The sequence below is a fragment of the Nuphar pumila genome, chromosome 17 (genome assembly GCF_984573655.1).
Source record: "Nuphar pumila chromosome 17, dmNupPumi1.hap1.1, whole genome shotgun sequence".
NCBI classification, from domain to species: domain Eukaryota; kingdom Viridiplantae; phylum Streptophyta; class Magnoliopsida; order Nymphaeales; family Nymphaeaceae; genus Nuphar; species Nuphar pumila.
The window spans coordinates 61,848,359-61,920,447 of record NC_143265.1 but is presented as its reverse complement, the minus strand read 5'-3'; the positions used below and the strand labels follow the sequence as shown (position 1 = coordinate 61,920,447).

General features: G+C 36.0%; 1 non-coding gene and 1 pseudogene across 1 annotated transcript; both read left to right on the top strand.

The window, feature by feature from the left end:
* The first annotated feature begins 24,186 nt into the window (after nucleotides 1–24,186).
* LOC149812031 (21 kDa protein pseudogene) lies at nucleotides 24,187–24,765 on the top strand (annotated as a pseudogene).
* A 30,064-nt stretch (nucleotides 24,766–54,829) lies between these two features.
* On the top strand, nucleotides 54,830–54,948 carry LOC149812030 (5S ribosomal RNA). Its single transcript, XR_016428668.1, has one exon. It is a non-coding gene; the product is annotated as a 5S ribosomal RNA (ribosomal RNA).
* The last annotated feature ends 17,141 nt before the right edge of the window (nucleotides 54,949–72,089 follow it).

The following is a 72,089-nucleotide window of genomic DNA, read 5'->3' as shown; positions in this document are numbered from 1 at the left end:
ACAGGTATTACGACTGTTCTACAAATCACAGGCTCTAAGATTCAAACATAGGACACCTCGTACATAACTTTCACTTTTTACAGTTTTGGATTTGGAGCAATACCCAAAGAGAACCCATCGACCTAAGTCGATCCAAAGTCTCAGAGGCCCAAATCAGGCTCTGACACGTGTCCCAAACTCTCGGATTTTTGTCAGACATAAAACAAAATCAGCAAAATCTGAGAAAATCATATTAAACACTAGACATTCTCCCAAGTTCAGAACATTTTTCGGATCGAAAATCGGATCTCCCATGAGGGAGATCTCGATTTTACAAATCGGCAAATGATTTTCAAAATGCATCCCGGGTAACAAACCCCGTCTTGCCATTTTGAATATTTACCATAGTAAACAAATTCAAAAGCTTCCGAATGTTTGGCAAGATTCTAGGGACACCTAAGGGCGCATTACGTGATTTTTTTGGGATTTTTAATAAAAAATAAATGCATGAAATGACGTGTGGACTGAATGACAAAAACAGAGAACTACTGAAAATGAGCAGAATTGAAATAAATGCTAAATTAATTCTAATTAATTCATGAAACATGCTAAATTAATGAAATAAAATGCAAATTAAACCTATCTAAATGCATGAATGCTAAAAATCATCAAGGAAGCATAATTAAATATTTTTATATATGTTGTTTTATGAGAATAGCTCAATCCATCTCTCGGATGAGCTCTTTCTTCAAACGACTCCCGAATCGATATATGGAATCAAATCAAGGGGAAAAGAAGTGCACCTTGCTTCGTTACGCAGCGTAGAATCTCTTGAAAGGGGCAGCTATCACGAGCTTCCTTCGTCCTTCGCTCTACACCTTCTTCACTGAGCCAAAGGGACGTGAATTCCAAAGTGCAAAAATCGGATTTTCAGGAAGGCTAGGTCGAATTTTCAAGTTCACAAAAATGGTCTCTCTATGCTGGGCGTGGAGCCTTGTTTTTATAGATTTTCTAAAAAAATTTGAATTTCAAACAGGCTCAATCTGAGCCCTCCATGTGGCGCCATCTCAGGGGTGCTATTTTGATTTTTGAGAAAATAAAAAATGGGAATTTTGTGGGTGAGACACCTCAGCAGGGGAATTTGGAATTTTTCAAAAGCTTGCTTGATTCTCTCTGCAGGAAACTCCCAAATGGCGCCACCTCAGAGGGTGCTCTCTTGGAGTTTGAATTTCAAAATCACCTTTTGTAGGTTGTCCTCAGGTGGCGCCACCTCATGGTGGGCTACTTTTATTAAAAATAAAATAAAAATAAAAATGAAGCCAAGTGGGAGCTCTGGAATGGCGCCACCTCAAAAGGTGTTTGACACATGTCATAAGAACAGAGCAGTGGGCTCAGAAGGTGCCACCTCAGAGGAGTTTGAATTCTACTTTTTCTGATGAAAGGAGATCTGGACATGTGGCAGTCCAGGATGGTTCCATACCTGACAAGTGTCAGCTTGCTGGAGAAGGTTCTTCAGATGGCGCCACCTCAAAGGAGAATTTGAATTTCAAATGGAGGTTGGCCCTGGAGGAATGGAGGATGGACATGTGGTGCCACCTCAGGGTGGCTCCTACAATGCCATGTGGCAAGAGGGAGGAAAAGGAGGGAAAGGGACACGTGGCACCATCTCACACAAAATAGAAAAGGTGAAGTTCAGGATTTGCGCCACCTCAGCCTGGAGTTTGAATATTTGAATTCTAGCTTTCTCTGAAGGAGGCAGAAAATGACATGTGTCCTATACTTTTTCTAAGAAGAGCAGAGAATGACATGTGTCATTTGCTTTTTCTGAAGAAAGCAGAGAGAGACACGTGTCCCTTGCTTTTTCTTAGAAGAGCAGAGGGTGACATGTGTCTTCTACTTTTTCTAAAGGAAGCTGGAGATGACATGTGTCATCTACTTTTCTGAGAAAAGTAGGAGGGAGACATGTGTCTTCTGCTTTTTCTGAAAGGAGCAGAGATTGACACGTGTCGCTTGCTTTTCCTGAGGAAAGGAGAGAGTGACATGTGTCACTTGCAGGAGACATAATTCAAATGGTGCCACCTCAGGGGAGACAAGTTCTACTTTTTCTGAACAGGACAACACATGACACGTGGCATCTCATGGTGACCTTAGAATGACACATGGCACAGGGTGAAGATGGTAGACATTGACACGTGGCATAAAATGAAGAGGATGACTAATGACATGTGGCGGCATCTTAAGGTGGCCCCACACTGACATGTGTCAAAGGATGGCAGAAGAGAGAAGGTGATATGTGGCGCCAACTCTAGGTGAACCCTATGCTGACACATGGCAGGTAAATGGGAGGAGAGAGAAAAGACAAGTGGCGCCAATCCAAGGGACAAGGCTCCTATTTTTTTGGGTTTTTCAAAATTCAAATTTTTCAAAAGAGAAGCCTGTGTGACACCATCTCAATGTGGGTCCCACATTGCTTCTTTATTTCAATAAGGATAAAACAACAACCTCTTTTTGGAATTTTTATAAAAATTTGGACTAATTGGCAAAATAGAAATTTTGAAAAGAGTTGGCCCCTGTAGGGCGATTTTGTAAAAGGAAGATAGTTGAAATAGCTGACAAAAGGCAAAATCTGAGTTGAAATTTATTGAAAATTATCCAGATTGTTTTCCTGAGGAAATATTTTGAAATTCAGAGCCCTGGGGGTAAAATGGGAAGAGTTGATAATTTTGAAGACCCAGGGTTTTGAAATCAATTTTGAAAAGAGTTAAAATTCTAATCTGGATTGAAAATTTTGAAATCGAGAGTTCTGGATCTCGAAATGACATGCTGTGCAGTGCAGTGATATGAAATGCTCATGCAATGATATGCAATGTCATGTCTTATGCAATAGAATCTTGAACCAAGACTTGGAGATGTCTGTCTCCTGTCAGGAGTAAAATTTTGAACATCTGAGCTAAAAATAGGGAGATTTTGAGAGTTCCAGATGAAATTTTGACTTTTGTAAGGTCCAGGCTCAGAAAATGACCATTTTGCCCTTCGACGATTTCAAAGGCTGGATGATGGTGTTTGGTGGAAATGTTGGGGAGGTGAGTGAAAATTTGGGGTGTTTACACTTCCCCATCTTCTCATAAGCTGGATTATTCTGATGTCCATGTAGTTTTGTCCATCTGGAAAGAGGGATAATCCTACAGTACACGGAACCATTGCATTCTGAATCCTTTCTTTAGCTGTTCTTGATAACGAGCTGACTTCAACGAAGGTTCCGTACTGGCGGTACAACTCAAGCAGGTCGACATATTCATTTCCCTCCAACTGGATCAGGGGCCAGGATCGACGGCCTGTCATACGAGCTAATGAATCTCGGGGGTCCAAACCCTTGACATTGATAAGGAATTGATGTTCTAATGAATCTCCTGGTTGACCGGCTGGTTCTAGTAACCCCATGATTTCTGAAAATTCATCTATCAAACGGTCATTTCTCCCCAGAGGAACCAGAAGGTACACGTCCGAGGATTTCATCGCTCCGCCATTGCGTGGATCAGGTTGCCGTTGATGGTCTGCTTTCCGACTGCTGACGCCAGCTCTAATCCGCACTCGCTCAAATGGTCCGGGAACATTCGGGAAAAGCTTTTTAGCCAGGAATAGTACCATCGGGGAATGAAAGTTCCGGTGCTAAGGGCTCGATGTTCAGGACGACCTTGTCGCACCTCGTAGGAGATGTGACCTTCAGGAAAGATAGGATCGACTTGATTGGATGCCATCAAACTGGAAACAGAGAAAGACTCAGAATGAGACTTAGGAAAATGTGAGAAATTTTGAAAAAAATTTGCAGGCAGGATAAAAATGCAGCTGGAAATTCAAGATCCAGTAGAAAGGTAGAATGTAAAATCGCCTGGAGTTTTGAAAGAAATTGGATTTTTTAGAAAGTCATCCAGGGTTTGAGAAAATAAAGGGAAAAGATGAGAAATATGGGTATTTGAAAATATTTTTGGGAAAATGTAAGGAAATAGAGGTAACATACAAACAATCACACCCTGCACAAACATTTATGCACATTCAGCATTCCCTAAAAGGCTGACTCTAGATGCATCACTTTGAAAACAGCTGTAGGATCCTAACCCTAACTCTAGGTTCAGATCATCTTTGTCCAATCCAGTTATGCCGATATACCCGAATCGAAATCCGAGGTATGTGGCATACAATCTCAACTCCGGTTCTAAGGTAAGGTTTTCCAACATCCTTGAGCGACTACCGATATACTTCGGACTGTGGCCCACGGTACGTGGTAGGGGGGTGTTAACCCAAATAGTTGGCCCAGTTGTGAGGCTCTGTCCCGAACTAGGGTTTTGGAAGAGAGCCCAGTAACGTGAAGACTGGGTAATGATAGGTAAGGGAGATTTGAAAAAATGATCACATGCAAGAAATAGAGGGCTCTAAGTCCTAGAGAGATAGATTTTGAAAAACTTTGAAGAAGCATACATTGTTTGCATTCAAAGCCTAAATTGAGGAGAGTTGTATTTAGACCTAAGTCTATGTGAGCATGAAAATTTCTCCTCAATCTGGTCCTACCAAACCATGCCTAGGCTACATGCAGTCAACGTCAGCTAGGTAAGAATCTAGGCTCCTAGGTTTGCATGATATCAGAAAGAAAAGAGCTGACATTTTGAGAACACAGTTTTGATAATTAAACTAAGTGAAGCACAAATTTGACCAGACAAGGACAGGTCCCATCTCGGTCGCCAAACCTGTTATCGTCGCGAAATTTTTCCTGTCTTCCCTTCCTTGCGGAAGAGAGAGGGAAAGGCTTTCGCGCTTCAAACTTGACCGGATTTTGGAAATTTGTTTTTGAAATACTCACCTCCGTTTTGAAAATTGCGGGAAAATCCATGGGATGGGGCTCGACTTGTCGGTACGAGGTTCGACCGTTCCTGCCGCCTTTAACAGGGGTAATCGAACCAAGGACCAAAATTGTGCTAGACTTAGTTAAATCATCAAAACTTTTTGGAGAAAGATTGGAAAACTCTTTTGAAGCTCTTAAGAAAACAACATTTTCCAGGGAAAACTGTGGAGGAACTTGACTTGGGAAAACCGATTTTGAAAATTCTCAGAGTTTCTTGAGAAATCGATTTCTTGATAATGAAATTTTCTTGAGAAAATCCTGAGAAAACCAATGATTTCATGATGCAAATGATATGAGTGAATGAATGCACTTTGAAAGATTTTCTAAGAAATTTGTTGGAAAAATGTGTATTAAGTTAAAATAAATCCTTCACATATTCTGATTGTGGCCATGAATATGTTCAGAGTTTAATTGATTTAATGCACAATACTTTGAAAACATTGGAAATATGATGTGCATTTTAAGATAGCCTAAGAGTGTAGGCTTAATGTGACTAGTAGAAAGATGATGGATCTGGGTCTCGTCCATATTCCGACTAGGGCAGTAAATATGGATTCCACCGATTTCATCAACTCCCTAAGAGTTGGTGCATGTGCCATTCATGTACATCCATAGTGCTTTTGAAACAAAATGCATGAATCATATAAACAGGATATTGCATGAATTCAAACTATATGATATGCATCCTAGTCTAAGCAGGAAATTAAATTTCTTATTCCAAAATTTACATTATTACATCACTAAATAAATGAAATAAGTAGAAATTGCAGACTTCCGCTCCTTCTTTTGAATGTCCCTGCCAAACTTGAAATAAGGTTAGCTCAAATATGTGGGTTTTTTCCAAGATTTTCCAATAATATTATGAAATTATTGGATTTAATTGGATATAAACTCTATTCTCATGCTTCCTTGATATTTGAAATGATTAAAATGCAAGAAATTTAGTAGAAAATAGTTTGAAATTCGGAATTGGGGTCAAAATGACCAAAATACCCCTAATATTAAAGTTATACCTTTAAAATCAGGGTTTTTTTTAAGGAAAACTTGGTAAAATTGAGATTTCGAAATTCAAATTGAATCAAATGATGATGAAATGCAGTATGAGTCATAATGACATGCTGATAAACACATTAGGACTGTAAAATCAGAATTTTACATTTCGCAGTTTATCCAAAATAACGAATTTCGCTTGTTTTCGCTTGGATCCGGGTCCCGCGGGGCCCTGTTTTGATGATATGGCTAAACCGAGTCTCAAATGAATTCCAAATTACATCAAATTTGGTATGAAGCATCTACCTACTCTGATAAACATCCTAGAATGCTGAAATTCATGAAATGATATGATTTGCATGCTAAAATTTAAAGAAAATCCTAAAAAGGATGGATTTTGCCTATGGACCCGAACCAAATGCAATGCTTAATATGATAATGCACGATTTACACTATGAAAACTTCTGATATTTTGCAGACTGTTAAAGGACCCGAAATGGAACATTTTTGGTTTTTACAGCTTTGAGATTTGAGCCATGGTGAGTTCGGTAACAGGGATTTGGTTCTGATGAAGGTAAAATCGACCTAATCTGATATAAAATACCAAAAAAATAAAAACAGACATGAAAATTTCTGATATCTAACAGAAATACTCATGACACCTACATGGACAACTTTTATGTTCATGACTTTGGCGTTTGATCAACAGAAACACAGATAAAAATATAACTTTTCATTCCCAAATTGACAGAACAGACAAATGTGACCAAACAGAGGACTGACAATAAAAATCCGAAACAGGTATCACAACTATTCTAAAAATCACAGGCTTAACGATGCAAACAGAGGACACTTCGTACATAACTTTCACTTTTTACAGTTTTGGGTTTGGAGCAACACACAAAGAGAACCCATAGCCCTAAGTTGATCCAAAATCTCAGAGGCCCAAATCAGGCTCTGACATGTGTCCCGAACTCTTGGATTTTTGTCAGATAATAAAAAAAATCAGAAAAATCTGAGAAAATCCTGTTAAAAACTAGACATTTTCCCAAGTTTAGGACATCTTTTGTATCGAAAATCGGATCTCTCATGAGGGAGATCTCGATTTTACAAGTTGGAAAAGACATTTTAAAATGCATCCCGAGTAGTAAAACCCACCTTACCTTTTTGAACGTTTACCACAGTAAACGAATTCCAATGCTTTCGAATTTTTGGCATAATTCGAGGGACACCTAAGGGCGCATTCCATGATTTTTTGGAATTTTTAATAAAAAATAAATGCATGAAATGACGTGTGGACTGACTGACAAAAACAGAGAACTACTGAAAATGAGCAGAATTGAAATAAATGCTAAATTAATCTTAATTAATTCATGAAACATGCTAAATAAATGAAATAAAATGCAAATTAAATCTAGCTAAATGCATGAATGCTAAAAATCATCAAGAAATCATAATCATGTATTTTTATATGTGTCATTTTATGAGAATAACTCAATCCATCTCTCGGATGAGCTCTTTCTTCAAACGACTCCCGAATCGAATTATGAAATCGAATCAAGAGGAAAAGAGGTGCACCTTGCTTCGTTACGCAGCGTGGAAGCTCTTGAAAGGGACGGCTATCACGAGCTTTGTTCTTCCTTCGCTCCGGGCTTCAAATAATTCACCAAGATCGATCCACTGCACCTTCTTCACTGAGCCCAAGGGCGCATTCCAAAGTTCAAAATCGGGTTCTCAAGAAGGCTAGGTCGAATTTTCAAGTCCAAAAAGAAGCTCCTCAAAAAAAATGGTCTCTCTATGCTGGGCGTGGAGCCTTGTTTTTATAGATTTTTTGGAAAAATTTGAATTTCAAACAGGCTCAATCTGAGCCCTCCATATGGCGCCATCTCAGGGGGGGGGGGCTATTTTGATTTTTTTGAGAAAATAAAATAGGAAATTTGTGGGTGAGACACCTCAGCAGGATTTGAAATTTTTTAAAATTTGGTTTGCTTGATTTTCTCTACAGGAAGCTCCCAGATGGCGCCACCTCAGAGGGTGCTACCTGGGGTTTGAAATTCAAATTTGCCTTTTGTAGGGAGCCCTCAGGTGGCGCCACCTCATGGGGCTATTTTTATTAAAAAAAATAAAATAAATAAAAGAAAGGAAGCCAAGTGGGGTTCTGGATTGGCGCCACCTCAAAAGGTGATTTGAGGTGTAAAGCTGGAAACAATAGGAGCATGCCATGTGGCGCCATCTCTGGAGGTGTTTGACATGTGTCAGAAGGACAGGAGTGGAGGAAGCTGACTGTGCCACCTCAGAGGAATTCAAATTCTACTTTTCTGCAGGAAAGGAGAGGCTGACATGTGGCAGTTCCTTAGAGTGGCTCCTACAATGCCATGTGGCAGGAGAACAGGAATGGGAGAAGCAGAATGCGCCACCTCAGAGGGTGTTTTTTCTACTTTTTCTGATGCAGGGAGGTTTGGACATGTGGCAGACAAGTGTCAGTTGTCTGGAGAAGCCTTCTCAAATGGCGCCACCTCAGAGGAGAATTTGAATTTCAAATGGAGGTTGGCCCTGGAGGAATGAAGGATGGACATGTGGCATTTCCTCAAAGTGGCTCCTACGATGCCATGTGGCTGAAGGGAAAGCAAGGAACATGTGACGCCCTCATATTCAAAGTAGAAAAAGGTAGAACTCCAAGATTTTCGCCACCTAGCTCTTGTCTGATAATTTTTGAATGGTTGCTTTTCTGAAGGAAGCCAAGAGTGACACGTGTCCTCTACTTTTTCTGAAGGAAGCTAGACATGACATGTGTCATCTACTTTTCTGAGAAAAGTAGGTGAAAGACATGAGTCATCCTGCTTTTTCTGAAAGAAGCAGAGAATGACACATGGCATTTGCTTTTTCTGAGGAAATGAGAGATTGACATGTGTCCTCTGCAGGAGACACACTTCAAGTGGCGCCACCTCAGAGGAGACAAGCTCCACTTTTTCTGGACAGGACAACCTATGACACTTGGCGTCTCAGAGTGGTCTTTGGAATGACACATGGCGCAGGGTAAAGATGGTGGACCCTGACATGTGGCGGCTTCTCAAGGTAGCCCCACACTGACACTTGGCAAATAAATGGGAGGAGAGAGAAAAGACAAGTGGAACCAATCCAGGGGACAAGGCTCCTATATTTTTGGGTTTTTTCAAAATTCAAATTTTTCAAAAGAAAAGCCTGTGTGACACCACCTCAATGTGGGTCCCACATTGCTTCTTTATTGAAATAAGGATAAAACAACAAAACATCTTTTTGGATTTTTTCTAAAATCTGGACTAATTGGTAAAACAGAAATTTTTGGAAATAGTTGGCCCCTGTAGGGCGATTTTATAAAAGAATGATAGTTGAAATAGCTGACAAAAGGCAAAATCTGAGTTGAAATTTATTGAAAATTATCCAGATTGTTTTCTTGAGAAAACTTTTTCATAATTCGGGGTCCTGGGGGTAAAATGGGAAGAATTGATAATTTTGAAAACCCAGGGTTTTAAAATTATCTTTGAAATATTTAAAACTCGAATCTGGATTGACATTTTTGAAAATCAGGAGTTCTGGATCTCAAAATGACATGCTGTGCAGTGACATGATATGAAATGCTTGTGCAATGCTATGCAAAAGACATGTCCTACAAAGTTGCCATTCTGAACTTGAATTTGAAAATTCTGACTTTTGGTTAAGCAAGATTTTGAAAATTTGCAGCTTGAATATGTCTCTGAGTTTAAATAGAGAAGTTTTGAGACTCGAGAATGGAATTTAGGACTTTCTGCAAGGTTCAATCTTGGAAAATGACCATTTTGCCCTTCATTGGTTCCAGAGAACCGAAATGTGATGATTGGTGGAAATGTCAAGAAGGTGAGTAAAAATTTGAGGTGTTTACAGACTCCTCCTCATCTATTCACTGTTTCTGTTGCATTGGTTCTCCTTCACAACGCCGGACAACATCTTCCTTCCGCCGGACGTCATTTGGAAGCCGACATCATTCTCTGCAACTAATTTTTTTTGGTGAATCTGTTTTAACCATGCCTAGTTCGAAGACTGCATCTGTAAAAGGTTTAGGTTCTCCTCCTCTTACACCTTCTTCAAGACATGGATTTTCTCTCAGATTACTCCGAAATCCTCTTTTATATGATACTTTTGGATCGATTTCTGCACTACCTATTTTACCAGGCCGAAATGTACTGTTTCACCTGTTTTCTCGTTACAAAATAAGAGAATTATTTCCAGAAATTTCACATCTTTTTGATGCCTGTGCAGACACCCTTCATTATCCTTTTCTAATTCACTTGTTTTACACGAATTTACAAATTGATCATGAAACTGGAGTTCTTTCCACTCTTGTTCGTGATGTTGAAATTGAGTTTGATTCTAAACTACTTGGAGAAATCCTAGAAATTTCACCTTCAGACACTCTTTTCAATAATGTTGAACTAAATGATGAAAGAATTTTTGAACAAATTCTTCTTCCTGGTGCAACTCATTGTCCTCCTTTCAAAAATACTAATCTTCAAACTCGTGCACGCATTGCTGGACGAATCCTTGCCCACAATGTTCTACCTAAAACTGGTTCTTTTGATTATTATTCCACAGATCTTTCTACGGCTCTTTATGTTTTATTTGGAAATATTTTTGTAAATTGGGCCAATGTGTATTTTACTAATTTGTGGAAACAAAAACCTTTTCTTCCTTATGGATGTCTTCTAACTCGTATTTTCAGACATTTCAAAGTTCCCTTAACTAATAAAAAATATATTGAGCAAAAGGAGTTCTTTGATCAAACTATTTTTAAATGAATGAAAATCAAATATCTGCCTCCTTTAAACATTGATCAAACTAAACCATCAATTTCTGAACCATCACCATATTCTGCGACACCTTCATCTCAAGCAAAACGAAAGAAATTTTCTATAAGTCAAGACAATGATGAAGTTTTGCAGCGACTGGAAGCTTTGGAGCTGCATCAACGCACTTTTCGTGAAGATGTGACTCAACAACTTTCTTCGATTAAGAAAGATGTTACTGCAATCAAGGACTTGCTCAACTCACTTTTCTGATCTTTATTTTCTGTCTTTATTGAACTTTAATACTTTATGGGTTGTAATATTTTAAACTTGTATTTACATTTTGCTTATGCTATTTCTGCCCTTACTCTTTTTTATTATGACAAAGGGGGAGAAAAAGATAGAAAAGATAGACCTTGCATGAGAAATGAGAAATGAGAAATTAAGAGAAAAAGATAGAAATTGCATATTGCATTATGACATAAAAATTACATCATGTGAAAGCATTGAAAATTGCGTTTATGACAAAGTTTTAAAAAATGCATGAAGTAATGATGGAAATGCAATCCAATCAATATGTGATATATATGTTTTGAATGTACTAACTTTTAATGTTTTGCAGCATATTGATAAGGAGAGTAAAATCTTTATCTATGCATCTAAATGCTTCATCTTTGATTAAGTTTGTCATCATCAAAAAGGGGGAGATTGTTACGACACTGAAGCCGTACATGATACTTCAAGTACAAGGTTTTGATGATGAGCAAGTGAAATCAACTACATTTCAGCTAAGGCAATGAAAAAATTGAAGAATTCGATGAAGAATCTTTGAAGACTAGTGTGCAAATGTTATATTCATTAAAAATCTTAGATTCTTGTAAGAGCCTTACTTAGAATGCATATTTAGGTTGCATTTTACCTAAAAAGTCTTTAGAAAATCTTTTCTAAAAGAACCCTTCATGAAAATCTTTTTAGAAAACTCTTTTCTTAAATTTTCATGTTTATTAGTCGACTAACAGACTCACCAGTCGACTAATCCTTTCGCGCCATATTTTTTAAAAAGTCATTTTTGTCAAATTAGTCGACCGAATGTTTTATCAGTCGACTGGACAGAATGTCTGTTTTCTGGAACATTTAGCAGCAGTCGACTAATGACTTTATCAGTCGACTGGACAGAACATGTGTTTTCTGGAAATTTAGCAGCAGTCGACTAATGCTTTTATCAGTCGACCGGACAGAATGTATGTTTTTCAGAAGATTTTAGCAGCAGTCGACTGAAAGGTTTTTCAGTTTACTGATGATATTATCAGTCGACTAATTTTATCTCTAGTCAACTAAGTTTCAAAAGTTTAGATTTTCAAACGGCTCGATAAACAGATCAGTCGACCGACGATAACTGTCAGTCTACTAATAACTAATTATTAGTCGACTAACTACTGTTTCAGTCGACTAATTTTGTCATTTTTCCTGAAACTTCAAAAAGGCGTGTCTTTTCATTTTTCAAACGTTTTGATCGTTCAAAATGGACTGTTTTGACACCCTTTCATACCCTCAACGTATGAAAACTTTCAACTATAAATATGAGTATATTTTACACTCAAAAGCACTTCAATTCAATCAATTTGAATCAATTACTCTTTGTTTTTCACTCATATTCATTTTCTCACTCACTTGATATTTTCACTTCAGTTTTTCACTCAAATTCTTTTGAGAAATAGTGAATTCGTGAGTAGAGCATTTCAACAACCTCAAAAGCCAATTGCATCTCATTTGCATTCAAAAGAAGGACTCATAGGTTGTATTATAAGTTGTTACTTATTTTCTGTAAAAGAAAGAACTCCTTGGTTTAAAGGAGTTGTTTGCTTTCAGTAGGTGTGTTACTGAAAGTGGAACCGAATTTGGTCTGTATGATCTTGTAGTTACACAAGGTTGATAGTGGAAATCTCAAGCGGGTTTTGCTTGGGGACTGGATGTAGGTCGGGAAAGAGCGAACCAGGATAAATTATGTGTTCTTTGTGTGTTTGCTTTTCAAATTACAAAATCCATCAATATTCCGCAGACAATTTTTAAAAGCACTATTCACCCCCCTCTAGTGCTCGTTGCCTCGATCCTACTGCACTTTCATTTCATTCATGCCTTAGGCATTGCATCTTCATTAACATACACATTTCCATTATAGTTTAGGCATAACCATATGCATATTAGCTTTAACATGGTATTTTCAATTTCTTTTCTATATTTTGCATTTCTTTTTGCCTTGTGTTATCTTGTGTTTGCAGGAAAACATGGGAGATCCTGATTTCTTTTCTTAGATTAGGAATTTCAATATTTAATTTCAATTATAATAATTTCATACTAATGAGAATTTCTACTTTTCTGTTTAAAATAGAATGTATGAGCATATAGTTGTATTTTAAATTCTCATAATTGCTTGTGGCATTTCCTTTTATTTTATTCTTCAAAAAGCACAATGGTGAAACATGAATGGAACGCGCATCGTTCTAATAAGAGGTAAATAACCCTAAGTAAATTATTCACATTTATGACCATAGTCAAAATGTGAACAATACTTAGGATTTTTATCTTTTATGAAATAAAATTTGACCTACACTTTAGGTCTTTTCTGAAAAACATCATATTTTCAAAAATGCATTTTCTTCTTTTATCAGGATTAAAGTAAAGATTAAATCAAGATATATTAGTGGTTATAGTCATGAATATATTGAAATTTAATCTTGCCTTAAATTCTATAAAAGCAAAAAATTTAATTTTGTTCTTTCTTGGAATTTAAATGAAGATTAAATTAAAATATATTTGTGACCATAGTCATGAATATATTAAAATTTTATCTCATTTCAATTCTATTAAAGAATAAAATTTGTTTTTAAAATTCCAATTTTAATCAAATTCTTTCAATACATTCATCATTTTGCATCATTATTTGCCATCTTTTCAAATTATTCTAAGCCATTTTCAAAATTCCAAGGGATTTTGAAATAAATTTTCAAAAATACTATTTTTTATTTTATTCAAAAAATCATTTTTCAACTCCCTTTTACAAATGCAGATTCACCTTTTATTTCTCAATTCCACTCAGCTTTAAATCTTATTTCAAATTTCAATTTTCAATCCTTATTTCTGAACTTCACATTTCTAAATTTCATATTTTAATTTTGAATTCCATTTCAAATTCAAATGCTAAATTCAAAATTCTTTATTTCTCTTCAAAATTTCAAAATTTCAAATTTTTATTTTCAAATTCAACTTTAAATTATGAAGTTTATTTCAATTCTCAATTCAATTCCAAATCAAATGTTTAAAATTTATTTTAAATATCAAGTTCAATTTCAAATTTCAAATTCCAAATTCAAAGTTCAAATTCAATATCAATTCTAAATTCAAGTTTAAATTTTGAGTTCAATTATAATTTCAAAACTAAGAATTGATTTTTAATCTTGATTTTCTATTCAAATTTGATTTTCAGTAAATTTCAGATTTCAAAATTCTCAAACTCTGAATCCAATTTCCAAATCCTCAATTGCAAGTTTTCAAAGCAGAGTCCATTTCAAAATTCAACCTTTCAAAAATCATTTTCTGAACTTCAAAGACATTTCTACAAAAATATATTTTCAAGTCCATTTTCAAAATTACTTGGAAAAATCCAAATTTCTGAAATATTTCCAAGAAAAGCATACACATTCCTCAAAGTTCAAAAATCATAGCACAAGCCTGATTCTATGTGCATTTAGGATTTCAGAATAATCACTTAGATGAATTTAGGCAAAGCAAAAGGCATTAATTCGATCCTTGGTTCAATTACCTCTGGTAAAGGCGCCAGGAATGGTTGAACCTCATAGCGATGAGCGAATCCCGTCTCCCTATTTTCCCATAAATTTCAAAATGGAGGTGAGTAAATTTTAAAATATCTTTTTCAAAAGGTCAAGTGAGACCTTGCAAAGGGTTTCTCTTCTCTCTTTCTTTTTTTCCCCTCAAAAGGAAAAGGAAGAAAAGAGAAAGAGAAAAAATTTGCAACGATCACAAGATCATGAAATTGACGGCCTGGCTGGGTAGACGATTTGATATGTAGCATGCAGTTGATATGGCATCGAACCAGAAGTGTTTAGGTATATTCATGTGAAACATGAGGGCTCTGGCAATGTTTAGGATGGTTCTATTTTTGTGTTCCGCAACTCTATTTTGTTGGGGTGTGTCGACACAGTTGGTCTGGTGGGTGATGCCATGATTAGTGAGATGTTTAGTAAACTTAACATTGGTGCACTCTATCTCGTTATCGGAGCAAAGGGTCTTAATCTTGGCATTGAATTGGGTTTGAACCATATTTTGAAATTCTTGATAAGTATTGAAGACCTCATCCTTGTGTTTGAGCAGGTATACCCAAGTGGCATGAGATTAGTCGTCACTAAAATGGATATTTCCTGACATCCCTCCACCTCAACACTCATATAATGCATGTCAATACTCTAAGCAAACCAGAATCCTGTTCTCCTTATCTGAAACAAAAAGCGATGAATGTTTTTCTCTTATACACTCTGATGTATGGGGACCAACAACCATTGAATCTTATTCTGGCTATAGATACTTCATTACTTTTACTGACGACTAATCTCATGCCACTTGGGTATACCTGCTCAAACACAAGGATGAGGTCTTCAATACTTATCAAGAATTTCAAAATATGGTTCAAACCCAATTCAATGCCAAGATTAAGACCCTTTGCTCCGATAACGGGATAGAGTGCACCAATGTTAAGTTTAGTAGGGAAAATAGCAATGCAGTTATGGCTTTCCGTAATCTTGCTGACTAACATGAGGCTAGTAGGGAAAGAGGGAATATATAGGGCCTCTAAAGGATTTTTCCCGTTAAGGAGGGAGACCTCACCAACCCTTTGAACAGGGATCTGAGTTCCATTAGCGATGCTAACGGGGCCCTTGTTGGCAGGTTGGAGATCATGTGGTCGGTGTCATCGGTATCGATGACCCACCTAGAACTGATAAGTTTGGAGCTAAGGATGGATATGTTACTTGCAGATTCCTTTGGTTGACCTTCAAGTAGCGTTGCGAGATTGAATTTATTTATTTGTTGAAGGAGTTGCATGAGGTCATCCATGGTAGTTCCCACCTTCGACCCTTTGTTTTGCACCTTTAGCTGCTCTGGGCGACCGTGAAGGTCTCAACATTTCTCTTTTAAGTGGCCAAGCTTCCTGCAATAACTGCAGCGAGGCCGCACATGAGAATGCACATTCTCATCGATCGTGAACTCGGTTGGGGTTTTGGAAGGTGTGTTCTTAGAGTTGTTGGAGAAGGCAACTTTCTCATGGTTCTCGAGACGTGGTTTAGTTTTGGATTCCATAACCTTACGGCAAGTCTCTTCATGTTGGATGGTGGAGCAGACTTCATTAAAGCATGGTAGATCTCTGGACATGAGGATTTGACTTCTTAAGTTGCCATAGTCTTGTCCAAGGCCCGCGAGGATCATGAACACTTTGTCTTCTTTAATGTGCCATTTGATGATGTCCACGTCATTGGTAATAGGGCGGTAGAGGCTTATTTCATCCCACATGGCATGCAAAGAGCTAAGGTACAAGTGAAATGGTTTATCTTCCTTAGTCAAGCATGCAATATCCTACTGAAGCTGGTAGAGCCTGGCCAGGTCGTTTTGCTCACCATAGACATCCCTTAGGGAGTCCCATATTTCCTTGGCGGTGTCTAGAAATAAGAATCCCTCCATGATATTTGGGTCCATGAAATTCAGTAACCAAGACATCACAAGGTGGTTCCTGGATTCCCACTCCTCATAGGTAGGATCTTTGGGTTTTGAGGGAACGATTTTATCGTTAACGAATCCAAGCTTGGACTTTTAACTGAAAAAGAGTGTTGTGGCTTTTGACTAGGACATGTAGTTGGACCCATTGAGGGTAATGGTGGTAATTTTGAGGGTCAGATTCTGCTCCTGTACGACCACCCTCGATGTGCCGTGTGTGGAGGAACTCAAATCACTCTCTTCTTTCGCCATGGACGGAGGTGATAGGCGCACGCAGGGGCAGTCACGGGCTGGTTCGAACCTACTTTGATACCATGTTAAAAGACAAAAAAGTGGAACACAACATTTAATGTGGTTTGGCACTTGGCCTACGTCCACAAGAGGAGAAGAGGACTACTTGTATTATTGATCAGGTAATGCAATCGTAGGATACAAAGAGGGGTTTAAAGGTCAGGGCATGAAGGACACTGCAAAGTTTATCAATGGCAACAAGATAAGGATGAGGATCAGTGGTTACAAGGTAGAGTCCTAGTCCAAGAGGAACCTAATGGAGATAGGTTCTTAAAGGGGCTGAGATAGGATAAGGAATCCCATCACAGTCGGTATATGCTAATTTTGACACATTCCCACAAGCACAGGAGAGTTCCTGCAATCCTAACATGACAACCTCTTGTCGGTAATAAGCAAAACAAAGAGAGAGAGAGAGAGAGATGCTGAAAATCTCTCTGAGGGAATTACAAGACATGCTTTCATGAGAGCAGATCCAGTACACGGGGCCAAGTAATTAGCAAAGTACTCAGAGACGGTGGAATAGCGTCACATGCCTTGGGGCTGGGCCCACTATCCGAGGGCAGTGATCAGCCAGTGGGAGATCCCCAATGCATCTTCCTCTCGCTAACCACCGTCATTGTTGATGGTGGGGACACATGGCACCATCCAGTGGACCGAGTACTTTCGCTTTTAGATGATGATATTGATGAGGTTTTAAAGATGGTAGCAGGCTTTAGATAAGAGCGGATCGGGTAACATGGTGTTTCACAAGGATATTGTAAAACACCAACACAAAGCCCTGACACCTTCCCTTTCAAAGTAAAATTTTTACTATCTGTTCTCAGCCGAATCACTACCGGAAGCCGTGGAAGGCATAGTTGGCCCACTCTCTGACTCGGGCAAACACCATTTGGGGTCTAAAATCAACTTGGACAGCTTAGAACTTTTTATTTTTATTAAAAATAAATTATTTAAAAATAACATAAATTAATTTTTAAAATAAAAGATTATAAAAAATAATATATATATATATATATATATATATATATATATATATATATATATATATATAACATGATGAAAAGTTACAATTAAATAAAAATTAAGTACATCATCCCTCTCAAAGATGCCAATGGTTATGGGTTGACACCGGACCTGACCCAAGCCAAACTCTATAGACTCTAGGTATGGTGATAAATAATTAGACCTGATTAAGAATCGGGTTTGGACTTGAAGGTTTGATTAATACATGGATCCTGGTATAGTTTATGAAATTTAATACCAAACTCAAGGGCTTGACCCGAGTTTCGATTAAGACTTGAAAATTTTCAATGCATAAATGATAAAAAATATTATTTTATTGGGTATGGTCCAGGTCTATTTGATGTAGTTCTTATCAGGTCAGGTATGATTTCTCTTATAGTTGACCCAATTATACCCGAGTCCAAACCCAATACCATAACCGAAAATCAGGTCCAAGTCGGGTTCTACCTGAGTATGAACCAAACCCAACCCGTTGACACCCATAGTTGTGACTATGTGTATTCACTCAGTAGTTTGAATTCTCAAATTTATTCATCATAGCACAGCAGCACGATAAGTCACCTTCAGCCATAGCAAGTCAATTTGCAGTAGAATGGATTTCAGCAGCATTTATCCAGTGTATCTCACACAATATCAACCAATTGGTTTCAGCCTCACCCACACCATCCACATTTCCATCATGAAGGGCACAATACACAAGTATGAAGGTAAAAGTTGCACGAGATACACGGATATTCTACCCATTCAATTCATAAGGATGCATTAAACATAGCATAGGTGCTATTATTACTGCTACCACTGTTACCCGACAGCAAACACTAGAACCATGTATAACGACCAATACCTTCACAACATGGTGTTACAGATAGATCTTGTACACCTCATCAGTCAAAAGAACTTAAAACAATTACAGTGCTAATACGTATTTAATATATATCTAACACACACAGGCTAAGCAGCATCTTCTGCAAGGTTGTTAACCCTCTGCCAAGGTTTACAAGAATATCCCACTGGCTTAGTTGACATGCACACACAAAAAATCCATTGTTCCTCCCCAAAGGCACATTTCAACTTTGGGGATTGTGTTGTTATTGGTGCCTTTTGTCGCTTTGCTCATGGTTTGATACAACAGACTCTGGGCACGTTGCCAGTAACCATGCTGAACTAATGAAAGTCCAACTCTGGTTTCCATAGTGATTGATCTTTTCTTCCATAGACCGCACCTCACATCCTCTTCATTCAACTATCGGTACAACTCAGCAAGTGCCTCAGTACACTGAGTTTCATTCATGAATAGCATAACATGGCTTTCCAAAAATGTCAAAGAAATGTGCCACACATTATATGTCTTGCCCAAAAATTTAATGAGCTCACTTAGCATTCTTGGTTGAGGGTGGTGTATTGTAAGAGATGAATACGTGACACAGGGAATGGATGCAAATGGCTCAATTGAAGATGGGATGATGCAAAATAGTACGCTAATATCCAAGATGCGATGCAAAGATTAGAGGTTGCAGAAATGCAAGTGGATGTGAAACGCTCTAATGAACTTGATGGTACTGAATCAAATATTGATATGCAGGGGATACAGCTAATCCATAGTGAAAAGTATGATGCAGAGGCTGTGGTGATGCAATAACATTGGATGATGCTGGTGTGAATGATCAGATGCAATAACAAATGAATGAAGAAGCAGCCAGGATGCAAGGTATTGTAGAATCACACAGTGAAAAGAGAAAAGAAAAGAAAAATGGCAGAAATAAATGCTAAGGGAATAATCTATTCTATGTGGTGAATTACATAGTAAGACAAACACATAATGAGATAAATACACGTAGTGTATAATCGGTTCTGTGAATGTGATTGAAGCAATAGGAATCATGAGGCTGTTGATGACAGAGATGCACATAGATGGGTAATGACACGAGTAATGAATGGAGCTCGATGATGAGGAATGTACGGTCTCCTATGAGGATGGGTGCCAAACTAGACACTATGAATCATATACAAGTGATGTGAACAAAAACTGGGGCTAATATCTGCAATATAGTAGAGGGGAAATGCACATGATCTATAGGCGATGAATGCTATTTAAATGAGCCAAGAGCATAAAGGATATAAGTGGAATGAATATGCCTTGATGCTAGATGATGCTGGTGATTGGCTATGTCTTAGATGCCATTAAAACAAGGAACAATTAATGCCTAATATCTAGCAAAGGAACATCAATGGCCACTTGCAAACTTGGAATCGCAGGTGATCCGATGTGAACTGTTGATAGGTGAATGATGAAATGTAGGAGGATTATCATGCTATGAAAATGATGTGAAGATGATGACGATGCATCATAAACAAACTAAACAGGAGGCACGATGAACAAAAGCATTCACACGATGTAACCAAAATTAAGTAGAGCAGAGAAACCAATAATTGGTTCAATGAAGCAACTATAAGAAATGTAAGTAAATGTAGTAATAAACAACAAAAATAAAACAATGAATTACAAAAGGAAAAGAAGGAAGATAATAACCAGAGCAAAGGAGATCAACATTTTGTTGCAGGATGCAGATTGATGCTGCTATAGGCAGATCAATATTGCATATTATTCCTCAATGGAGCAAGAACGTGAAGCTGATGCTATGAGAAATCTAAAGAAGAGAAGAGGAAAGAAGTAAATTCCAAGGAAAACAAAGAGGGATAGAGGACGGCTCTTACCTTGGGTTGGCTTGGGTTAAGAGGTGAGATATCTTTCTCTGTATGCTACTGCAGGGCAGAACTCCTTCACTCAATCAAAAAGAAAAAATCAGAGGGAAGAGGCGAGAGAGAGGGGGGAAAAGGAAGAAGGAGAGGAGAAGGCTCGGTGGTGCTCAATGGAGGATGGATGGGAGATCGTGAGATGAGATGGGGGCTGCAAGATGATCGATGGTCTCCCCTCCATTGGTTTATAACGGGGAGACCATTACAAAAATTTCAAAGGTGGTTCATCATTTTTTTGAAAATTTTCAAAAAGGTGGTTTCATTTATAAGGATTTCTCAAAAATAGGGTGAAGTTATTTTCTAAAAATTTTCTTTTATGATTTTGAAAGAAAAACCCTAAAATACGAGGGAAATGTGAGGGATTTAAGAGATGGGGTCCAGATGAGGTTTTTGAAAAATTTACAAAGGTATTGAATTTTGAGGATTTTACGAAAGAAGGGTTTTTGAAATAACAGAGTTGATTTTTAAAAATTGGGTTTTCAAAATAGACCTGGATCCGAGATTTTTGAGTAAATATCGAGCTTGGATCTTGAACTGAGAAAACATGAAGATTGGATCTGGGTAAAATATCTGAGCCAATACAGAGAATTGATTTTAGATTTTTTTGAAAATAAAAAATTTGGGCTCAAAATTGGATTTGTATATCTGATCTGGATCCGAGATTGGGTCAAATATAGAAAATGAAACTGGGCTTCGGACCTTCAATAAGGAAGTGAACCCAAGAAATAATCAGGTGTTGATTAGAAATTGACCCAATTACTCAGAAGGTGGGGGCTAGGGGCAAAAAGAGAATTTTGAAAATTTTAAAATTTTGGGGTGTTCACAGATCCCCATGGAGATGATCAGGGAAAAAAGCTTATCCTTGTCCCACCTACGTGTGTTTGGGTTCAAGTGCTTTGTTCATTTACAAGAGCAATATAGAGACAAATTTAAAAAAAAAAAGTGACTAAGTGCATATTCTTAGGGTACTCCTCCATCAAAAAGGAATACAAATTCTATGACCCTATAAAGAGGAAGCTTTTTCTCTCTCGGGATGTCAAGTTTTTTTAGGATGAACCCTATTACCAAAACAAAGACTCCTCTTCCTGCTACATTGGACCTCAGGGGGGAAAATATCTCAAAATATTGCACTTGTTCTGCCCACCATCGACATCAGCGACTCTCCTATTACCAGGCATGCCGACAACACACCTTTTGAGCCTCCCAATGTCGATACCTCCATCACTACAGGCACTTTGACACCCATTGAGGCCTCAAAAGATAGCGGCATCATACCTCAGATATCAAGTAGAACTACGAGATGCCCCATTAGGTTACAAGACTTCTACACATATATTGCTTCCAAGTCCACTAATCATACGATTGAGAGACACGTTTATTTTGATGATTTCTCCAATGCATCTCTCATATTTATGTAGTGTTTATTCTAACTCGAAGCCCTCCACCTTCAATGAGTCCAACACGCAGGAAGTGTGGCGAACTGCCATAGATGAAGAACTTGAAGCTCTACAAAAGAATGGGACCTGGACTATCGTCACCCTTCCTCCTGGAAAGAAACCTTTAGGTTGCCGATGGACTTACAAAATCAAGTACCACAGCGATGGATCATTGAGCATTACAAGGCTAGACTCGTTGCAAAGGGATACACCCACTTATACAATTCGGATTTCGCAAAAGCTCATCCGAGTATTCCATGTTCAGCAGAAAGCGCACTACTAGAAGCATTATCATCCTTGTTTATGTTGATGACATCATCATAACGGGAAACGATCTAGAGCTAATCGTGACCGTCAAGCTCACCTCCATAATAAGTTCGAGATCAAAGATCTTGGAAAACTCTGTTATTTTCTTGACATAGAAGTTGCACAATCAGATAAAGGGATATTCCTTTGCCAAAGAAAGTACGCCATGGACTTACTTCAAGAAACTAACATGCTCGGAGCCAAGCCCATCAACACACCCATCAACTAGAACCATAAGGTTAGCAGAGACGATGGGGAAGTTGTTCGTGATGTCGGGAGCTTTCAAAGACTAGTGGGATGACCAATCTACCTTACCGTCATGAGACCCGACATCACCTATGCGGTCAACCTTATTAGCTAGTTCATGCATGCCCCCAAGATCCCGCATCTAGCCATCATTCAGGATTTTGCGGTATATAAAGTCATCTCCCAGCAAAGGAATTCTCATGCACCGGAACAACCACACCAAGGTCATGGGATACTCTGACGCTGATTGGGCAGGTGACTCCAACGATAGAAGGCCGACATTCGGGTATTGCATCTTTGTGGGAGGGAACCTCATTATATGGAGAAGCAAAAAGCAGAACGTCATCGCCAGGTCAAGCGCTGAAGTCGAGTACATGGCCATGACCTCTGTATCATGCGAACTCATCTGGATAAAGGCTCTCCTCGAAGATATGGGTTTCTCCAATGACGAACCCATCCAACTAAAGTGTGATAATCAAACCGCCATCCACATTGGAGCTAACCCAGTTTTTCATGAATGGACTAAGAACATCGAAGTCGATTGTCACTTTGTGAGAGAAAAGATTCAAGTAGGGATCATATCCACCACATATGTCAGGAGCACCGATCAACTCGCCGACGTCTTCATGAAGGCCGTCAGCAACGACAAACTTCAAGATATCATTGTCAAGTTGGGACTGAACAACATCGAGTCCCAACTTGAGGGGGAGTGTTAAAATTAGCACATACTGACTGCGATGGGATTCCTTATCCCATCGCAACCCCTTTAGGAACCTATCTCCATTAGGTTCCTCTTGGACTAGGACTTCACCTTGTAACCACCGATCCTCATCCTTATCTTGTTGACGTTGATAGACTTTGCAGTGTCCTTCATGCCCTGACCTATTGTCCCTCATACCTGTATACAAACCCCCTCTTTGTATCCCACGATTGCATTACCTGATCAATAATACAAGCAATCCTCTTCTCCCCCCATGGACATAGACCAAGTGCCGAACCACGTTAAACACTCTATTCCTCTTTTTTGTCTTTTAACAGAATGAAAACGGTTCTGATCCAGAACAGCTAACTATATGAGAATTTGGATCGAACCAGATCCAACAAAAAGACAAAAATTGCAAAACCCCCATCCTGGATTCAACCCATTTGCATCCCTATGTAATTGCATGTTTCCCTGAACGCTAAATCATAAACTGGCAACACCCACAATATTAGAACTCATGTAAGTTTGGTTTATGAGTCAATATGCCCCCACTGCAAATAACACATTACCTAACTAACAAAGTTGAACTAAAACTCTTGTTCCCCAGGACTCTACAGGTCTGCTTGAAACATGATTCTTTGGGGAAGCTTAAGACACACATCTTGTTCACACCTATCCTTTCCTTCTGGGAAAAACTAGGACCATGCTTTCCAATTGAAACAATTTAACTGCCAACTTCGTTGTCTGTTCTGCAAAAAACAACTAAGATTATTTTATTCCCCTTGTGACTTGTTATTATGCCCTATGGACAAAGATGTAACTTTTTCAAAGAGCAGGAATATATTTGCACTTCCAACTTATGTCCAAAGCCTATAAATAGCACCCCCAATCACAAATCCTATCCTCACAAAGAGAAAAAGAAAACTTGTTCAACCAATATCCATGGCTCAGGTCTCTCTTTCTATCCAAGCACTAACCATGGCAACCATACTCTCAGTTCTTCCTCAGGCCACAGCTGCTGGAGTGACTGGTGGTGGTACTTCTACTGAGTTCATCCGCAAGAGTTGTAGCGCAACCCGGTACCCGGCCGTCTGCTTCAGCTCACTCTCAGCCTATGCTGGCTCAGTCCAACAGAGTCCTAGCCAGCTTGCTACGGTGGCTATCACAGTAAGCCTCTCTAAAGTTCAAGCAGCCTCCAGCTATGTCGGTAACCTCTCCATCAGTACTGCTTCCACTTCTTCCGATTCGCGTGCAAAGATGGCACTCCATGACTGCGACACGACCTTCAAGCAGGCCATCACCCAGATGCAGCAGTCACTGGATGAGATCCGCTACCTCTATACCGGCAATTTCCGGTGGCGGATGAGCAACATTCAGACTTGGATGAGCGCGGCGCTCACCAACGAGCAGACATGTATCGACAGCTTCGAGAGCGTGACCAGCGCTGCCAGTCTGTCGCTCAAAGCTGCTGTTGCAAACAAAGTTTCTGATGTTAGTAAGGTCACTAGCAATGCCTTGGCTCTCGTCAATAGCTTGGCTTCTCGCCACGGCCGCTGAATGGAAAGTCGGAACTCCGGCAATTAGGTGGCCTGAAAAAGTCATAGAGAGAGAACAAGGATATGAATAGCATTAGAGTTTGTTACATATGATAACTATGTAATTTTATTGATATAATTTGCAGGTGTACTGATTACGGACTTGTTTTCCACGTATGTGAAATTGGCTTTATTGTTTTTCTTTTCGTTTCTTTGCTCCTCTTCGTAACAAAATATGGATCTTCTAGTGAAATTACAGGAGCTTTGTATCTAAAGAAATCAAATGCACACATGAAAAAAAACCAAAAAAGAATACTCTTAAAATAATGGCAATAACTTGACAACTACATAAGACTCATCCATGGAATTTTATGCTGCTGGGACGACAACCGTAGGTAAGGCAGACTAAGACCAGCGCAGCCAGGTCTCCGTTCGCAGGCCTGGTTTCTCCATGTAATAAACTCAAAAAAGAAAAGAAAAGAAAGAACTTCACAAGTACATAAGATGTATATACTCTGCAAAGTGAGATGATGCGTGGGATATAAGCTACAAGGGATACCTCTCACTATGGTTTTAAACTTTCTTTGATAATTTGCTTAAGATGAATACAGTTAGTCATGGGGCTTGAATTGCCACCACAGATAAGTTAGCCAGAGAACATGATCACATATTTCACCATTGAATGTCCATTTTTCTCTTTGTATCCCTGGAACGTTTATTCCTTAGATATGCCTACAGAAAAGACAATATTTACATATAGTGATGTGATTATGCAATTCTTGGTTTGCCATTTGGAGAAAGGACAGTGGTCTATGGAGTTTCGTGGATCCCCAGAAACATGAGACAATCAACTTCAACGGTCCAATCAAGACATTATATTTCAAGGCTTTTCACCTGGGGAGATTTCTTTATAAAATAATAATTCACTAGCCATGGTGTATATGGAGCCCCCCCAAAAAAAAAGTTTGATCTTTCACTCTATATTTGTCTAGTAGTTGGACATTTTTGCCAAGATAACACCATGAATATTGCATAAGATTTTATTTTGTAAATAAAAAAACACAAAACATGAACTTTGAAAGCAGCTCACATTAATTTTCTATGGGCATATACAGAGACTGACCTTTCTCATTTCTAAAAACAAAACTTCATGCCATTTCATATTTGCATTTGTCAATTGTGGAGTCTATCCGCAATATGGTGTTTATTGATTTAAACAAATCACATTGGGCCTCTGTAGGCCCTCTTCATGAACTTACCTATCCAAACCAAACTTGCTTGCTGTGTAGGCACAAAGATGGATGAACAAACACTAGTCTCTGAAAATGACTCTACCAACCTAAGAATTCAAAATCAGATCCACTTTAATGACAAGTAATTGCATGTGACGTTTTTTTCTTGACCGAATGATAAGTGAAGTTTGAACAAGATTGCTGTAAAAAATGCAGATTATCCTTGACTTGATTTTACCGTTGCTTGAGCTGCAAGATCATCTGGGTTGAAAATTAAACAGATTTTTGGGAACTCTTTCCACAAGGAATCTAAAAGTTCAAGATCTTTTTTAACTCAATTTTCTCCTGGGCCCTTCTTGATAATCAAACCAAAGTAGCCTTTTTTGTTTCAAGTTTTAAGTCCATTTTCAGCCTAAAAGAGCAAGTTGGTCCACTGCATTTTGGCGCCTCTAGTGGACCTGCATGCAGACATGCTAGCTCACCATTGAAAAGGACTCTTCTATCATTACCAAAAGGTTCATATATATCCAATAATCAAAGTGATTGCGATGACAATGCTGATAATGATGATAATTTTAATTCCTTTTTTCTGTAATGATGGCTTTCTTATGTGGTTGCGTAACGCATTTAACCCATATTGAGATGAGTGGTGGCCCAACTTGTGGCATTTGGTTGGGCCTAGCTAGGCTGCACTAAGCATATTTAGTCACAAATATCTGAGATAATTTAAAAATAACATGATTTTATCTAGAAATTTTCAAAAGCCAATAAATATGATGCTGAGTATATCATGATATTAATGTGATATTAACACTTTTTTCAATTTTATATTTGTATATTAATTTTTCTTCAAATATATTCTTTAGATTGTATACATGTTATATGTTTATATATCTAAGTATATTTAATGTTTTCATTTGATATTCCAACAAACATTTTTTTATTTATTGTAAGAATTTCCCTCCGAGAAAATCCTGGATCCAGATCCGCAGCGTTGGAACTAAATGGACCAGTCGTGCCTAACCCCAGCTTGCCTTTCAAAAAACAAATGGACATGTCCTGCATCCTGTGGCGCATGATGATCCTACAACCACCTCTATTTTGCAGCGTAGGGTTACCACAATACCATATTTATCAAGATATCCTTCATGTTTCACATGGGTCCATAGAGTGTGGTATGTTTTTATATAAAGTTGCTGGCCCTTTGTTTACTGGATGCCCTCTCCCCGGCAATAAACAGGGCAGGATTTCCGGGTTCCCTACTTACACTGGATTCCAGGTCACATGGTTAGCATGTGATCTGAGTATGATTACAGCCATAGTTTATTCATAGGCCTTTCTGTAGACTGTTTTATTTACAAACAATCATACACCTTAATCAATTTAGGACCCTTAAATGTGTTGGTTTGGGCCAGACCGTTGCTTGGTTGTAAGGATGTCAACCATTTGGATTCAGATCAGATATCTGACAGAATCTGATTCAGTTTGGGCAGATTCAGTAACAGAAGCTGTGACTGAAAACTGTCTAAGGCACCTTGGATGCCGTCCATGAAGAAAAAAGAATGGCGACCAAGTAGTACTAAAAGCTTCTTGTTTTGGACGAATTTCAGCTACACATTTCTCACTGGTTGATGCCGTTCATAATGTGAATGTATGATATCAAAAGTTCTTGTGGACCCCATCAAGATAGGGACTATCGGTCTCTATATAACCACCCGGAAGCTTGACATCACCAGGAGACCATCAGATCCAGATCAGTGGATATAATGCTAATGTTATGACGGCTTTGGGGACTATAATCATGAATGTGGGAATTGACTCAATTTTTCACAAGACTTTGTTCCATGTGGTCGATATCCTAGCCTCTTATAACATGCTCTTGGGTCAGTTGTAGATCCATGAATTAAAGGCAGTCCCATCTACTTACCACCAATGTGTTAAAATTCCATGGAGGGGACCAGATCACTGTAAATTTCATAAATGATTCAACTATTAAGGTTGCCCAGCCTATGCTCCCTAGGTTAGACTGACTAACTGGTATCCCCTTCATTTGGGAAAAAGGGAGAGACCTCATCTTCAGCTATAGTGTTAGCACTAGGAAATATGTCAAAAGTGGCTACAGTTAACTGCTAAAAAAGAACCAAATTCATTCAGTTCTCTAGCAGAATCGATGGCTCAACCTTCAGAGGTTGTGAAAGGTATTCTAACTTTGCCAAGTTCATTAAAGGTTGGCCGATGCTCTTGAGAATGGGATATAAACTCTTCAAATGCTTGGGAAAGGGTGACCAAGTCTGGCAAACCCCGATCTTGGTATGCAAGACTAACTAAAGAGAAGGTCAAAGAAAGGGCAAGGAAAAGGTGATAGTCAAGGGTGCTCTAGGGCCACCCCCTAAATTTGTTCAGGGTGAAACCATCCACCCCAAAGTTTGTCCTAGATCCTATCCCAAAAGAAAATGGTGTGTCAAAAAATAATAGTCACTCAAGAATTGTTCGGGTCCCAGAGAGTCCATACTTGAAAGGCTTGACAACCATATTTCAAGAAGTCAGTCTGAGAGACACTGTGATAATCACCATGAGTCAAGAAAGCAAGGCTGATCTAGAAGATCTCAAAAACCTGAACCTAAATCCACAGAAGGAACACCTGGAGCCAGGTGAAGAACCTCAGGGCTTGTTATCAATGCATCAGGAATCCACACCCTTCTTAGAGATGACAGGATATGACACCTGGGGACAAGATCTCAACCTCAATGTAGAGATTGAGTTAGCTTTTCATGAGTGGATTACTTCTGTTTCAAAATATTTTGAAAGCAATGCACCTCAAGAGCAATGGGTACATTACTATTAAAGAAGGTTGCATTTGTTCATCCTGACAGTGTTCTAATGCACAACCGGACCACTAGAAATAGATGGACAATACCCCAAAGTGGCAATCGAAATATACACTAATTAGTGATGGTATTCCAAATGAATGAAAGATCTAAAGAAAAGGCACTTGATAGAATTTAAGTATTGGTACTAAAAGTGAAATTGAAGGAGTGATACCCATTCGAACCCATCAACAACGGCTGGAAATATCATTTGTGGGATGTATCCAAAATGAAGCTCAAAGTTGAGGATCTTTTTTGGCTCCCAACCTCAAATAGCCCAATCACCATCCCTCAACCATAAAGGAGGCTATGCCCTATTTGTGCCAATTGGTGTTGATGGATTCTACGACATTAGGCACTCGATGGCTCAGTTTTGGATAGAGACTGTTGGGAACTATATGATGGTCCTGACTGCTTTGCTTCACTAACATCCTACTAAATCAGCTTCGAGAGCAGAGTTGGGTGCCAAAATTGGATAGGGCAGTATGATTTGGAATGTGAGATAAAATCAAAGATCTATAAATAAATAAATATAATTGTAAACACCCCAAATTTTCACTCTCATTCACAAACACCTACCTCTTACCACTGGGACCCACTCTCTGCCGTCTTTAGGGAATCAACTGATTGATATTTGAGCCAGGGCTATTCATAGCTCAAATTTTACAAAAAAAAATAATACTTTATCCTACAATAAAGATTCAATCCTCATTTTGGCTTAACTTCAATTATCAGTTCTCATCCTCAGATGAGAATCTCCAGATTCTTTATCTCTGCCAAGGGTCCGGGATTCCAAGTCCCTCATCCAGGGTCTACATTTCATGTGTCATTGCTTGTCACTGCATGTATTCGGCATGACATTTCATTACATTGCATGGAATTGCATCTCATTGTCGAGATCCAGCATTCTTGTTTTCAAAATCTTCAATCCAGATTCAATTTTAAAACTTTTCTTTCAAGATCAATTTCAAAACCTGGGTTTTGAATCGATATTTTTCATTTGTTAACTCCCAGGATCTTATTTTTTTCAGAAAAACAATCTGAATTTATTTTAAAGCCAATTTTTAACTGATTTTAATCCTCAAATGAGACCCAGCTAGGTGGTGTCGCTTCTGGATTCCTGCATTTATCAAAATCCTCAAAAATTTCAGAGTCCTAGTTGAATCAGGACTTTGTCTTTTTATCTTTTTAAACCTTTTCAAAACTTTATTTTGATTTTAAACCAGACGTAATCATATCCCTTGCACACTTCTTTCATTTTGGCCAAAATCTCAAAGTCCTAGTTGGATCAGGACTCTTTTTTCAGAGTCCCAGTCAGATCAGAACTCTGCCTTTTACAATCAATTTTACCTGTTTTTGAGAAAATATTTCAAAAATTTTCATTTTAGCAAAAATTCTAGAGTTCTAGTTGGATTAGGACTCTTTTTCAGAGTTTCATTCGGACTAGGACTCTATCCCGATTTCATCCTTTACTTTTGTTCTTCATTTGTTTTCGAAAACCTTCTCATCCGACTTTCAAAATAGCCAAAATCTTAGAGTCCCAGTAAGATTAGGACTCTTTTTGGAATCTCAGTCGGATCAAGACTCTATGTTTTACTGCCATTTCTATCTGTTTTGATAAAACTTTCTTAAACTCTTTCATTTTGACTCAAAAATTCAGAGTCTTAGTCAAATTAAGACTTTTCTTCAGAGTTTCGATCGAATTAAGACTCTATCTTTTGTTGCCATTTTTACTTGTTTCTAACCAAATCTTTCAAAATCTTTCGAAAAGAAATCAGAAACTCAAAGTTTTAGTTGAACTAGGACTCTATTCAAAGAGTCCTAGTTGGATCATGACTCTGAACCTGACCTCAATTTTGAGAGAATCTTTCAAAAATCTCTTCATTTATCTTTTCAGAAACAAAAATTATTATAATTTTTATCACAGAGTTTCAAAATTTTAAGACTATCCCAGAGTCCTAATCGAATTAGGACTCTATCCTGAGTTCATTCTTTTCCTTTATTTTCACTTGTTTCCAAAAGGCCTTTTAAAAAAATCTCATCATTTGCTTTCTAGAAAACCAAAGTTTCTCAGAGTTCTAGTTGAATTAGGACTCTTCGTCAGAGTCCTAGTCAGATCAGGACTATGAACCAGACTTCAATTTCTACCTTGTTTTCACCTATTTTCCAAAATCCTCTCATTTGTTTTCTCAGAAAGTTCAAAATTCTAAGACTTTTAGTCAAACCAGGACTCTGTTCTAGAGTCCCAGTTAGATCAGGACTCTAATTTTGATTTCAGTTTTCAGTTTGCTTTTACCTATTTTGTGAAAAGTTTTTAAAACCTTCTTGATTATTCAAAATTTTAAGAGTCTTAGTCAAATTAGGACTCTATCCCCAGAGTTCCAGTTGGATCAGAACTATGTTCTGATTTCATTGCTTGTTGTTATTTTCACTGGTTTTCAAAAATTCTTTAATCCATTTTTTAGAAAATGCCAAAAATCTAGAGTTTTAGTTCGATCAGGACTCTGTCCCAAAGACCCAATCCGATCAGGACTCCATCCTGATTATTGTTTCTATCCTCATTCTCATCTTCTCCACCTATTTTTCAAAAATTAGTTTATTTTGCAAAGTTCCAGTTGATTTAGGACTCTATTTTAGAGTTTCGATTGAGTTAGGACTCTAACCCCGGCTGTATTTTTCAACTTATTTTCACCAATTCTGAGAAAATTCTTCAAAAACCTCTTTGTTTGGCTTTCAAAAACCTAAATCGCAGAATCCTGGTTGGTTCAGGACTCTGGTCCAGGGTTTCAGTCCGCTTAGGGCTCTATTTTCAAAACCTTTGAATTTCATCTATTGATTTTAACTCCATTTTAAAACCATTTTCAGTCTTTATTTCAACTTTTTCAAAACTTTGATGTGGAGCCCACTCAGTTGGCACTATATCTAGAGAAGTTCTGACCCAGTCCGGACTCTGTGTTGTTTCAAAAACTTTCAATTCTCACCCTAATTTCAAACCTCTTTTGAAATATTTCATTTTCAAGTTTTAAAATCGTTTTTGAAAAATCAAATGGGGCCCACTCTGGGTGGTGCCACATTTGAGAGAGTCAGGGTTAGTCCATGTCCTATTTAGATTAGGAGTCACAAGAGTCAAAATAGATTTTAAAATTTTCCTTTTCACTTTGGTTTTAATCTTGATTTTTAAAGGTTTTAAATTCAAGTTTTAAAAACCAAATGTGGGTCCACTTTGGGTGGCGCCACATTTGGACTCTCTAGGATTTAATTAGGGGTTAGATTAGAGTCCATTTAGGTTAGGAGTCTCCCAAAAAATCATCCTTCTATGTGTCTATCCAAGCCATTTTAGGTAAGTTTTAAAACTAACCTAAAAATCTTTCCAAATTAGTCTTCCTAAAAATCTATAAATAGGGGCCAAAAAAGGGCTTTCTCTCTGTCTTTTCTCTCTCAATTTTCGTGGCCTCTCTCTCCTCCCAGCATTCTTTCCTTCTTTCATTTAAGCTGCAGCAAACCAAGGTGAGATTTTATATTTTTCATGTTTTCTTTATTTATTTTTTATGCTTTTTACCATGAAATCCACCATTATCGCCCCTTGTTTATGGATTTCAAGTATGGTTTACCTTTAAGAACCCTAAAATGAAATAAAGAACATGATCTAATGTTGTTCCATGGTTGATTTCACATTTTTTATCCATTAGAATAGTTTAGAATATTATTTTTTATGCTTTTGCCAAATAAAAGATGAGATTCGCCCGTTAAATGGGTTGCATCCCTCTTTTGAAGGCTAAATCAAGTTTTAACCATGCTTTCCTTGTTTTTTTTATTTTATTTCACTGTATTAATGTTTATTTTAATCATTCAAGCATCAAACTCAATTTTGTTATTTTATTTGCATATTTGTTTTATTAATTTTCATGTTTAAATTAGAGTTTTTAGTGTTTTATTGAATGTCTATGTGTTTCGATCCTAGAGCCATAAAAACTGTGTTATTTCATGCTTAAATATTCATTAAAAAAATTTGATTTTTTTAGGGTTGGTTCATAGTTTTATCAGTGACTCTCTGTAAAAAAAGCAGATGGTTTTGGGTTCAGGAACTCAGTCAAAAAAATAGAAAGTTGAATCGTAATTTCCAATGAGTGAAATTGCTATTGAGATTCATGCACAGCTTGCAGATGCGATATTTCAGTCATCCGAGATTTGATTTATAATCCGTAAATTGTAATAGTTTCATATTGATGTTTAGTATTTACTGTAATTTTTCAATATTTTTATGTTTATTTTTACTATTTTTCCTTTGTGAGAAGGTAGAATCGGTTTCTCAGAACTCGTTATATCTCGTTTAAACCCTAAGTCGACTTGTGTCGATCGTATCTCCCTAACCAAAGATTCGATTGACAGTATGTAAAAGGAAAAATCTTTCTCTGTATGTCTGCTATTTACTGATAAAATTTAAAAATTTTAAATGTGGCTTGCTATTTTTCCCTATTCCCGAAACCGGAAGTACCTATTTTAATAGCTTTTATATTCATTAAATTTAAGCGTATATTGTTGAAATGATATCTCCCTAACCGAAGATGATTTTTCCGATCTGTAAAAAGGAAAATCTTTGTTTTTTGTCTAGTATCTCTCTGTAAATTTTTATGAATTTCTATGATGATTTGATTCCTGATTCGGGTCTGACATCGTGACAGATATGTGCTCGCGGGCAAAATTGTATATTTTAATGTTTTATTTTATTTTCATATTAAAATAATGTCAAAAATAGAATTTTTTTATTCTATTTTAATTTTAGGATTATCAAAACTATCCATGTTGATTTTAGTTAATTTTTATATTCATTTGATATATTATTTGATTAAATTGCAAAAACAGGGTGCCCGTTGAGTCCCGTTTCGAGCAAAACACTGGCAAAATCATAATTTTTTGTGATATTTCTATTTTTTTCATAGAAGTTCATGTTTTTAGTGTTTTTGCATGTTCTTAATCATATTATGGTGCTTCACACCCGATTTTGTAGTTATTTGATTTTATTTGAGCCTTAAATCCAAGACTTCACCAAAGTATTTTCTGAAAACCATGATTTCAAGGCTATAGTTTTATTTTCAGGGGTATTATTATCAATTTTCCTTAAATTTTGAATTTCAAAGTCATTTATATTTATTATTTTTAAATTTTTTTATCAAATTTTATTATATTTATTTCAGGGAAACATAGAAAAAGGCTTATATCTAGATAAATCCAGTAATTTCCAGATATTAATGGATAAATCCAGAAAAGCCAACATATTTTCACTAACAAGTTTTCTAGTTTTGCAAGAATATTCAAGGCTGTATTTCTTTTATTTTTCTTTATTTAAATTCATTTAGTGATGTAAATTAATTATAAATTTGGAATAAGAGTTTAAATTTCTGCTTAGATTAGGGTTTTGCATGCGCATATAGTTTATTTCTTTATATAAATGCTAATGTGTGATGAATGATGATTCATGCATATTCAAACTCACCATGGTCTACATGAATGACACGTGCACTCGCTTCTAGGGAGTTGATAAACTTGATTGAGTTCATATTTATGGTCATAGTCAAAATACAAACAAAGTCTAAATTTATCATCTTCTTTTAAGTCACAATCAGCCTACACTCTTAAGCTATCTTAAAAAACCATTGCATATTTCAATATTTTATAAATGTCTTTTTCCTTTTAGAATCAAATAAAATATATTCAATCCATATCTGTGGCCATAGTTAGGGATACAAGGCAAATTTACTTCATTAAAGTTTTATAAGGCACATAAACTTTATTTTTCAAACAATTTTCTCAAAAGTTCTTCAGAAAATGTTTTTTCAAAATTGCATTCATTCATCTAGGTTTAGATTGCATCATAAAAGTATTTCACAGGGCCACACGCCGCTTCTTTTGACTTATTTTCTAATCCCATTTCAAAAAAATCGATTTTCTCAAAAATTTTCAAGTCTTTCTCAGAAATTGATTTTCTCAAAACCCCTTGGTTTTCAAGGATGTTTCAAGTATTTTCCAAGTTCAAATCACAATTTCCAAGTTATAACATCTTTAATTTCAAAGACCCAGAGAAATCAACTTTCTCTAAGTCATTTTGAGTTTTTCTCATAAATCGATTTTCCTAAAACACTTGGATTTCTCAGAATTTGGCATTTCTTTTCTTAAAAAATATCCTCTCAACAAAGGCTCACAATTTTCAAAGTATCATCTTTTCTAAGTATTTCAAATCTTTAAGGCAAACATCATGTTTTCAAACCTGCATTTCTGAAATTCATAGCACATGCCTGATTCTTTGTGCATTTAGGAATAGAACATCAATTTAGACAAGTTGAGCAAAGCAAAACACTTGATTGATCCTTGATTCAATTACCCCTGGCAAAGGTGACAGAAACGGTTGAACCTCTTACTGACAAGCGAGTCTCATTCTTCAAAATTATCCCGTGTTTTAAAACGGAGGTGAGTTATTTTCAAAAACTTTTTCAAATGTCAGTTTGACTTGCAAAAGTAGAATTTTGCAATGATAACAATAATCCAAAAAAAATTCTGGCAAAATCCATCAGGAAAAACCTAGGAAGAATACCTTCAAGAATGTCTAGATCAGTTAACCCAAGGTAAAGAAGGATGGGAGAATCCTTGAGAAGAAAAGTCAAGGGTCATACCAGAAGTTAGAGTGTACGTAGACCTGCAAGGCTACATCCATTGGATCATCTACCCGATTGTCAAATCTAGGTAGAGGCATATTATGATAAATGGGAAGGACTTAAACCCAATTTTAAGTTGAATCTGATACAAAAGATTGGGAATCATTCCTATGTAGGGCACTCAATGGTCTAAGATCAAAAGAAGACCTTGAATATGAACATTGCCTATTTGATAACCTTGTATCGATAAATCTATAGAAAGAATATAGAGATGACCTGATGTACCATGAGTGTGAGACTCCCGGATTAGGATAGAAAGATCCAATGATGTCAGAAGAATTCATAGCGATGAACGTGGAAAGTCCAAACATGGCAAGACCAAGTATTAGAAGTTTAAATCTTTGCAAACTATCTCAACTATGCTCATTAGGAAAGTGACTTTGAACAGGAAGACATAGTCAACCATGACTATAATGAATGGCAAAGCCAGTATCGAGCACACTTGTCCCATAGCCTAGTAAGAGAAAATTGGGAGCACTTCCTCAATAAATCCCTCTGTGGACTCAAATATAAACAGTAGTGGCATGGATCGCCCGAACTCTTCTAGCAAGAGCTATACCGATAGAAAAGATGGGCAGAATCTTGCAAGGAAGACTCCTATCTCGATATCAATCACGGATCTTCACCAGAGAACTCATATCCTCGGAGCAAAGGGGTCGCAAGGAAGACAAAGGAGCCCCAAGAAGAAATGTCAAAAGGAGAAGATTTAGAGGAGAAATTTCATAGCTTCCCTTTTGAGCCTCATCCTCTCTCCAATGAGGTCAGTGGTATAAACAAGTATCAGACATATGGGATGACTTGTTCTCATGACAAAGCAATTTAGATTCAGGTCAAGTATGAAGAATGGCTTAAGGAGCAAAAGGCACAGTTTTTTATTGAAGAAGCTTTGAAACATATTTAAAGAGAATTGAACTGCATCTGTGAGGAAAATAATTTTTTTTTCACACTCCTGATCTAGATGATCCTTGGTTAAAGTGGAAGCCTCCAAAACCTAAGGATCCTTATCTTGTGTACTTGAAAACCTGAGGATGGTGGTGGCAACACATGCTTAGAATGGGCATGAACCCCAAAAAAGAAGCTCTGAAGACTAGTGGCATTGAAAAAAATGTATTGGGTTTAGCTGAAAAATATGGTATCAATATACACCCTTTAAAGATCTTCTATTTGGTAGGTCTATGCATCAGAACTCCTATAAAAGAAGATGGAGAAACCAACCTAAACACTTTTACTCAGAATGGTCTAATTTTGGACTACAAAACATCTTTCAAGTTTATATGGATATGATTCATGTCCCTCCTAAAAGGTTTAGAAGATTTTTTCGTAGGGTGGGATTTGTTACCAATTCCTATGAGTCAACTAATAAAATGGATCATAACCCCATAATAATTTATGAATCTTCATTCTTAAAAACCTTGGGTGAAGACAAGGCTACGGACTTAGGTTATGAATCCTTAGGTCTAGATATTCTATTCTTTGTCATGTTTGTTGATGCAGGTTCTTCTTTTGTAGTTGGAGAGCAACTTTTCATTGAGGAAATCAACCATGAGCTTGATCAAGAACTGGGTAGTGATACCCAAACCCAAGGTATGTGATTCTAACCTAGAATTTGTACCATATCATGCAAAAGATCAAAAAAATTAAAAAACCAAAATATTTCTACTTTTTTGTTTGGAGATGGCACCACTTCCCCCTGTTCTAGAACTTTATATTGTGTAGGGATGGGAATCTAGGAGTTTGTGTCAAACCTTCACTTTTTGTCAATGTCTTTGTCGATTATTCAAAAATCTAAAAAATGAGAATATTTCAAAAACCCCAAAAAATCAAAAATTTGAAAAACCTGATACTTAATTTTTGAAAAATCCTCTGAAAATAAGCATTAAAGTAGCCTAGTGCATGAGCACATGGATGAGGGAGAGCCATGAGAGGATATCACAAAGCTTTCTAAGTTTAAAAAAAAAATTGAAAGGCAAGAAGACCCTTCTCCAATGGTTAGGGAGGAAAGTATAGAAGTCAATCTAGGCACCATAGAATACTCCTAGGTTGTCAGGGTAGGAGTCTTATTGAATCTAAAAGAGATGAAAACCATAGTTGAGTTTCTGACCCAGTATCGTTCACCTGGAAGTCGCAAAGATGGGCAGCACGATGCAAGTGGTATTGTGATAGATATTTCCAATGTATGAAAATGAACTAGGCAACCCACTGGCAGAACCAATATGGAGGAGCACCAGAGGCAACAAAATGCCAAGTGTTTTGTCATGGAAAAAGGGAAACCTAGATAGAACAAAGCATAAAAAGAGAAAAATAAAAAAAGGTAGAGGGAAATATGTATGTTCCAAATCGCCTTCTTGGAGCCTATAATATTCGTGCACCAAGACAAGTATGTCAAAATGAGAGAAAACATTGTTTTTCTCGATCTTCACCGTGATGAAAGGCTTAAGATAGGTGCAAAATTTTGGAAGAAGGGGCATGATTGAAGGATCTCACATTTTGAGTGCAATAGAGAGTCTCAAGATAAAAATCTTGAAAAAAAACTACTGACACATGGATTGTCATTATCACCTTCTAGAGTGTCATTAGCAGAAGGCATGATTTTTGTTAACAGGCAGAGGTACAATCCTTTTATGACTAGAAAATCATAAAGTATCGTTAGTGCTAATTGAAACTCATGAAGTATAATTAGCATTTTCCTAACGATACATGGATTTTTGTTATCAGTTTCCTAATGATACATGGATTATCGTTAGCAATTCTCTTCTTGGATGAACCCAATTCTTCTGAGAGATTTCTTTAGTGATCATTCCCATGCAACTTTGTGCATTTCATGCATTTTCATTGATATTTTTCTAACATGTTTCTTGTAGAATAACTCTGCTAGTAACCCAATTGTCGCATTAGATAAACTTATCAAGTCCTATCTTAGGATTATCTCGTAGATAGTTTGGACCTTAGGTCTATAGGTTGTCCTACAGATTGATAAATCAATCCGACACCTATTTGATGAGTGTGTAAACCATCTCACTGTTTTTATCTTCAAAGTGTGTTTGAAACAGATATGTTATTTCAGATGTCTTTGTTTTATCTGTATATTTTTTGCCCAAAATCTTCTCTCTGTCTTTGTCCTTTAAAGAAGTCTTTGTCTTTCAAAATCTTATTAGCCGACTCTCTCGCAAGCTTATGCGATAAGGCACTTATTTCGTATTTCATCTAACCTCACTCAGCAAAGACTTCTTGCTTATTATTTTGAGTCTAAGGGAAAGCCTTTATGAGAAACAAGGTACTTGGCTAGTCTTTGAGCCAACCTCGTTTGGCAAGGCCTCTTTGCCTACAAGAACATGCATCATAGAGAGATCCTTGTGTTAAGCTATGTACACGTCTTTAGCTATAGTTAGTGCTATCAACTATCAATGTCTTTAGTCTTTCACAAAACTTCTTCAAAGAGCCTCATGTCAGAGTCAATCCTTTTGTCTTTTGCAAAATCAGTTTATTTTTTTTGTCATTGTCTAAGCTTCACTTGTTCAACAACAAAGAGGGACATCTTTGGACACCTAAATTTTGACTAAATCGTTTCATGTCAGAATCACATTCCAAAATCCAGTATTTTTGACCCATATCAAAGTTATTATAACATCAACTTCATTTTGGCCTTCAAAATGGCTCCTCAAAGCTTTTGTCAAAAATAAAATAAACTAGAGGATCTCGGATTTTAAGTGAACCAAAGATCATGTCAATGCGACATCAAAGTAGAAAGGTATGACCAAAACAAGGTGATTTATTCGATAAAATTCTTGTCCTCAATTTGAGTATTATTTTGACAACTAAAATGACCAAATATGGTTCTTCATCCAAAATAGAAATTAAAGTTAAGGATATTAGCTTTCTAATACACCAAAGCTCTCTTCAATATGACATTCAAATAGGGAATTATGAAAATAAAAAAGTTAACATGGTCAGTCAGTCGTGGCTCAGTTACTAATGACATATAAATTATTGTTAGTATACTACGAAGTATGGTTAGAAATGATGAATTGTCATTAACAATTGGCCTAGACCCAGATGCGTCATTAGTATTTCTCTAACGATACATGAATTGTCATTAGAAGATATAGATTGTCATTAGCACCATGTGTCATTAGCAATTTATTTGGTAAAAAATATGCACCATTGAGAGATAATCCTCGAGAAACTTCCATCCCCAACATAGAGTTCCAGATGGCCCTTTATCTTAACTCCCAAATTAGGAAACCTCCAATAAGAGGAAGTTTATCCAACCATCAACCAATAGGATTTTACCACCTCATTTGTGGATGAATTTAGATCTCTAGATCCAGAATACGTAGGAACAGTATTTGCATCCATCAGAAAATCTATAAATAGGGACCCCTTCTCCCTAGTTCAGCATTTAGCACCTAAGTACCTAAAATATGTAACACCTACCACCCAACCTAACATCCAAGAGCCCAGCACCTATATTTTTCCCATGTGAATCTATTCTAGCTGAGCTAACCCAAGCCTAGTATAGGTCTAAATCCCTTGTCTTACCTAGCCTCTTAAATCTCGTGCCTAAGTGAAGTGTTGGTTCAGTTCCACCGTGCTCATCATCGTCATAGAAATGGGTTACCTAACCCGAGGTGAGATTCAATTCTATACAAGGTTTTAAAACCCTTGACTCGGGACTCAACTTGGGACTCGGTGGGTCAACTTGGTGACTCGGATCGGGTTTTGTTAACTTTTGATTTGACCTAATTAATAGTGACTAGTAAAAATATATAAAGGTTTGTCATTTAAATTGTCATTACTAGTGACAAACAACAAAAAATATGACCTAGACATTGGAAATTATAGGAATATGCCCTTAATAAATTGCCTCAACATGTTCCCTATAAAGGATTTCCAAAAGTATAAGTACATTAAAGCATGTAATACAAGTATGAATATAGATTATTTTGCAATTTGCAATTCAATTGAATGAATAGCACTAGTTAATACAGAACATGGACCATGAATTGAATTTGGCCTTTTATGGATCATAAATCCTGAATCTGTGGTCTTTATCATCGTCACAAACACCACAAAATAACATCGCCAAGCCTTATTGCATCTATATAAATTAGCCTTTAGAACATTGTCTTAACATAGATACTAAGCTGATGAAATTTGAAATCACGAATATAATTGATAGATTTTAAGAGCATAACTTTGAGTAAAAAACTAAAAAAAAAAAGAATTTCAATCTTATATGTTTCCAATGAAGTTTTTTATTCATTCTAATGTTGTGTGCTTCTTAGCAAATATAATAAACACAACTGATAATTTTCATATGCACTAGATGTGAGATAATTTTCATATGCACTAATAAACACATCTGAAAAAAGAAAAAGTGCCCAAAACTCGCTTGAGTCAGGCCGAGTTTTTGCAAAACGAGTTTACCTTGCCGAGTTGACTCGTTGGAGGGCCGAGCTGAGTCAACTGAGTCACCGAGTTGACTCGGTGAGTTTTAAAACCTTGATTCTATATGCTTTGATTGAATTTATTTTATTTATTTATTATAAGAAATATTAATTTTTCTAATGAATATCAATTTTGTTGTTTTTGTGCTTTTTTGAGCCTTAATGGTGGTTCCCACCATCAAACTCACTTTCTTTTAGGCCCCGCGTACAAAGTACGAGCACCTTGTAAGCTACAACCCAGTTATCAAAGATTCCAAGCTTTTGTTATGGTTGATCCCTACTCAATAGAGGAGGGAAAGAGCACAACTTGAAGAGCAGACCCCACATCTTTGTTTCTACTATTCGGATCCAGTTTTTTAATTCAAAACACTTTTTTAGATAAAATACTTTTTTTGTTTGAAAAATTTATGGATCCACACAAACCTACTTTTATTTAAAGTCAGTTCTTTTTCTTGTGTTCTTAGCATTCCTTTCATTTCAATATATATGATGTCATTATTATTACAAGGTAAATTATGAGACCTCATGTTCGAAAACATACATCAATTTCAATTGAAACTTGTGCCATTATAAAAAAAATTTGTATTAGAACCTCGTATCAATCTCTGCTATCCTCATGGGTTCCAAACCTTTAGTGAGAATGTTTAATTTTTTTAGCTATCTGACACACTGGAGGTGATCAATATGTTTGGTTTAATTAGCAAAACAGGCTCTTAGATCATGTTTTCTGTATGTAAGATTTTTTGGGGGTTAAAAAATCAAAGCCCTATATCGTACACGATTTTGATCCCTTAACCAATCGTATTTTTAGATCGAAAAATTAAAATCCAACAGTCGATTCTTATTATCTTGACCATACTAAATATTTATGGGGTCAAATTTTGTCAAGGTGCCCTACCTTTATTTGTTTCAACTAGATGGTTTGGAACCCTCAACGGTAGAAAATATTTTTCATATATATAGATCTTGTGTACAACCTAAGTAGAGGTTGTGCATATGTAGAGATGGAAGTGGACCGGGGCGGGGGACAAGGTCTCTGTAACACCCCATTTTTTATAACCTGAAAAATGGTGGAAAAAAATTTTAAAACCCTTTTAACTACTTTAACAAATACAACAGAAAAACTCATCGGATTTAAAATTTGGTGTGCTACTACACATACATTGCTTGCAATCATGCAATTGTGGAATTTAAAATTTATATTAAAATGAAATCAAATAGTCAGTCGACAATGGGTCCTGCCGACCCTAGTAGGGGTTCTAAATCCCTACTCGTAGGCTAAGACTTGTATGTGTGATCATGTTGTAGGTACATACAAGCTCTATGTGTATATATCGTGCTAAGTTGTACACAATTAATGTACAAAGGTCAGGTATATATATTAGGATATATACTCAGCTATGAGTCCAAATAATGGCCGATATAGAATGTGTCTTTTGTGGAGCATGAATTAAAAAAAACAAATAATAATAATTTAATAAAATATGATAACCTCTTATGCTCTTTAAAAGCACGTTTATGAACTGCTTGATGATTTAATGTCTGACCTGTATATCAGCCTCCCCCCCAAAAAAAAGAGAGAAGGGAGTTTAGGAAAGAGAAAAGGGAAAGGTGTTCTTAAGATTTAGAAACAAGGCCATGAACATGATCAAGGGCTAGGATTGAATCCAGCCCTTGACCACCCCCTAAAAACCTATAAAACTATGGAGGGGCTCACCCCCCACCCCCCCCCCCATTTTGACCCCTTGAGATTTTTTTTTTGAAGAATTCCCTTCTCTCCCAAATCCCTACCTCTTCTTCCCCTTCTCTCTCTTTTTCACATCAAATCTCTTGTTGTTTCCCCCCATGCTTTAATAAGGGAGGCATACACGTGATTGAGGAAGGCTTAAGGAGAGCCTATTTGAGGTCGTGGTATGCGTAGAATAGCCGGATCGTGCGAAAAGACCCATCGGCTTGCGTAGGAGCGAATTTTTTTATAAAAAGGTAGGTGGATCAATACTTCTCTTGCAAAACAGAATTCGTAACATGAATTCTATTGATTTCTTATAAGCATAGACCCTGAACAAACCCTCATATACGTGGGTTTGGCTTAGGGCTATCAAAAGATGGAAAAAGAATAGTTTTTCGAGAGAAAATCATCTTGAAAACATATTTTTTTTTCCAAAAACCAATTTCTCTGAAAAGAAAATCATAAATTTTTAAAATACATAAATTGGGATAATATTTTTATGCAAATTTCAATTTGGGACAGTAGTATATGATGTTGTAGACATTCTGTAAAAATTTGGCAGATTTTCATGGTCAAAATTTTGAGATATTGTGATTTTAGTCATATCGGGTTTTTTAGAAAAGAAATTGGTAGATTTAGGAAAATCATAAATACACAAATAAACAAATAATTCATGAAATTTGCATAAAATTGAAAATAAAAAAATCTACAGAAATCACAGAATATACATGTGAACATAATCTATCAACTACAATTAAATATTGCATGGATCTAGGCATGTGTGAGACAGGTCTATTTTTCTCACCGAACGACTGAGAAAAAATATTATTTGTCATATTTAGGATATATTAACCTTAGATATATAATTTTATTTAAGTTTTTAAATCAATTTATGTCAAAAAAATATGGGTGTATGAATTCGGGTGACTTGGTTTGGCCCCACCCGAATGCATAGACCCGATATTATTGCTTTTTGGCTAGACATTCAGCCAGTAAAATGCTTGTAACTCTCTCATCTAGAGGATTTTTGATGAGCGGTTTATTGTGTTGAAAAGCTAACAAAATTTCCTATCAATTGTAAAATTTTAGGCTATGTTCATGGAATGATCATGACTATGTGACAGTTGGAATAGAAAATGACATGTCAGCGGTAAAACATTTGTAACTCTCTCATATGAAAGATTTTTTATGAACAGTTTGTGGCTATGGAAAGCTGATAAAATTTTATATAATCTATGTAAATATCAGCTCTGTTAACTGACTATAATTTTTTTGTTAATTCTGTAACAATCGGACAAGATTAAGGATTTCGCAAATCAGAACCGATCTAAGGACCAAACCTCGATACTTGTGTAGTTACTTATGTATTTCACAAATTCATGTATTTTAGTCAATGAATATAATGGTTGTAGACATTGATTTATTTCATGCATGTTAAAAAAAAATTCTTTTAAATTTTCATAATTGTATGGTTATACATGAATACGGAAAGTAGCACGCCAACTTTTAGACTCGATGAGTTTTTCCACTGTTATTTGTTAAAAAATTTAAAAGTATTAAAAAAAAAATTTGCCATTTTTTGGATTATAAAAATTGGGGTGTTACAATCTCGCTCGTTAAACGATGACAGCACCATGGGCTCGAAGAGTGTTCTTGAGAGCCCGAGATGGATATGAGAGCTAAATGTCCACACTTGTTCGGTATGTAACCCTAAACAAATTTTGAGGCCGAAACTTTTTTTTAGGGGGGGTTGGATGTAATATCCGAGATTTTTTTAAGACTTTTTCTTGAATTTTCTTATTATGTGCCGAAATGAAATCTTAAATTTTGGTTAAAAGAAATGCATTGGAGGATTCGTAGGGTTTAAGAAAAAAATAATTAGGTATGAAAATAGCCCCTACATGCCTAGGGTTTTTAGAAAATTTGAAATGCATTTCCTTAAATCATTTCTTTTAAAATTCAAAAATTATCTTAGAGAAAATTAATTAAAATAAGTAATTTAAGTATTTAATATTTGGGACATATAATTATTAAAACTTAATTAGGCTAGATTCAACTTGCATTTCATGTATTTACAGTTCATATGAATTACAAGTTCATTTAGGAAAAATCTTGCTTGAATTTGAAATAAATTTAAATGAAATTAAGTTGGAATTTAATGGAATGGATTTCAAAAATTAATTAAGATTTATAAAATGGTAGGAGTCCATAGGTGGGCCATCCCATCCTGTGTGGCATCCTAATTTAAAGTTTAAAACTATAAAAATAAAAATAAACTTTAAATTGAGGTTAAATATAAAGTTACCAAAAGTTAAAACCAAGGTAAAAAATGTCAATAGTTTAAAATTTTTAAAAATAAGGCTCCATAAGGGGTGACGCCCTTTTTGAGCGAGTTCTAGAAGGTTCTAGCAAGGACTGGACCCATGAACAAAATAGAAAGCTAAGGCTTAAGGAAACAAAAAAGAAAAAAAAAATGGAACTGAGACAAGACACGCCAACAGTACGACACCATTCGGGTGATTGTGGATCGCCTTACGAAGTTGGCACACTTCTTACCGACCAGGACGAATCAGACTTTAGAGAGTTTGGCCGACCTGTACGTCAACGAGATCGTCAGGCTACATAGGGTACTTGTTTTGATTATCTCAGACAGAGATCTTAGATTCACGTCAAAGTTTTGGGGGTAACTTCAGAAAGCTTTGAGAACAAAGCTTAAGTTTAGCACGACATTCTACCCATAGATCGACGGATAGTCAGAGAGGACCATCCAGACACTAGAGGATATGCTACGATCTTATGCGCTAGAGTGAAAAGGCGAATGGAGTAAGCATTTAAAGTTAGTTGAGTTCTTTAATAACAATAGTTATCATTCAAGCATCAACATGGCTCCTTACAAGGCTTTGTATGTGCAACCCTATAGATCCCCTGTTTGTTGGAGCGAGGTTGGTGATCGAGCTATCAAATCACTCATAGTATTGCAGCACTATACAGATCAGGTTCAGCTGATTCGTAAGAGACTTCTGACCGCTTAGAGCTGTCAAAAGAGCTACGCAGATCTGAAGTGGTAAGAACTTTCGTTCGAAGTTGGAGACCACGTGTTTGTCAGAGTATCGCCGACAAAGAGTGTATTTTGGTTTGGTAAGAAAGGGAATTTGAGACTGAGGTATGTAAGACTTTTCCTCATCCTCGAGAAGATAGGAGGTGTCGCTCATAGATTGGCACAATGTAATACCCATAAATTTTTTATAATTATTAAACATATAAATAATAATAATAAATCATCCAAAATCTCATCGACGAATAACCCTAGTTAAATTTTGAGGACAAAATTTCTTTAAAGAGAAAAAGATGTAAACCCCATAATTTTTTGATACTTTACGAGAAATAATAGTAAATTAAGGCTAAAATATTATTCAAAATTAAGTTATAAATTTAATTATAATTCAAGTATTATTTGGGATTCAAAATAAAGTCGAGTTGAGAATTTATTATGAATCAGGGTTTTAACTTTTATCAGATCTAATCTGAGTTTTAATATTAGTCAGGATTCGAACTAAGTATATATTTTAATTTAAAATCTTATTGAATTTTGATTTCAATTTCTGAAGTTTTATCAATCTGAATTTCGATTCGAAAATTCAAATTCGGATCGAATTGGGATTTGAATTCGAATTTAATAACTGTCTCAAATATTATAATTGGATTTGGAGTTGATTCAAATCTAAATTAAGACTTAATCGAATATTAATTCAAGTTTGAAACCTAATGTATGAAACTAAAATGAAATCAAATAGTCAGTCGATAATGGGTCCTACCGACCCTGGTAGGGGTTCTAAATCCCTACTCGTAGGATAAGACTTATATGCGTGATCATGTTGTAGGTACATACAAGCTCTATGTGTGTGCATCATGCTAAGTTGTACATGATTAATGTATAAAGGTCAGGTATATATATTAGGATATATACTCAACTATTAGTCCAGATCATAGTCGATACAAAACATGTCTTTTATGGAGCATGAATTTGAAAAAAAAAATAATAATAAATTAATAAAATATATTGATCTCTTATGCTCTTTGTAGTTATACACTGCCGGTCCCAAGCCTGGATAAAGGAGGAGGGTTGCGGTAGGCCTGTGACAGCCAGCATAAAAACTTTGTCATATCCTATGAAAATGAACCAATATGAGAATTTCGTTGGGGCGTTCCCTACTGAGCGACGCGCTGTACTCTCTAGGCCCGGAGGCAGTGATAAATGTGCAAGGGTTGCTAGGTCGTCGCCCAGAAGCGACGCGTCACACCGGCGCCCGGGTGTGGTGTCAAATAGGCAAGGGTTCCCTCACTTTGTTGGACGGGTGGGGGTAAAGAAGTTAGTCCAAGACCATAAAATTAGGTTAGCTGGTGAGCTTTACAACACTCAGGGCCCCAAGGGCTAAGGTTGTCTTTCGGTGAGCTAGTACTAGACCTTTCAGAAAGTCAAGAAACGCAACTCTCGTTTTTGTCACATTCTAAATTGCATTATTCTATGTCGACTATGCTGAACCTTACAACGCTCAGGTCCCCAAGGGCTAAGGTTCTGTTCCTGTGAGCTAGTACTAGACTTTTCAGACAGTCCAGAAACGCAACTCTCGTTTTTGTCACCTTCTAAATTGCATCATTCTATGTCGATTATGTTGATGGATAAGTTACCTCCTTAATTTGCTGATGAAAGAAAAGTTATAGGTCATGTTGATGGAACCCTTTCTACTGCTGGATAGCCCAAGAATGAAGAGACCTATAAGGAGCAGTAGATTGATGCTGCAAATCTCTTAATCTTGGTGTGCACACTACTCTCACCTTGTTCAATGTCTTTTGGTTCAAGTTCATTGATGATGAATGCATCCTCTTCACCCTTGAATCGGATATTTTTAATAAATATACTAATAGTTTAAACATGTGTCTCGTTATGATTGACACGTAATAATTTTTTATTATTTTTGGGTTGATACAGTTGAGTATCGGTATCGGTCGATAAAGCTGAATGGGTGGCCAATTCACGGCTCACTATCGGGGATTTACCGGCGCGTTTATACTGAAAAAGTGCGCCAGAGAAGAAGTTTTGCAGAAAAAAGAACGTTTGCTGGCGCATTACAAAGTGCGCCAGAAATAACGTTACTTTAAAATAAAAACGAAAAGTGCGCGATTTGCCCCCTTTTATTCTGAAAACTTGGAGAGCGAGCTATAGAGAGAGAGAGATAGGGAAGCGGAGTAGCGTGGGGAAGCTCGAGCTGTGGATGTTCGCACGGGAGAGTCGGTAATGGAGGAAGGAGGAAGGGGAGGAGGAGGAGGTTTTCGTGTGCGAACGGATCATGGTACGTTTCACATGCCTCAGCCCTCGCTTCGTGTTTGTTATTTCTCTCCTTCTCTTTGTTGTCTGTACGGTTTTGATCTTTATCTCTCTCTCTCCGTTTGGATTTCTGTTTCTATGGGAGGCACAAGATCGATTCGATAATTTTCAAGGGAGTTTTTCCGGATTTTACTGCAATGCTACGGCCTTTTAGCGATTTTTTTATAGTTTTATGCTTTTTATGAGAAGAAATTGTTCTTTTTATTTAGTAGAAATTTCTTTTTTCTTTACCCTTTCAAATTGATATGGTTTTTGGTTTTTGGTTTTTGTGGTTTTCTTGTAAGTTGAGGAATTACTTTTAGGATATTTGAGGCCATGTCAGAAATTCGTTGCCCCCTTTTTTCTTTACTCTTTTTTTTTTCGCGGGAGGAGGGTTTGGGGAGAGGAGTTTAGGAAATCTTGGTGTTGGTTCCTGATGAGGATGATCTTCGTTGTTGGAGTCGTTTTGAGTATCGATTTGGATCAGAAGGGAAATTACCGAAACGTTCACCGGTTTGGTGAAAATTACAAATATATCATCTAGATTGACCAAGATGATGATGACTATGGGGAAACCTTAAATGTTGAGGAGTTTTTTCCGGTTGGGTTTCGACGTTCTAGTGAATACTTTTTGTCAGTTTTTCTTATTTGTTTGTATTTTTGTGTTTTTTTTTTATTCATCTTAGAGAAGATTCATTTGCATTGTTGTCGTTGTTTGTGGTGGTGACTTATTACTAGAAGGTGGAGAATTTGTGGTGAATTGACCGGCATATTTTTTCTTCCCAAAAGAATATTTGTGGTAAGTTGGGATTTTGCATTGTGCTCCATGTTTGCAGGCTCCGACTTATCCCACTTTTCCGAATAATAGGGTATGTACAGACAGATAACCGCTTTTGGGAAAGCAAGATTGGAGAGTTATCTGTGAATCTTCATGTTGATTGATGAGTGCTACTTGTTCTTATTTGAAATTCATAAATTTGGAAGTTTTTAATTTCTGAAGATGTGGGGACTGCTTATGTTTATTAAGGCCATGTATTAAGGATAATTAAAGAGTTCTCATGGTGAAATGGATAATTATTGGCTTGGTCTGTTTCTGACACAATAAACAGGAATTAAACACCATATGCTTGAACACCCTTTACTCACTGGTTGGTTCAGAAACAGAGATTGAGAGTTGGCATTGGCTGTTTGAATACGATCTCGATGTGTGCCGAGTTGTGACTCTCAGCAAGTTGTTTGAAGGAATCTATTGCCTGGGATTAAAATGTTGAGGAGATTGTTGAAAAAGGCCTCTGCTTCATTCTAGGAGGATAGTGTTTTCCTGCTATAATTCTGTTCTTTTTTCTTTCCTTTTATTTTTTGTGAATATGGCAGTTCAAATCCTATATAATTGCTAAGTTTGGATATAATCAGTAATAACATTAGGATTAATTGGGTTTGTGATTTCCTGTTCTTCTGTCTAATGTGCATGAATGTAACCTGATTGATATATATCACGACTGACTCCATTGTTGGTTGGGGTTAAGTCATGAATAGCGTAGCTCCTTAGTTCTGCCTAAAAGGGAGAAATTGCTTCCATTGCATATTGAAAAATTTTACGTTGCACAGCAGGCTATTTCCTTTTCACCCTAATTTGCATTGTCTATTTTAATTCTATATACGTGATACTTGATAGAGTTGGTATCTATGGCACTTAGTATAATTAGGTGGTGTTTTGACTTTTGGTTATTTAATGAACTAAAATTTCAATGGAATTGTATTTTCTTGGTTTTCCTTGGAGCAATTTGGTAAAATGATCAGTTCATGATCACCAAAGAGGGACTCTAAGTGCTAGAATTAGAATTAGTCTGTGATGTCAATTGTGTTTGATATCTAAGTGCTAGGATTAGATGGTGTTAGGTATGTTGATTCCATTTGATATATGAAGAAATGGGCATATTAAAGTTTCTCTTGTATTCATGAATGTATTCATGAAAGGCTCCCTAAGCAGTCACCCATATTGATGGGTGATCTTTGTCTTTTCAGTTTCTGGAGAAGTCAGTCTTGATATGCTGACTGGAAAAGTGGGAAGATGATATTATGTGCCAATCAGAAAAGTAGGAAGGTGATATTATGTGTTGCTCACTGCACCAAGAAGCTTTGACCATTCATGTAGTCGCTGAAAGGCTGTAGAAGACTTCAAGAAGCGTGACTTCTGAGAGGTGCAAAACATATCTTATATCTTGTTTATAATGCTCAATGAATAGACTAACATGGACAATGTTCCTTGTTCGAAGAAACTGTATCAGAGCCCCTTCAGTTGACCAGGTATCGAAGCTGCCTACATATTCTTCAAACTCATGGAGATCACAGCATCTAGATTCTCCTGTACATGTGGAAGCATGAGGTGTACAAGAAGGGCTACTGTTCCATTTTTTTCACCAGGCATATTTTCAGGGTATTTGCTCTAAGGTGTATGCCTCAGGGTGTGGTGTGCCTCAGGGTGAGGCGTGCACTATTTTTATATTTTTTTCTATTAGCCACCTTTACTAGCACATTAAATAAGTGTACCAGTAAAAGGCTTTTTTACTGACACTAAATTAGTGCCAGTAAAACATATTAACAGCTCAAAAATTAAACCCAAAAAATATAGATTTTTTTAACGAAGTCTTATCTATGGCATTTCCCTAACCGAATTAAGCTTTAAGAAATTAGCTTGTGCAAGCATCAATGTTTAATAGCTCCTTAGAACATTGTTCGATTTGAGAAAGGACATCCAATTGACAAAACCCTTTTTAAGAATTTAAGAATTCGGTAAAACATTTTGGGTGGCTTACAAGTATTTAAACACACCGCATTCATTCACAAAGTAAATCGGAGTAAATTAAATGGTTCATCACATGAATAAAATTCACATATCCAGTCTTGAAGTTTAAGAATTCAAAAACTAAATAATCAAATCATGTCTCAGGGATTCTCAATCATTAATTTACACGACATCTCGCAACATCCCGCGACTACTCACTCATTACTTATATTTATTTAAAGTAGGAGGTCAGACTTAGACTTCACAAGTCTCAGTAAGTTACAAGTTAATCAATCACACATGCACACATGATAATCACATTGAATAAATTCATATAGCACATCATCAAAACATATCATAAATTTACACAGGAACAATAATATATGCATGCTTTCAATAACAAGTATGATATGAACACAATTGTATAATTAAAATATTTTTAATTAACTAATGCATTGTTTCTCTTAATTATAAAATCACATAGGGTACACGTGAGTATAACACGAAATAGTATAGACCACTCGGGTGTTTATTTTGCTTGTACATTTTATTTTTTCTAGAATGATTGACTGAGTCGAATCCACTAAGAGCGGTCTCAGATTGAGAGAATCTCGCCTAATTGGTTGTGGGCTCAAAAAAGGATCTATCATATACTTTTGCAGAAGGTTTGGACATACTTGAGTAGGACTAATCATTTGATAGTTCTGGTCCCCTACTATCTGTAGACTGGAGACCAGGAGAGCCATGATTTAGTAATACTCTCACAAACATAATACTTGGTTGCACGGAGGTTGTACTACCTACACTATCCAAGATAAACATAGGTCTTTCGGTTTCAGTATACCCTGGTGAGGTATACCTAAAATTCTTGAAAGGGTTATCGTTATTAGGCCATGGTTCAATGCAGTTGTCACACGAGAAAAACCCATTGTATCAATTAAAGTCTGGTTCTTTTTCGAAACTCCATGCTGCACATGAAATATAATATGCATACTTAACCCTATATGCATCTCATATGTACACTATATGTTATCCAATTATATACATTATAGCATTGCATGTATATTATAAACATGTTTAGAATGACACAATGAACTCTAATTATTAGTGTCTACTTGGTTTATTTATGGGACCAAACCATGTCCCATTGATCCACTTTTAGAACTAGGACACCGAAGTTACAAGAGTTTCAACTCAAAACTTTATGAACAAAATTTAGCAGTTAGTGTAAATTTTGTCACTGCCATACCATAGTGAGAAAAAATCTGAAATTTGTACAACAGATGCACAAATGTTTTATCTAAAGATAGCCAGAAAGCTTGCTCAATCGAAGTCCAGACTAAGAGAAATAAATAATTTATTGAAATTGGTTTTTCTATTTTTTAAACAAACTTGTATGGTTCAATCCCTCTGAAGAAGCCTCTACCGACAAATTTACAGAAGAAGAAAAAAATTTGTAAAATTTATTATAGCCATATGAACATGTTTAGAAGAATCTTCCATAGAGATTAGGTCTTTTATCCCCACTATGAATTAAAATTCACAAACTGTAGCCTATTCAAGTTTTTAGACCAGTAACATTTCAAAAAAAAAATGATTTTGAAACCATCTTTCAGGATTTTTAATTCACAAACTATAATGAATCTGTACATCAAATTTTTATTTGAGGTTCTTTAATATGTAATCTAACATATAAATTTTTTAGTTATAACCATAAAATGGATTAAAAGAAATAAAATTCATAAGATAATGCAATTTACTACAAAATTTTTATTAAGATAGAATTTTGTTCTGACTTTCAATGCTTATATTTTATCATTTGAACTTCGAACGAAGCCAAAAAAAAAATTAAAGACTTTCTCTATATGTCTAAACATCTCTCTAAATTATGAGAATTTTTTTCCATACCGTTTGGGCGTATGATAAAGTTCTTGAAAAGTGTTTGTAGTTATGAAAACAAGAAAAATGTTTTTTTACACAAAAATCTTATTTAATGCATGTTTTTCACAAGATAATCTACATAATCATGATATTGCAGAATTTAATTCAATATAACAAAATCAATATCATATAACAGATAAAAAAATATAATTTCATGTTGTACAAAATTTAATCACAGGCATAGAATTATTTTAAAGCACACTAAAATAGTTTTTCTTAAATAGGCACTTGTACACCAAAACACATATTGAAGAAATAGGATTCAATTATGAATAATATATGAATCATACACACATGTATAAGATCTAACAAGATTAACAAAACATAGACTTATCATAATTTAATCAAACACAAAACTATAAATAAAGTTATATAATTCATTTTTCTCTGAAGAAGACTCTCATAAACCCTAATTGATACGAGCAATATGATTTTATTTATGATATTTAAATTCAGTCATACATAAATTCATGAATCTAACATGAATATAGTTTAAATCATGCAATACATGAATATTAACATGAATCATAATAGAAATAAAGTTTTAAACTTGGTTTTTCAAAAAGAACCTTAAATCCCCTAAAATTGATTTTTGTTATTTAGGGTTTATTTTTTTAAATATTAATTTAATAAACTATATGAATATTGATTGACAAATGGTTTTTACATGTTAATCATGCTAAATACACATCCATCACAGATTTAAAATATCAAACAAAATCGATTCCATAAAAATGGATATGAATCCTTCCAAAACTGATTTTTTCCAAAATCATTTTTGGAGGAACTGTTCTACCAAGAAACTGATAATATCATCTCCATCGATATTATTTGCTAATATACATGTAATGTTGAGCATGTGTGGACTATCCATAACATATACATGCATCCCAATATTGTATACACATGCTATAGTAAGTGTACTTACCTCGAAAAGGCAAAAAAATGTGAAATCGAGCACCAAAATGAGATTATGAAATCGTAGAAGATCACTCCTCTTTCTCTAGATTGCACCACCTAGAGACTTTTAAGCTCCTTCAATGGAGGTCTGAACCTATGAAAACTTGAGGTAGAAAAAGTGAAGAGAGAAGTATTGTCAAATTCATATGTTAAGATGGGTTTTATCTCTTCTATTTATAATATGTCTAAACGAATCTCTTTTCATATGGGTTTCTTTCCTAATTCCAAACTCTATCATTCTAGTCTCATAGGTTTTCTAATTAGATATGTAAGATATCTCATAATTAAGTATTTAATTAATAAAATAAAAAAAGAGAGTGTCACTTAGCATAACCAGATGACTACATGGGTTTGGTGACAGAGTGATCTATTGAGAGGCCTACAAACACAAAAACTCAACTAAATTTGATGTTTAAATAGTCGATTTGATAGCTCTTAAAATGTAAATCGTTGTGGTGATCTTAGATTTAATTGTATATGCACGGATCAAAAAAAAAAAATAGTCGATGCCGAAAAATGTTGATTTTCAATCTGCAATTAGGCATGAACTTCGGATCATGATAAAATGCTCAAATCAAAACCAAGTTTGGGCGTATAGATGTTGATTGTGTTTCCCTCAAAATAAGAAATGTTAAGATCAACTCTTATTTAATGGATGAGTCATGGATCAACCGGAATGTTTGTCGGGACAATAATGATGATATTCGGGCCATCCCACAATGGGGTCCTCAAAGGGTCCAATACTAGACCCAATTAAGTTTCAAATGAGTATTTAACCTAAATTAAAATTAAATATCAATTTAAATATTTAATATCATTTTAAACCACTATTAAGGCCTAATCTAATTTTTATTTCTTTAACAATCATGAAAAATTCATAGAAAATTCTCAGGTATTACAAGATCTGTGTCCATAAAAATTCACAAGCAACTTTACCTGTGAGAGCTTTACTAGCACTCAATTTGAGCCGGTGTGTGTGCTAGTAAAACTCTGATTGCAGACCTTTTGCCAATGAATGAGTAGTCCTAACATGGCCACATAACTACCGTAAGGTGCGATCATACCAGCACTAAAGCACCGGATCCCATCAGAACTCCGAAGTTAAGCGTGCTTGGGCGAGAGTAGTACTGGGATGGGTGACCTCCTGAGAAGTCCTCGTGTTGCACTCTCTTTTAAATAAACTCCGTCTGTGTAGTTATACACTGCCGGTCCCAAGCTCGGATAAAGGAGGAGGGTTGCGGTAGGCCTGTGACAGCCAGCATAAAAACTTTGTCATATCCTATGAAAATGAACCAATATGAGAATTTCGTTGGGGCGTTTCCTACTGAGCGACGCGCTGTACTCTCTAGGCCCGGAGGCAGTGATAAATGTGCAAGGGTTGCTAGGTCGTCGCCCAGAAGCGACGCGTCACACCGGCGCCCGGGTGTGGTGTCAAATAGGCAAGGGTTCCCTCACTTTGTTGGACGGGTGGGGGTAAAGAAGTTAGTCCAAGACCATAAAATTAGGTTAGCCACTTGGAACATAGGGTCTTTAACTGGTAAGTTGGTAGAGTTAGTAGATGTTATGTGTAGGAGAAAGATTGATATTTTATGTCTTCAAGAGACCAAATGGGTAGGTGAGAAAGCTAAAGTGATAGAACCTTGGGGATATAAGATTTGGTATACAGGAATAAATAGGAATATGAATAGAGTAGGGATTGTTATGAGTCGTCAGTTTATAGATAATGTAGTTGAGGTCCGTAGGAAGGGTGATAGAATTTTACTTATTAAATTAGTATTAGGTACGGATATTATTAATATTATTAGTGTTTATGCACCTCAAGTAGGTTTAGATGATTCCATTAAGCATCAATTTTGGGAAGATTTAGATGGAGTAGTACAAGAGACATCTTATGGAGAAAAGCTTTTCATCGGCGGTGACCTTAATGGACATGTAGGCATTAGTAGGGATGGATTTGAGAATATCCATGGAGGCTATGGTATAGGAGAAAGAAATGAAAGTGGAGAAAGGATTTTAGATTTTTGTTTGTCCTATGATATGATCTTAGCAAACACTTGGTTTAGGAAGAGGGAGTCTCACCTAGTAACATTTAAAAGTGGGGTTAATACGAGTCAGATAAATTTTTTCCTACTTAGAAAGAGAGATAGGGGTTGTTGCATCGATTGTAAGGTTATACCAGGAGAAAGTGTAGCTACACAACATAGAGTCTTAATTTTAGATCTTAGAATTAGACAATGCCGCAAAAGGGATAGACATAGGATAGATCCTAGAATTAAGTGGTGGGCACTGAAAGGAGCTAAACAAGGAATGTTTGTAGAGCAGGTAGTTAAGGAAGTTGATTGGTGTCTCGAGGAGGATTCAGAATCAATGTGGAATAAGATAGCTGGTGGTATGAGAAAAGTAGCTAAGGAGGTATTGGGTGAGTCTAAAGGCGGTGCACCACTAGGTAAGGATACATCATGGTGGAACGAGGATGTCAAATTAGCTATTAAGGTTAAAAGAGAGTGTTATAGAAATCTAAGTAAGAGTCGTGATAATGAGAATTTGGAGAAGTATATGATAGCAAAGAAGGAAGCTAAAAAAGTTGTTCGAAACGCGAGGGCTAAGGTATATAAGGAGGTTTATGACAAGTTGGATACCAAAGAAGGCGAGAAGGATATTTATAGGCTTGCAAAGATGAGAGATAGGAAATCGAAGGATTTGGGTATGGTTAGATGTATCAAAGATGAAACGCAAAGGGTTTTAGTCAAAGATGAGGAGATTAAGGAGAGATGGAAAGATTATTTTGATAAGCTATTTAATGATAGTCATGCTCAAGATCTTGGAGACTTCTCCATTCCTTTTCATGAGATAAATCGTGACTTCATGCGCAAGATTCAAAAGAAAGAAATTGCAGAGGCTTTGAAGAAAATGAAATCAAGAAGGGCAGTTGGCCCAGATGGTATACCTATCGAGGCTTGGAAATGCTTGGGAGAGAAAGGTTTAGAATGGTTGACAAATCTTTTTAACTTGATTTGGCGAACAAATAAGATGCCTAATGAGTGGAGGAAGAGTACTTTGGTGCCTTTATATAAGAATAAGGGTGATATACAAGATTGCACAAACTATCGTGGTATAAAACTCATGAGTCATACTATGAAACTTTGGGAGAGGGTGATTGAGTCTAGGTTGAGGAAGGTTGTCATGATATCGGAGAATCAATTTGGTTTTATGCCTGGAAGATCAACTATGGAAGCTATACATCTTCTTAGACAACTTATTGAAAGATATAGAGAGAGGAACAAAGATTTGCATATGGTTTTTATTGATTTAGAGAAGGCATACGATAGAGTACCTAGGGACGTTCTCTGGTGGACAATGATGAAGAAAGGTGTTTCTCTCAAGTACATTAGTATAATTAAAGATATGTATGAAGGAGTAGTAACCAATGTCCACACTTGTGGAGGGGTGACAACCAATTTCCCGATAACGGTTGGGTTACATCAAGGATCTGCTTTAAGCCCTTTCCTATTTGCGATAGTGATGGATGAGCTTACGAGATCAATTCAAGAAAATGTACCGTGGTGTATGTTGTTTGCTGATGATATTGTTTTGATTGATGAGTCTAGAGCTGGGGTTAATGCTAAGTTAGAATTATGGAGACAGACATTGGAAGCTAGAGGTTTTAAGTTGAGTAAGAGTAAGACTGAATATATGGAATGTCGGTTTAGTAAGCAACGAAGTAGTGATGGGAGTGTAGTGAAGCTTGGTGAGCAAGATATACCGGTGAATGATTATTTCAAATATTTGGGATCCATTATTCAAAAGTATGGAGAAATTGATGGAGATGTAAATCATAGGATAAAGGTTGGGTGGAGGAAATGGAAAAGTGCTACTGGAGTGCTGTGCGATCGTAGAATGCCATTGCGGTTGAAGGGAAAGTTTTATAGGACGACTATTAGACCCGCTTTACTATATGGTACGGAATGTTGGGCTGCCAAGAGACATCATATTCAAAAAATGAGTGTAGCTGAGATGCGGATGCTTAGATGGATGTGTGGAAATACAATAAAAGATAAGATTCAGAATGAAGAGATACGTAAGAAGATTGGTGTTGCACCCATTGAAAATAAGATGCGAGAGAATCGTTTACGGTGGTTTGGACATATTCGGCGAAGGCCTAATGATGCTCCAGTTAGAAGGTTGGAGAAATGGGAAAATATATTAGTTAAAAGAGGTCGGGGTAGGCCTAGGAAGACTTGGATGGAGATGATAGGAAAGGATATGAATGCTTTGAACCTCACCGAGGACATGGCGTTGGATAGAAATGATTGGAGGAAAAGGATTCATGTGGAAGACCCAAAATGAATTTCTTTTTTGGTTCATATCGCTGACCCCAATTGTTTTGGGATGAAGGCGTAGTTGTTGTTGTTTGTTGTTTGTTGTTGTTGTGCAGGCATTATTTATCGGACTTTATGTTATATATATGCGTGAAATTCCCTCAAATATTTAGGTGCAGTATGAATAAAAGCAAGAGTTGGATAGTGATGAATATGGATTTGGTTTAAATTTTTACCAATTGACATAACTAAGAACCAGATCCACCTCTGGTACAAAATGATGCAACCATGTCTAGGGATGTGAACCGGTTAGACTTTGCTGTAGCTTAATCAGAATCAGAGACAGCATAAGCTTTTGATGGATAAAGCTTCTATCGAACCCAAACCTGATTGTATTTAATCTGATTGAAACAAAAGACAGGTGTAATCAGATTTGGAGTCCAATTCGAATGTAAAATCTTAAAGCTAAATCCACCCTGATTAACTAATGGGTTCCGATTCTCATTACTAAATATGACTGAAGAAAGACTGGTTGGTCGGATATGAAGTTGATCCACAAATGGATGCCCTTGACATCCCTATCCACACATACTAATTTGATGATTTATATCCTTAACAGTGGATATGGTTTGAATGGATAACTGACCCATATCCAAATGGTTTTGTGACATGTGTGAGATCTGATAAAGTTTGAACCAAACTCTAGAACCAAGTTCAAATGGTTTTTTATGTGTCAGCAGAAAGTCCTAATTCTTTAATTGGCTAGATGAAAGGCTAATTCATCACTAAATTTACAAGCCCAGATTGGGTCAGGTCCTAACAGCAATCAATGACTATTACCGGACTTTGTTGGGTTTATCAAACTAAGTCGAAATGGGACATGACTCAGCCAAGTCCCCAAGATGACCAGGTCAAACATGAATAAACTTGTTTTATCAAACTTGATTTCTCATAATTACATCCAGGATTCATGGGTGTGTGACAAATCTGTCAATGATTCAATAAGCAAGACCTGTGAGTGATTCAGTGGGCTGAGAAATAGATCTGACTATGAAGTGTTGGCACTGGTAGGATCCGGGCTGACCAACCTAGATTGGTAGGACCAGATTCCGTCTGGGTGAGAATCATGAAATACAACCAATAAATTTTTTGCATCTATTATTTTACATTAAAAAACCTGGATTTTAATTAATTAGAAATTAGTTCAAACCTGTTTCCAAACCACAGCATAACTATTCGAATCTTACAATATCTGACCTGATTAGTTTATCAGAACTAATGCATTAAGCCCTGGCCCTTGGATTATGTGGGGCCATTACTTTATTGATTGAAAAAAGAATGCACTAAATTATGATATAAGAGTAGTTTTAAAGGTTATGAAAAAGAATAGGAACATGTGCATGGTTTCAGTCAATAAGAGAAGTGATTTCTTACAAAAACATAGGCTGCATTTGTGAATAGGAATTTATGAAATTTGGCAAGAAACTGTTCAAACCGGCACATACTTACCAAGTACACCAGGAAAAGTACTGGAGTATCCTTTATTTGGCCACTCTTCTATTTGTTAAGCTTTTTCTTTATTTTCTACATGCTATATTTTAGGATTTACTTGCCTACTCGATCCCCTTTGGTTACCTTTCCTGATGTACATGTTCTTTTTTCATATTTTCTTTTATTGATCATTTGAAATTTCACTAACGTCGCTATTTCCTGCTTTTATAATACTATTAGGTGGTCTCTCGGCTGTTCAGATAGGGAAGGTTTGTGGGCTACATACTATGATTATTACCATAACAGAGTACCTTAGTGCATTTCAAATCTGCTTGTATATATTGGTTCATTAGTTTTTATATAGTCGACTCAAATAAACAACATATTTATACGTTTGAATAAATAGTTTTTCATATAACATATCTGCAAATACTAGAATTGAGACAAGCTTGGGCAAGGTAAATGGTGATAGGTAGTTTTAAGAATTAAATATTAAACATAAAATTAGTTGATTCAATTGGGTTGGGTTTAACTGACTCTTTTACAAAGTTAAATCAACTAATTTATTGGCTGTTTTCAGTGTTAAATCAACTATGGAAAGCGCACACCTTTTATTCTAAATGTTTTCATTCATTGGGTGACTTGGCCGAAGTGATGGGCGCACATTTTTTTGTAAATACTATTTGAAAGTTAGAACTTAGCCTAACTATAGAATTTTATTTCTCTTTGTAAAGGCGTACTAATTTGATGTTCTTTGCAGGCTAAGAACATTTAATATGATTCCATTTTGATCTAGATTAGTACCAACCAATATGTCTATTTGTCCAAGGGTCTAACTTGAACAAGCTTAAACATTATAGTCTACATCTGATCAAATTATGACCTGCAGGCCCCATTTCAACCTGGATAGATCTACACTGGATCCGAATTGGATCCAGTTAGGTTCAATGACTCAAACTCATCCAAAGTGAACTCGATGAGGAACCATGTGGCACCAAATTCAGGTGAGCAGTGTAGACTTTATGTAAAAAAATTGTGAACATGAAATTTTGTTTACTTCTATTTCATAATTTTATATCAAAGGAAAATAAAAAAATAAATAAATTGTAGGCAAATCAACTAGACCACTTTAAGTTAATATACTCAAAATAAACAAAAAGTAAGCTACCAGAAACACCCACCATATCTCCTTTTTTTTTTTTTGGATTTGCAAGCTGGGGTTAGGCCGATACCTACCAGTTACATCAGGATAACAGATTGCAATTACACAGAAAAGGGAAACCAGTCCGGTGGTTCGTCCTTCCAACAACGATCATTTCCAAGGACCCCCAGTTTTACAAGATGCACTGTATTATAGATGCATTCCTTCGCAGTCCATACGCATTTGATTCTATCAAATTTCAGGAAGAAGTGTATCACATTAGGATCAATCATATTACTATTAACTCTTCCTTCCAATGCATTTTGAATACAATATTAAATACATTTAAGGCATTTGTTATTCAGAGAATCCTCCTTTGAGTTGGATTCATGTCCAAAGTTTTCGTCTAAATGGTTGGTTTTGTTTTACCATCTTCCTATTCGACAATGCTATTGACAAATCTCTTTGTTGCAAATGCTACTATGTAAGTTAATTTTGTTTAGGCAAAACTGGATACCCAGTAATGGTAAATTATAATTAGCATAGATTGGAAGTCATTTTGTTGATTATGTTTTTCTACATATTCTCATTTCAATGAAGGAGAATAATAGCTCTCTATGTCTATAAAAAAAAATTGACCAAGGAATTCTCTAGTATATCTCTTTGGATGAGTAATATTAAGATTCCCAAATGAATATTAATTGTGTGAGACACTCCTTATTTCAAGATAAATGTTATTTTCATGAGATAATAAAATGCTCGCTTTGTTTATTTATTTTTATTTCATCAACTATCCCTTGTTATTATATTTCAATAATAAATTTCAATTTACATATGTTATATATCTATTTTCTTATTAGTGCTTACCCTTGGACGGTCATCTTACTAGCTCTGTGACAAATATTGCAATATTTATAAAAATATGACTGGATATATTGCAAGAAATTGACTGAAAGTTTAAAATGGCAATTTCTTGCGAGATTTTCAAACCATGATGAATATCGCAATATTTATATTTTTAAAAGATATTTATCGTAAAAATCCTCAAGATTTTTATTTTTAAATGTGTTTTATTTATATTTTTTATAAAAATTATTTTTTTATATTTTTTAATTTAGTTTTTATTCCCAAGATTTTGCCAAAAAAATTCAAGATTTATGAACATTTATAAAATCTCCAGAGTTTTGGTGAGATTTTACCATTTTTTAACTTTTGTCACTATGCTTACTAGTATTGATAAGAATGCACTTGGTTGGTAGTGTGACTTCACCCGTTTAAAGAAACATACTTATGGACAACAATATAGAAATCAACTAATTAACTTTTTTTTTAAGATGGAACCTCTCGTCCCCCCTTCACTGATAGCACATTGGCTGGCCTCTAGTTGGTAAAACCCTTGAGGTCCCCCTTACCTACCGGGGGGATACACTGAGCTTTGTCCTATCAGCAAGGGATGCCACCTATAGGTTTTTAACTTGTGACATCCCATAAATTTGGTGACATTCACAAGTTGCCCCTACAGATGAGCAGAGCTTTTTTGGGCAAAGCAACTAATTAACTTCTGTGTAGCAAAGAAGGAAGCTAAAAAAGTAGTTTGAAACGCGAGGGATAAGATATATAAGGAGGTTTATGACAAGTTGGATACCAAAGAGGGTGAGAAGGATATTTATAGGCTTGCAAATATGAGAGATAGGAAATCGAGGGATCTGGGTATGGTTAGATGTATCAAAGATGAAACACAAAGGGTCTTAGTCAAAGATGAAGAGATTAAGGAGAGATGAAAAGATTATTTTGATAAGCTATTTAATGGAAGTCATGCTCAGGATCTTGGAGACTTTTTCATTCCTTTTCGTGATTTTGTGGGATGAATCGTGACTTCATGCGTAAGATTCAAAAGAAAGAAATTGCAGAGGCTTTGAAAAAAATGAAATCAAGAAGGGCAGTTGGCCTAGATGGTATACCTATTGAGGCTTGAAAATGCTTGGGTGAGAAAGGTTTAGAATGGTTGACAAATCTTTTTAACAAGATTTTGCGGATAAATAAGATGCCTAATGAGTGGAGGAAGAGTACTTTCTCTATATAAGAATAAGGGTGATATACAAGATTGCACAAACTATCGTGGTATAAAACTCATGAGTTATACTATGAAACTTTGGGAGAGGGTGATTGAGTATAGGTTGAGGAAGGTTGTCATGATTTTGGAGAATCAATTTGGTTTTATGCCTGAAAGATCAACTATAGAAGTTATACATCTTCTTAGACAACTTATTGAGAGATGTAGAGAGAGGAACAAAGATTTGCATATGGTTTTTATTGATTTGGAGAAGGCATATGATAGAGTACCTAGGGATGTTCTCTGGTGGACAATGATGAAGAAAGATGTTTCTCTCAAGTACATTAGTATAATTAAAGATATGTATGAAGGAGTAGTAACCAATGTCCACACTTGTGGAGGGGTGACAACCAATTTTCCTATAACGGTTGGGTTACATCAAGGATCTGCATTAAGCTCTTTCCTATTTGCTATAGTGATGGATGAGCTTACGAGATCAATTCAAGAAAATGTGTCGTGGTGTATATTGTTTGCTGATGATATTGTTTTGATTGATGAGTCTAGAGCTGGGGTTAATGCTAAGTTAGAATTATGGAGACAAACATTGAAAGCAAGAGGTTTTAAGTTGAGTAAGAGTAAAACGGAATATATGGAATGTCGGTTTAGTAAGCAACGAAGTAGTGATGGGAGTGTAGTGAAGCTTGGTGAGCAAGAAATGTCAGTGGATGGCTGTTTCAAATATTTGGGATCTATTATTCAAAAGTATGGAGAAATTGATGGAGATATAAATCATAGGATAAAGGTTGGGTGAATGAAATGGAAAAGTGCAACTGGAGTGTTGTGCAATCGTAGAATTCCATTACGGTTGAAAGGAAAGTTTTATAGGACGACAATTAGGCCCGCTTTACTATATGATGCAGAATGTTGGGCTGCCAAGCGACATCATATTCAAAAAATGAGTGTAGCTGAGATGCGTATGCTTAGATGGATGTGTGAAAATATAATAAAAGATAAGATTCAAAACAAGGAGATACATAAGAAGGTAGGTGTTGCATCCATTGAAAATAAGATGAGAGAGAATCATTTACGGTGGTTTGGACATATTCGGCGAAGGCCTAATGATGCTCCAGTTAGAAGGATGGAGAAATGGAAAAATATATTAGTTAAAAGAGGTCGGGGTAGGCCTAAAAAGACTTAGATGGAGATGATAGGAAAGGATATGAATGCTTTGAACCTCACCGAAGACATGGCATTGGATAGAAATGATTGGAGGAGAAGGATTCATGTGGAAGACCCAGAATGATTTTCTTTTTTGGTTCATATCGTCGACCCCAATTGTTTTGGGATGAAGGCGTAGTTGTTGTTGTTGTAACTGACACACTCATACTCAACACACATTTGAATGCAAGATATTCATGCATGCTAGACTATTTGTCCAAATGTTTTGGCCTACCTACCTTAAAAGCAAATAGAAAACTTTGTAATTGTTAGACCCTCCAAAATTTCTGAAATGGGCGGTTTGGAAGAAGGTTCAGAAGCTTGGTCTAAATTTTTTATGGACGAGTATTTCAATTTGAGCCCAACAAACTCGAGAGGATTGAAACTGAGATTCTTTTAACGTAGGACTTGTGGTTAACAAGTCGGGGGTGCAGAATCCTAATGGACATCATAGGGAAGAGGTCTAAGGATTTTCGTGGTTGCGGCTTGTGCAAAACATGAGAAACATGGCTAAATAGCTAAATTAGATAGGTGTGGTTTGGACCCGATAAGCATTTTGGGTGTAGTTCTGCTCTAGAACTGAAAAGACCTGGTCTAAAGGTTTTAGGGTCACCTAAAACCGTGTGTAAATATATGAGCTATGTTCTAAATGATAGGAGAGACTGTTGACAGTCAAGGGTTATTGGTTTAGAAAATTCGGGTGTTTTGGGTACCCAATAGGATGCGATTTTGGGTTTCAAAATCTAGAAAATCAACTAATGTTATTATAAGGCTAAGGAATGGCTGTAGAGGTACCTTGGAGGTATGTAGCGGGTTGAGATTAATTTTTTCATGTTCTTGAACTCGGACACATAATTTACAATGCTAAGATGTCACTCATCTCGGGCAGCTAAGGATCCTGAAAGGGGTTGGACGTCCAACCCTTGAAGGTCTGGTATGTTGATACCCAAGGAGGATAAGATAATTTGTGAGAGAGGGTAGAGGGAGTAGAGAGAGAAACAAGAAAGAGAGAAGAGAGAGAAAGACATTAGAGAGAGGGGTGGACAGGTAGAGAGAGGTTCTGAGAACTTCAATCAATGTTGAATAAAGCTCCCCTATACCTTCTTGAATAGAGAGAGTTGCGATTGAGTCCTAATTATCCAAAGCTTCATCTAATTAGAAAGCCAATAATTTGACTAAGTTAGAACTTCTAGTTACTAAGAACTACACACTAATTAATAATTAGGAACTCTTAATTAAAAGCAACTAACTAAACTTAATTAACTTTTAGAAGGGATACATCTCCTAGGACTCCTAGATTCACACTCTCCTCATGTGGGGACCTCTGCTAATTGTCTTGCCTTCTGGTGATGCCATGTATTCAACTCCTCCTCTTTTTTACTAGGACTCTGAACGATTAACCTTTCATTAATTAGAAAAGTCAAATCAGTTGCCACATCATCAACATGAGACCCACATTGTGTTGGTCAACCCTAATGGGGCTCTGAAGGACGGATCTTGAGCACTGGATCTGGATCCCCTATCATTTTCTGGATCATAACAATAATCCATATTTTTTTGTGAGAAACTATTTATTTTAGACTTTTTGTGCCAAGACAATGACTATTTGTCAGTGCATTTCTAGCCAAAGAGCCCTCTAGAATCTAGAGCTCTAAATTTATTGACAAAAGGCGACATGAGTCGGTCACTATGTGACCCCATTCTCACATGCCCATGGATGAGGGAATCCATAATCCAACATAGTAGCAAAAGCAAAATATCATAGTTGATTTCCATGAATTTATAAGGATAGTTTAATTTTTTTTAACTTTTACATTTTGTCAAATGCAAACAAATTAAATAGAGCAAAAACTGAAAAAAAAAATTAAATCTAAAAACAGATCTAATGTTTTTTTTTCCAGGTAAACTTCAGATAAAAAAATGATTTGCATTTTTTGCATTGTATTTTTTAATAATAAACTATGATATTTTCATCATATGGTTACTTAATATTTGTTTTTAGCTTTTGCAAACATGTTGCATTTTTTTAAAATATCATATTATTTAGTATTTGGCAATCAAAATGGTTTAGATCGGTCCCACACCTCTTTTTTTGATGTTTGAACTGCATAAGTGGGGTTGTACAACAAGGTTGGCTTGATTTGGATCCAAAGGGCCCATGGAACCTTAGGAGAGAGCAAGCCAAGCTTGGCCCATCCTTGATATATATAAACTTAGGCCTTAATAAAGGATAATATTGGTAGAAAATGATCGTATTGTCCTTATAAAATAGCATAATTTTAGAAGTGCTTCACAATTTGCTGAAATCCTCTCCATGCTCAAAATTTTGATTCTCAACTTATTTATGATATTTTTATCCTTCGCAAGAGAAAACCTACTAATGTTTGTGTGATAGATACGTATGTCATCCAAACGTCACAACATCTTAATAAAAATGGTGATTTGCATTAACATTTTGTGGACCTAATAAAATACACATAAAAATTTTGCAAACCTAGCTAACTTTAATAAAAACAATAGAGACTTGCATCTGAAATGTGCAGATCTTCTGAAATTCGCAACCCTACTGCAAATCGTCTAGAATTTAAAAGTTTGAGCATGGCAGGTTCGCTCTATACATTTGCAGCAGTTCTGACATTCATGCAAAAGTCATGTGAACCTTCTTTAACTAAAAACTCGCTTAAAGTTAGGACGTACATCCATAAATATATATTGTGAATGTCCTTACCTACGCATGTTTACTGATTTCTGGTTTGCATCACACATTTGTGAAAGTTATAACCTTCACACAGATACCATGTAGACCTCTTTTAACTAAAAATTTGCTTAAAACCTGTTCATATGTCCACATATGTGTGTTTGGAATTCGTAAATATGTGTCGACGTGAATGTTCTTACCTTCACATGTTTTCTTATTGCAAGTTCACGTCACACATTTACGGATGTCATGACCTTCATGAAGATACTATGCGAACTTTCTTTAACTCAGATTCGCAAACCCTATGCAAACCTTCTAGATTTGAAATGTTGTAACTCAATAGGTTCACCCCATACATTTACAACAATCCTGACATTCGCACATATGTCATGCAATCTTCCTTTAATTAAGACATTAGTAAAAGAAATATTCGCAAAAGTCTCATATTCGCAAGCGTTATATGCATAAATTCTGTTAATGCAAAACAAATATAATTAAGATGTGAATGTTCTCCACACATTTGTGGATGTCCTCTTGACATTTGTGAGCAGTTTTGCAAGCATTCTTCATACATGTGAAACTTTTTACCTTAGTTGCGAACATTCAAAACATTCGCATATTCAACATGCGATTCACAAATATTCTCCTAACATTTATGTGAATCTCCTCATCATCATGTGTAACCTTTGTGAACCTTAGTATGAGCATTAAATGTGATGCTTCGAATGTATGAAAGCTCATTTTCGCATTTGAGAACCATTTTCACATAAAATTAAGGTTTTTATGCGAGGGTGTTGTGGTTTCCAACTTATTTTTCATGGAAAGTTTTTTTGATGATGTGTCATTATTCTTGCCTTGTCTCCGTCCTGTGGTTATACATCATTGTCTATAAGTTTTTTAGCATCCGATACACCACCAACAACAAGATATTTTAATAAGCACAAGTTTCACTCCTTGTAATGGTTGAATCAATTATATTTTGAAACAACAGCATAAATCAGTTATTTTATTAAACAATGACATGGTTCTTAAGTTATTTTTTCATATTTAATAGCATATTTTATTTTTTAAATTTAATTTCATGTGTGCCTCATTTCTTTTCTAAATTTGATATGCTTCTATCCTCAAATTTGGTTGTTGTTTTGTATCTTGTATTATAAAGATGACTAGAGAATAACTGCATGATTTTCATGTTATTTTTGCATTTTTAATAGTCTATTTTTTTTCTTTTTTGTAATTCAATTTCATGTGAGTCACCTTTGCTCGCTTGTTTTATCCTCGAATTCGGTTGTATAAAAAATTATTCATCTTGTATTATTATAAAGATAACAAGTGAACAAAGTGTCATGGCGGCACCAATACCTACTGATGAATTAGAGATAGAGATAGGATATATACAAGCTACAAAAAGGTTATTTGAATTTTCTCTCTCTACCATAAATCTTGTGTAACATATTGAAATTATTCTCTCTTGAATATTGTTTTTTTATAAACAATACTCACTAGTTGATGATTTATACTATGAGGTATAAAAGAGGCTTGATACGTGGATAGACAGAGAACTTGATCCATGGTCAAGAGCATGAGTTTTCAATATAATTCACAAAAAATACAACATTAGTAAGATGAGGTTCAAATTATTGTGATCAAATAAGAAGTTTCAAACATATTTACTGAAAAATGAGGTTTTGGTAAGAAAAACTTTTACTACAAAAAAGGTTGATATGTTTGTGTCCACAATCATGTCTATTATCCAAGAAGCATCTAAAGAGGGGAGTGTTAGTGAGCAATCAATGGTTATAAAGTGTAAGAAGTCATTAACTTTGGATTCCTCTATGGTTGCTAACATGTAGGCCCAGTTGGAGGAAAAAGAGATGTAGCTACATGCAATGGTATTGATGAGATAGAGAGGGAGAGGGTGAACACTGTGAGAGCAAATGAGGAACCTCAACAAGGAGAGGATTCCAAGGCTGAGGTGGAGGAGAGAAAAGTTTTTCCTCAAGCAAATAAAGAGGTCAATGCTAAGGTAGAGTGTGAGGTTATTGGTACTGAGAGGGCAGAGGAGGAACCTCACTAAAGAGAAAAGATAGAGGTTAAGGTAGAGAGTGAGATTGTGGTTGGTGAGAGAGTATAAGAGGAGCCTTAGCAAAGGGATCAGGTTGAGGTAGAGAATGACAATGTTAAAAAGGTTGAGAAAGGGGAGAAAGATCATCCCATGATGAAAGAAGTGCATTCTCCCACGAAGAGGTCGTAGCGGTTCACAAGGTCGAGTGCTTATGGACAAGTACTTTTTGAATTTGTTTGTAAGATGTTTACAATCAATTTTAATATTATATTCAATGATTAAATTATGCTATGTTAGTGTGTGTGTAAAATATTTGTAAGATAACCAATTTGAATATTAAAATTCATGATCATGTATTCAATGGTTGACATGTATGCAATAGTGGGTCAGAATTTTATTGATATGTGCAGTTGTAACTAGTAAACTTAAATGTAATTAATTTTAATAATATTCAATAAGATGTTTGCAATCAATTTTAATGTTATATTCAATGATTAAATTGTGATAGATTAGTGTTTGTAAAGCATATTTTTAAGATAACTAGTTTGAATAATGCAATTCATGATTATATATTCAATGATTTATGTGTATTCAATAGTAGATCAGTATTTTGTTGATATGTATATTTGTAACTAGTAAACTAAAATGAATTAATTTTAGTATTATATATTCAATGATTAAATTATGATAAGTGAGTATCTCTAAAGCATGTTTGTAAGATAACCAATTATATATTGCAATTCTTGATCATGTATTCAATTATTGATGTCTATGCAATAGTGAATCAATTATTTGTTAATGTGTGCAGTTGTATATAGTTTACTAAAATGAATCAATTTTAGTATTATATTCAATAATTGATGTGTAATATGTGATTAATTCTATGCAAATTCTTATTAATGTGTGCAGTTGAAACTAGTCCACTACAATGAATCAATTTTAGTGTTATATTCAATGATTGATGCGTGATATGTGATGGATTATATGCACATTTTATTGTCATTACAGGATTTGCAACCACAAATAGCAGAAGATCCATAATGTTTGTCATATCAGTTCTATTGGTTTCAAGCACATGAGTTGTTTGTAACACTATCGAAGGAGCAAAATGACAGGACAAGTTAGATAAAATGCACTTTTGATGATTTTTAGAGATTGCACCATAGGCTATTGGTCATAGGCTCATAGATTCCATGATGTGATGCTCTATATTTGAATTGACCATCATCTTTGAAGTCGTGGCATGCACCATAAGATTAATGTGCCACGGGGACCTAGTAAATGCAATAATGTTTGAAAACTTTAAGTATGCATATGAAGTATTATTGGTAGTACCTAAAGATGCATTTGAAGATGATGGGCTGAAGTTGTCATAGTTGAGGAGGATATATAATAGTAACAAGACAAGTACACTGAAAGGAAAGTTGCCTTGTGTGGGAGGGAAGGGTGGTCACAAACTAGACAGGAAGTTGAAGTATTGTTGTTCTATTTTTTTAGCACGTGTATTCATCAAGACTGGTGGGAAGACGGTCCATGCATCTTATGTACAACTTGTGCAAGACTTGGATCATATCATTGACTTTGCATAGAGCACAACTTCATTTACACACCTATATGCAAATCTGACTCAAGTGAAGAAGGGAAGAAAAAACTTAGTCGGCATGCTAGTTTTATTGGAGGTACAAAAATTGATTCACTTACTTGATTTGATTTATATAAAAACATAAATTTGTGATCCTTGATATATTATTATATATCCATCCTTGAAGGTTTGGATATGGGAGCACATATTCATTGAAAGGCCTCTTGGATGCGACCCTATACATGGGTTTTCATTTATGGTTATGTAGAGTAGGTCATGTAAGGGGAGAACGAAGATAAAAAGGATGAGGGAAGGGTCATCCCATATGAAGGACCCTTTGGAGTGTGAAGTTGCATGTACTAATCGAAGCACGTGTAATTATATGTGATGCAAAGGGTTTTTGATTTTATAAATAATGCAATATACTTATTAATGAATGAAAAATCATTATGTAGGTAATGTGGTGCCCCTACAGAGAAAACAGAGAATTTGACATGGATGTAGATATCCATGCAATGGAGCTTACCAAAAAGGATATTTTGTTGCATAACATAAATGAAGTTGAATGCCAAATGACGAGTCAAGCGGTCTGACACTTTAGCTATAGTTAGTCACCACCTAGTCATCCTCCCTATATGAGCAAAAGTGCTTCATGTTGTTTGAAGGATCAGTCAAATGATTACCCTACTGTGTTCCTTAATGAACATCAAAACTTAAGCGGTGGTAGAAATAACATTGCATACTACCCAATTGTATGCGTACGCTTGAAGAATATAGATGCTCACAACCAATAGTTGCCTTGCAGTTTCAGCATGAAGAGAGGCAGTGATATAATAATGCAAATTACATACTTTGATTACCTCATACACTTTGATATTCATAATTGTATTATCAAACCTATATATATATACTTTGATTACAAATGCAAAATGGTCGAGCAAATTGGTGCTAAGAGTCCGAAGTATAAAAGGACTTCAAGTGGAGTAAGAGTTGCAACTGACTGAATGGATGCAAAGGCAGAGTTAGTATTTACAAAGGCTAAAAACTCTCAACTGCATAAACTGCTTGAAACTAAGAGAAGCTTTTGCAGGCCTTGGAAGAGTTGCTTATTATTAAGGAGAAGCTTCTATAGACCTAAGAAGAGTCGCTCGCTACAAAGCAGAAGCTTCTACACACCCAAGAAGAGTTGCTCGCTATGAAGGAGAAGCTTCTTAAGGCCTAGGAGGAATTGCTCGATACGAAAGAGAAGTTTCTATAAACCCATGATAGGTAGATTCATGACCTTAGAGCGCGCGTGCAAAATCAATATCTATAGGCATCACAACCCTTAGATTTCTCGGCTATTTAATCCCTAAGTTTTAAAGAAGCATGGAATATTTTATAAATAACATACAATTTTTATGTTGTATTTGATGATATTTATAAATGTTATAATTTTTTATGATTTTTTACAAAAACATGAGATTTTATGTAGATAATAAGATTTTTATAATGTGTTTGAGTGTATAGATGTATATAATATGTTTGAAGAAATAAATGAATTGGCAGGTTTTATTCTATATTTGAGTGTATGGATGTATTGACAAGGTTTGAAAGAGTGATTTATAATATTGTGTTTGAAGGAATGAATGCATTGGTAGGTTTTATATTGTATTTAAATGTATTGGTAGGTAATATATTGTGTTTGAGTGTATGGATATATATATTGTTTTTTAAAGAATTAATATATTGATAGGTTTTATA